Source organism: Hyalella azteca, unplaced genomic scaffold, assembly GCF_000764305.2.
Source record: "Hyalella azteca isolate HAZT.00-mixed unplaced genomic scaffold, Hazt_2.0.2 contig14641, whole genome shotgun sequence".
In the NCBI taxonomy this organism is placed as follows: Eukaryota; Metazoa; Arthropoda; class Malacostraca; order Amphipoda; family Hyalellidae; genus Hyalella; species Hyalella azteca.
The window spans coordinates 122,845-194,933 of NW_025944519.1; the positions used below are offsets into that span (position 1 = coordinate 122,845).

The 72,089-nt window shown below is 38.0% G+C and overlaps 2 protein-coding genes across 4 annotated transcripts; one reads left to right on the plus strand and one right to left on the minus strand.

The window, feature by feature from the left end:
* The first annotated feature begins 1,817 nt into the window (after positions 1-1,817).
* On the plus strand, positions 1,818-51,759 carry LOC108668293. The gene is made up of 7 exons (XM_047884114.1): positions 1,818-3,511; positions 20,427-20,584; positions 38,440-38,686; positions 42,682-42,867; positions 47,791-47,935; positions 48,140-48,279; positions 49,098-51,759. The coding sequence occupies exons 1-7, from the start codon at positions 1,836-1,838 to the stop codon at positions 49,171-49,173; spliced, it is 2,628 nt and encodes an 875-aa protein (XP_047740070.1). The 5' UTR covers positions 1,818-1,835; the 3' UTR covers positions 49,174-51,759.
* A 9,327-nt stretch (positions 51,760-61,086) lies between these two features.
* LOC108668306 (protein Star-like) lies at positions 61,087-63,391 on the minus strand. 3 transcript variants are annotated; one of them, XM_018155496.2, is made up of 5 exons: positions 63,248-63,391; positions 62,814-63,037; positions 62,212-62,420; positions 61,600-61,756; positions 61,087-61,430 (listed from the first exon to the last, which is right to left on the minus strand). In XM_018155496.2, exons 1-5 carry the CDS (start codon positions 63,366-63,368, stop codon positions 61,233-61,235), a joined length of 909 nt encoding a protein of 302 aa, XP_018010985.1. In that variant the 5' UTR covers positions 63,369-63,391; the 3' UTR covers positions 61,087-61,232. The 3 variants fall into 3 exon arrangements, with proteins under 3 accessions (XP_018010985.1, XP_018010984.1, XP_018010983.1); XM_018155495.2 differs by having other exon boundaries at positions 62,212-62,417; positions 62,814-63,052; XM_018155494.2 differs by having other exon boundaries at positions 62,814-63,052.
* Positions 63,392-72,089: the final 8,698 nt, after the last annotated feature.

The window sequence follows — 72,089 nt, forward strand, 5'->3', positions numbered from 1 at the left end:
ATGTTCATTTGTTGTGCGGCAATAAAAAACACTGAAGGAGTTGAATGCGTGACAAATCAAACACTTGAGCGAATGAGGCGCAGCGTCATGCAATTAAAAATATTGAAATAGCAGCGTAATTTAACCCAGATCTAAAGAAAGCGTGGTTGAAAATCCCCTTCTTATTTCAATTGATATTGCGTAGTTGCAGCTCACTTCGATTTCATGCAAAGATTAGAACAAAGCTCATACAATTGGTTATACAAATTTGTCAATATTCGAGCCAGTTTCGGATCTACGTGGATCTTCGGCGTTAGTTAGATAAATTAATCAGGCGAGGTGACAGCTGGATGGACGGGCTGCAGGCCTCCGAACTGACTGTTCGATGGACAGACTACAGGCCTCCGACCTGACTGTTCGATGGACAGACTACAGGCCACCGACCTGACTGCTCGATGGACAGACTACAGGCCACCGACCTGAGTGCTCGATGGACAGACTACAGGCCACCGACCTGACTACTCGATGGACAGACTACAGGCCACCGACCTGACTACTCGATGGACAGACTACAGGCCACCCACCTAACTGCTCTATAAATAGGCTGCAGGCTACCGATCAGTTGAGGTGGATGTCACGGATCAAGGAGAAGGACGAGGCATTCGAAAATGATTATTTCCAGCGTCTGATAAGTATAAAGTTATATTCTATGTGGAACTAAAAGCCTTCCGCAAATCTTTGCTAATTTTCTTCTCTCAGATAAGGAAACATCAATTGATAAGAATGAGGGAGTTGATATCTGCGAATATATTTATATTGTGTTTTTAATTAGTCCTGCGATACCGGATTTAAACAATCTTCTCGATCTAGCGTGTAAGCATGTAACATCATTGATGTCATGCATGCTTCAGGCATACTAGCATTTTTTATTGTGCTTCCTTGCCATGCAGCATGCAAGATAATTGATAATATGTTAGGAAATAAAATCTTAACTTTTCATTTCAGATTTGATCGTTTTTGAACACCGTCTGTTGAAGGAACTTTCTTCCGTTAAGAAAGTTGAAAATGGCTGTAACATAGGCTGCCTGTTTTTAAAATTTCATTGAATATTCAATTTTCTCCAGCTGTAAGCCCACTTCATTCAAATACGTAAAGCAAGTTCAATTTTTTGCTTTGAAATTAAATCAACTATTTCATTTGGCTTTAAAAAGTCCTGGTCGGATCTAAATTGCATATCATGTCTATCTATAACATTGAAATACACGAGTTGATTTTGCCGGTATTGCAGGAGGCTTTCATAGCATACAGTGTTGACCTAGTGTGAAAACCTTGCATTGACAGGCGAAGGTCAGAGGGCCGATTAAGATCCAAAGATAACCCTCCTCATATTCTTATGATTATTTGTATGCGTATTTTTTCTGAAATATTCACGGAATCTGTTTGTCAAGGTATGTATTGGAATACTTCAGGAGCCGTAATTTAAAATAATTTATTTGTTTCTCAGAGCTTGAAACATTACTGATGGACCACTTTTACAAATATGTCCCGTGATTATGAAGATATTTTTGTTATAGAAACTAACTTCAAAATTAGTGAGTTGGAACTCTTCCTTAAGAACAGAACAAAAGGTACACAAATTTTTGTAGTCGTGCTAAAAATGGGCCTTACTAAGTCATCCAAAGTATGCAATAATTTGCACTCGAGATCACCGCACGAATCCAACTGCAATGTGAATTAATTACAACATGAACATCGTAAAGCTGTGCGAGCAAATAGAGATGAAATATTTGATCATGAAGGATGAATAATTTTAAGTTTGCTTGTAGAATATAAAAAAATCAAGCCCGCTGGGCACGATGCTGCCGTTCGAGTTGGCGTCTGTTTGCTGCAAGGACGCAAGAATGGCCCTCCTGAAAGCGGAGAGAAGCGACCCACTCGAGCCATCAGTGCGCGTTGGCGATGAAACAGATCCACCAGAAAGGGACTCAGACAATTGGGACGCTTCCTCCGGTAAGAAAATGTCCCGCAACCCGGTGGTGGCCTGCCAAGCGGTACTTCTCAGCGATGGTAATGTTGAGAACAAGAAGATTACCTCGGGGGAGAGCTGTGAGCTTGAAATATCGCGCGGCATTCATTTTTCGAATGAAATTTGTAAGATAGGTAATGGATTTACAAATTTACTCCACAATGTCCAAACGTTGAGTCCAGACCATCAGTTAAATGCTGACGAAGTTGACGAAATCGAAACAAGAACAATTCATGCATTAAACTCTAGCGAGGCCGTGTCTGTGCACGTAAGTGACTATAGTAAAAAAATTATTCCACTCGCTGAGAACAGTATTCTTCCGCATTTGAATTCTATGAACTCTGTTGGCAGTGAGAACTGTGAGAAAAAGAAACAAGAGGAAGATAGCAGGCTTAGTCTGAACGATGAAGATCGTCGCGATAATTTGCATTGCCAGTTAATTACTGCACCCAGGGGTAGAAGAAACAGTGTTCTACAGAGACAGCAAAATATTGACACTGATGCGACAGAAATTTCCGAACAGCTTCCTGGTGAGGAATCTTATGTTTCGAATCTTAAAGAGAAAAACACATCAGCGCGAAATGTTTGCACCGTTTACAGAAACGGAAACTTAAAGAAAAAAGAAAAACGCGAACAAATAGGTCGTAAAATAATAAATAGTATTATTAGAAGCGCAAGTTTCAACGAGCGTTCGACTCCGAAACTTGAACGAAACGCTTTCAAGTCGTTAACATGCAGCCACGGACCATACGCCTCCGAGGAAGAAGAAGACCTAGGAGGATGTGGTCCTTCAGGTCGCAGAGACCGCGATGGCTTACGCTGCCGGGAGGTTGGAACCTCGGTCAACAGGAGCTACAGTAATGAAGACGACAAATGCCGTAACGGGAACAATCTCCTGACCGTCTACAATGACCGTAAAAATGTAAAAATACGGCAGAGCTTATCCGCTGACAAAGAGAACTGCACATGCCGGTCAAACAATACTGGGAAAGATAGACGGACCATCCGCAAGCTGGTCTTCAGTAATTCAGTGGACGTGTGTCCTGGACCAGCAACGCCAGGATCTGCTCCAAAATCTGCAGGAGTTGATAACGAATCTCCTTTGCAAACTCCGTCGTATGGCACCAAACGCTCTAAGTACAATACGTTTAACGCCATTTTTTCGAGCAACAACCTTTTAGAGCACCTTCAATCCAATTCTGGCGTTGGGGTCTTCTCTTCTCGAAAACCAACGCAACGAAGTTTGCATTCCACTTGCGACGGTTCGAGTTCATCTTCTCTTATTAGGGATTCTTCAAGTTCCATTTCTTCTTCCAACGTAGCGTCTGGTGCCAACATTAATGAGCAGGACGATACCCTTCCAAAACTGCCAAAATTTTCGAAAATTAAAGTGCCTTCCAGTCTGAGCCTGGTGCCCGGCAAGTCGGTGAAGTTATCACCCAAGAACTGCTACAGACTCGTCATCCTGGGATCTTCCAAAGTCGGCAAATCTTCTTTGGTTTCAAGGTGAGTGCTTCATTTATAACATCTTAGATCTCTATGGTATTCATATAAGTAAATCATACTTCTAAATTGGAAATATATCTTATATTTTTTACTATCACTGATATACTAAAATTATGGAATCGTGAAAAATGTTTTGATCTCTCAGTGACTTGTCGAACAAATGTTGTGTAGTCTATTCACTCAAAATTGCAATAAAATGACCTGTTTTTCTCTAATATATATATAGCAAGATCAAAGTTGAATGAAGTCCACGATTATTATTTTGCTCGCTCAATATTCGGTGATCACAGTTCTGATCTCTTAGTTACGTCTGTTGCGAAAACTTATTCGAAGGGATAATTATCTGTTTAATGTAAACGTCGATTAATTATAATTAAACGTGTTGCTTAAAAATTCATAAACGACAAACTCAAGTGTTTTTCATCCATTAATCAAACGCTATGAACATAATATCTATGCAGAACTCTCCAATTCCTTGTACAGAAGAAATGATCTCGACACTGGCCTAACCGTAACAAAGAAACGGAGTAGTTTCTTGGCCCTATTGAAACGTGCAAGTTCAAGCGCCTTGGTATTATATACTCTATGTAGTACAGAAGCTCAAGTTAACTATCATGCTGTTTAAAATGTTTTGTAATTTTTTATGGAAATTTACCTACTAATATCTGTTTACTATTTAAAATAGTTGTACTAATTACTCGCTCAGAGCTGAACCACTATGTCATCGATAATTATAACTTACGATAACGTACGATAATAACTTTGAATTAGTGTCCTAGGTGGGCACAGGATGTGCACCTGGGCCTATACTTTCAAAAAAAGTTAAGAGATCGTATGTTCATCAGCCGATCATTGACGGCTTTTCAGGCAAAATCCACCAATCATAGACAAGAAAATAGAGTGTAAGTACTTACGTTCACTTAGCGAGGTTTGAAAGCATGGCCCCTAGCTGCAGCTGGCCACTTGTTGCCAACCGATCTAGAAACTACATGGAGACAACACAGCCGAGTCAAAGATTTTAATGCTAAATATTTATGAGGTACTTAAAAACAGTACATGAAGAAATTATGCAATACCCGACTTCATACAGCGTCCCTGGGATAGTTCAGTAATTCTATCGTATCTCGTATGAGGCCAAAATCTGAGATAGATCAGTGCGTGTTGTGATTTGCTGACGCTTGATAAGTTCCAGTTCGGTTGCCGTGTCCTCAGATCCCTCGCTATAATCGCTACCTTCGTCTCAGTTTGCAGTGACAATCACAAGCTCCGGGTCCCCACACCCATAGTTACCTTCGTCCTACCCCTGCCATCAACGCAGTAACGAACCTCGGGCCACACGATCAACAGTAATCGCAATCTGGCATAATCAGACAGCCAATTAGCATTCACGATTTCATGTGAGTCTTTCATTCGTAATTGTTGAAGCCATTTTAACAATCCTCATTGAACACGCGATAGCAAGAAATATCCAAAAGATCCAATACTTCCCATCACGAAGCCTTGGACTAATAATACAGCAGGTACTGCGCATATTTTTTTCAAGTGAAGAGACCTCTGATGTGACGGGAGTCGGGGTGACGGGTTTCCGGTTGACAGGGTTCGGTGTGACACCTCTCGGAATATGGGTTAATAGAAATAATCCGGAGGAAGTTATTTGTGTATGATATGATAACTGTATTTGAACAAAGTTCTGACAGAGCGCGGGTAAACTTTGGATAATGCTCTTAACAAAACTAGGATTGAATTGTGATATATTTCACGTTTTAAATCAATAAATCATGAAGCGGTTGGTCTTTGCTCAACTAGGTCTAGGGCGTGGTCTTTGCTCAACTCGCTGTTATTTGGAAGGAAATTTGCTTGTGGCTTGATTTTGATGAGCCACTTCGTACACGTCCGTCATCAAACGAAGATGCTCATTACTCGCGCGATTATGTTCCTTAGAGAGGATTAACCTGTTCGAGCTCCTAAGGTTATCAACTCCTAAGACTAAGGTTCGAGCTCCTAAGTCTGGAAGGTTATGTACCAACGATACTGCACCGTAGGCCGGCTCCACAAACGAATTCTTAAGCGAAATGTTGAAATAAATATCGAAGATGATAATCGTCTCCCTCATTAAGAATATTTCATCATCAGAAGTTGGTTGAAATAATTTAAATGAGCAAACTTCATTCTGCCAAATTACACTTATGAGAGGGGTCGTCTGAGCGAAGATCATGCGATTATCGAAAATTCATAAATAATTAGCGAACACACACACATTTATTTAAATAGGTATGGAATTCAAAATTCCAAAACCACAAACGCTGAAATTGTGGGTGAATTTCTAAATTTGCCAACCTATCCTGGCAATAAACAGGAAGTGATTGCTTTCCGTTGACTCATTAGTTTCGTTTTCTAAATATTCACGAAATTAATGAACGCGAGGCTTGTGCACGAGGTCTCGAGCTAAGCAGTGCAATATTTTTTTCTGCTCGAGAAGAGGAAAGTTACAATTTCTCGAGCGTACGTAAATTATTATGGGATCGTGCCGACTCATGACTCGAAGTTTTAAAGATGATTAAAGAAAATCTCTTTAGGAAGCGACAGTCTGGTGTAAATTCCAGGATTATTTTGACACAATTTGTCACAATTGTTTCAAATTAAAGTTCGTTTTCGATGTTTGCCTCATGAAGTCGCCATATGATATTGTTACGTAGTCGAAAAAATGTCATGCGGTGTGTCAATTGTCTATTGATAGCGGGACTTCGTTTACGAACCGTCATGCGCAGGTCGGGTGTCTGTGTCCGTGCAATGTGTTCGGCCTTTAGTCTGAGTTCCCAAACTGAATAGTTGGAATAATCGCGGAAAAACTCTGAAGCTAATTTTTTTTAGAAGGGTTCGTTCAGCGATGAGCGAAGATAAAACAATATATGTTTATTGGTATCTTTTGACACAAATTTGAAAAGGATTTGCAAGTACAAGTCCAAGAAATTCTTAGGCCATTGTTGAACAATTATCAGTGAATCAGATCATACTGAAAGGTGCATTTCCTCATTTCAATACGGGATGACACTTAGCTGATGCGTTTATATTTTAGTCGCATCCTATATTAAGACTTATAAACTTTAGCCAGCTGTGTCTCACATATGCAAATGTTAATGGGACTCTCACAAATGACTCACGGAACATTACTGTTGTGAGGTAGAGATCGTGTTCACCTCAAGACTTCTCTCCAGCTTTAATACATTGAATCAGTTGGCTTAAATTTGCCTACAACGGCTTACAATTTATTCACACGATTCATCAAGCGTTGACGTACAGTGTTTTGTATTTTAATAAGATGATTAAATTTGATCATAAATAAATATGATACAGCTTAATAAATTTCCTTTTCAGGCTCATTTTCACCTCGATGAATTGGTCCAGGACAAACTATCTATTGATCAGGAGTTGTTTAATAAGTATGTACTCATCTAAATGCTGATCACGATCAAACGAACACAGTAGAAATTAATCGCGTACGCACGCCTCTCTTCTACATCTCTCATATACTCGTATCTTAATATTCAATGTATAAAAAACTTGCTATCCAGACCATCGTTCCGTTACAGACGAATCGTTCAAACTTCTTGGTTCGCTTCAGTGCATATTAATTGTGACGCAGAAAGAAGTAAAAGATTCCTTGTCTTGAAGTGATAATGCATAACAGTGCTCCCTCGCTGTTGCCCCTACATGCGACGCTATTGTTATGCTTTTGTTGTGCTATTGTTTTGCTATTGTTATGATTTTGTTGTGCTATTGTTATGTTATTGTTTTGCTATTGTTATGATTTTGTTGTGCTATTGTTATGTTATTGTTATGCTATTGTTATGCTATTGTTATGCTATTGTTATGCTATTGTTATGCTATTGTTATGCTATTGTTATGCTATTGTTATGCTATTGTTATATTATTGTTATGCTATTGTTGTGCTATTGTTATGCTATTGTTTTGCTATTGTTATGCTATTGTTGTGCTATTGTTATGCTATTGTTATGCTATTATTTTGCTTTTGTTATGTTATTGTTATATTATTGTTATGCTATTGTTGTGCTATTGTTATGCTATTGTTATGCTATTGTTGTACTATTGTGATGCTATTGTTATACTATATTTATGTTATTTTTCAATGCAATGCCCCTCGAGAAGCCGTTTGCAAAACGTGGTAGAGGGATTGACTGAAATTGTTAGTTTTGAGACAAAAAAGTTCGAGGAATCATCTTTGTTCATGAACATGCATCGTTGCAATCGTTTGTTCACACATCTTCAGTACGCACATACTGTATTAAGAACACACATCGTTAAGGGGAGCGTCTAGGGTAAAGTTTATCTCGGCTATTTACTGACGGATCACTCTAAAACTTGGTACACGTATGTAAAACAGAAATCTAAGACTTTTTTGTTCATGTTAATTTTTCGAAAAAAAGAAAGAAAACGGCAAAAAAGGGGCCACCGTAGAAATCTATCTCCTCCTACGATTTTCAAGGTACAACATCGAGACACATATCATTCGATGCGTAAAGACCATATGAAACGCTGTACGCGTTTTCGGAAATTCTCGTTTTTGTGGGTGCGGGGCATTTTTCGTAAATTTTTCGTAATTTTTTTTATTCTACCCCCCCACACCCCCCTTTTTGTAGAATAAAATCCAAACTATAACGAAATTAGAGAAACGCCTACAGCGATTTGTAGATCTTTTTCTTGCGCATCGAATGATGTATGTCTTATTGTTGTAGCTTCAAAATTCTAGGAGGAGATAGGTTTGCCGTGAGAGAGGTCTTCACGTTTTCAAACTTTTCAGTTGAGGCGAAAAACCGCGGCGCGCTATGTAGAGGCATGTAACGTAGCGTAGATACCGAAAGTAAGCGTTATCTCACTTCAAAGTCAGTCAGCGGTGCATAGGACGACTACTTCAACACCTTTTCGCATGATGGCTGAGTAGTAACTGAGAAGCAAATCCAGTGATCGCATATTTTATAGGGCTTGGCCGTAATTATCCCCATAGACTTTTGTGAAGGGACCCCACCACCTTCCCCCCTTTCGGGATCTGTCCTGAACGCATAAATCAACGTACAGAGATGGTTTTAGTACCGTTCGATGCGGCAGAAAATAAGCTTTAAGATGAGTTTAAAAATCGGAAAAGCCGAAAATTTCGATTTTTAGGGTAGACGCTCCCCTTAATACACACATCGTCAGAACACATATCGTCAGTAAACACATCGTCAGTACACACATCGTCAGTACACACATCGTCAGTAAACACAACGTCAGTACACACATCGTCAGTACACACATCGTCAGTACACACATCGTCAGTACACACATCGTCAGTAGCGCGAGGAAGGAAGAATGAAGCATTTCAAAACGAAATATTGCTCAATAATATCGTACGGATTGTTATTTAAACGTTAGCTTTGCATCTGTATTTGAACGCTTGTAATTAGCTTATATATCGTTATTTTAAACCTTTGTACAAGTTGGGAAATTCAACTGGTATATTCATAAGTTCATCACAGTGCAGCTTATCGATGTTTGCCACTGAACAGCAGCATTCTACTCTCGCAGAAAAAAAAACTTAGCAAATTAAAAATTAATGCGGGTCGGACACGGACGACTCTTCCTCCTCTGAGGAAAGGCGCTCATCTTTTGCATGGGACTCACGCGGTGACGTCCAGGAAAATGTTTACGAACCTCATCGCGTGGCCGTCCCAGCAGCCCCGTATACTGGGGCTATATGAGAGCCCCATATACTGGGGCTATATGAGGCTTCGTGTCCCGTACACTGGGGCTTTATGAGAGCCTCGTATACTGGGGCTCTATGAGACTTCGTGTCCCGTATACTGGGGCTTTATGAGGCTTCGCAGTCCTCTTCTTTTCGCTTGACCTCTTGCATTATTCAGTGGCTCGTCGCGCGATCTGGGGAGCATTCCCCAAGCGTTCTTTGGAGACTTCTCCTGCACAAGAGAAACGTCCCTGGCGCATAATATCTTGTTGTCTGTGATGCATGTGGCAGCTGCAGGTAGCGGAGTATATACAAGCTATCCTTGTCGGCAAACGTCTGTTTTTGGTCAAGCAAACGTAATTAGGTAGAATAAACAGCTTGCCGGAATGCTCTTCTTTGATGCTCTGAATAGCGCACAAAACATGCTGATAATGATTTACACTTGATACGTTATTATGAGACCGATCGAGTGTCGTATGAGTATGTTTTGATGAGCTCGAGTGTCCTCGGGATTAGTTGTTTTAAGCATTAGGACGAGTGCTCTCTGAACATGACATTAAACGAGCGAGAGTATTCTTTACACGTGTCATTATGAGCAAGATAGACCTCTGAGCATGTCATTATATGTGAACAAGAGAATTCTTTGCACGTGCCATTATGAGCAAGACAGACCTCTGAGCATGTCATTATATGTGAACAAGAGTATTCTTTACACGTGTCATTATGAGCAAGATAGACTTCTGAGCATGTCATTATATGTGAACAAGAGAATTCTTTGCACGTGCCATTATGAGCAAGATAGACCTCTGAGCATGTCATTATCTGAACAAGAGTAATTTTTGCGTATGCCATTATGTGAGTAGGATTGACCTCTGAGCATGCCATTATGTGAGTAGGATTGACCTCTGAGCATGCCATTATGTGAGTAGGATTGACCTCTGAGCATGTCATTATGTGAGTAGGATTGACCTCTGAGCATGTCATTATGTGAGTAGGATTGACCTCTGAGCATGTCATTATGTGAACGAGAGTTTCCTCTGAGCAATAAGCATGTCATTCTGTGAGCAAGAGTCACATACATCATGGCCTCAATGTCGGTTTTAGCGTGATGTGCTCCGTGTATTCCTGCATGGTGAGTAAAAGATCTCTTTGTATTTGATTGGAAGTGGCAAATGAATATCAAAATGTATTCTCATGAAAAAAACTCATCAAACGATCCCATTTCAACATACTTCTCAAAAAGTTGGTAAACTGAATGAACAACGACATGAAAACCGAGTAAGTTCAAAATAACTTGCGTACGATGCCCTCTCAATACGGACAATAACAGGTTAATCCGCAGAAACCTTTGATGCTGGTCGTTGCACCGCTCGCAACGGTGAACTCAACAAAAGAGCGAGATTGATGTCCTTCTAACTGCTTTACATGAAGTTTAATGGTGTCAAGTGAACTGCGCGGTGGCTCTGTGGGACTGCACTTTGCCATTGACCTCCACTCTTTGATGTAATTTTGTCGGCCGCTATTGGTGTTTTCATGCTACCTTCCATCTCTGATTACACTTCGGGAGAAAGAATAAACTGTGGCTAACGGTCAATCCTAAATAAAGGCTCCACAATCACGACATTCGCTCATGAGGCCGTCCTTTTGAATGCACCTCGACGCCAACTCAGATTTTCCATAATTTTTCCCCGTGTATTTCAATAGCTTCTTGATTTGATTCGACGACAGTAATTTGAATAGATGACCGTTGCCGACATTGGTGGCCTTCTAGACTTGAATCTGTCGCGTGGATACCTTGGCCGACTAGTAATCGATGGGTCTGTTCGACACAAAATTGCGCCAGAGAAATGTTATCTGCGAAGTTAGTTTTTCACTGCTATCCTTAAATCCTGTAATTTTCTGCTAGTAAATGGGACAATGGAAACCATTTTTATTTTGATATAGCTACATTGAAAATTAATGCTGTACATAATACCTGTGCAAATATAAAAAATGATTCTCAATATAACATGAGGGGAAACAACTGCTACTAGCTTCTTTTACAAAACATAGAAGGCAAACTTTATGACGGTTATCTTTTATTGATGGCTGTGGTTCCTAACAAGTATAAGAAGAGAACAGACCTGAAACTAAGCAATAATTATTATGCTTCACGATACTTGCCAGTATTACAAAAAATTTAAAAGTATTACTTACCGCTACTTGCGTGGATTTTGTAGACGATCTCAACTTAATGATCGTGGTATGACCTTGTGTTGGATCAAACCTTTATGTATATATAAGGCGTCTGAGACGCGAATGCTTATTCACACTGTGCGTGTCCGTGACGGGAGATCGATCACTGACCTGACATTGACTGGGGCTTTATTATAATTGTTGTGAACACTAGCACGATCGAGCAGTGGACTGGCTTGGCAACACATCCATGAAAAAAATGGTGAAAAATTTTTATAGAAAGAATCTACTCATAAAATCTTAAATTTATCATTAAATTTCACTTATGGATTGCCGTTTTTGAGTTGTTGATAAACATTGAGAATCGTCCATAAGTTTTGGCAGAGTAATAATTTTATTCATAGAATATTTTTTCTAGCTGAAGCAATCTCGCATACCCAAACTTGGTGATACGTTTGAAATATTTTAAACAGGCGCATTCACCTTACAATATTATTCCTAAATAATTGGAAAAGTATTATTCTGAAAAGCTATAAATGATTCAAGATATAAAGTTCAAATCCAAGATCAATCCGATCATTTGGGGAATCCAAACATCGAGAAAACGTTTCACCGTGTCACACAAATGCACTCAAATCAGAGAAACGCCGCCCAGCGTTGATGTACAACACGGCTCTTAATGCGAGGTTGTCACTGGGGACTGAAGGCAAAGTACCGTTGTTGTACCCGAGTTAATCCACCAAACGGGACAGCATGACCTGACTTACAATACTCTTTACGAAATTACATTTACAAGTGTGTAATCTCATTAAATGCATATTTGTAGGAGCACACTCGTTGAAATTATTATATTTATAATTCTTCGTGATTCTTCCGAAGAGCGTACGTAGAACAACTAAATTCCGATTCGTGTAGAACTCAGAGGCCTTTACCAACATTATCAAACCCTTTCAATTCCACGGAGTGCGTCGCCATCGATGAGGTAAATGAAGCTGATTTTTTTCCAATACATTACGTTAAGCATGCAATAAAAGTTAACGACTCTCATTAAATGCTAGGCTAAGCTACTTTTGCAGTGGCTGATTTTCACGTGAGCGTCGATCAATGAGTTATATTGATCGGTGAACACTGAACAGCTTCTGCAGGTTTCTGACTGCCCCCACGAGTGTACAACCTCCTGCATGTTAAGCTGGATGCCGTGCATCTCGTGTATATTCTTCTAAATAGTCTATGATGACGTTTATGATAATATCATATATATAATAATCAGTTGAGCAAACTATTTACAAGGCTTAATTACAGCTGGTATGGAATTAGACAAACTTGCAACGTGAAAGCTAAAAGTTGTTTAAAAAACAAATTCCGACTTTCATTAATGAATTTTGTGCAGTTCCCTCACTACAAACAGCTCCAAGTTTTCCTAGTGTATCAATTATTTATTCAAATTTTATTATCAATGAATAAAATTATATTGAATTACTCCGATTTATTTTACATTGGTGGGAAGATTATTGGATCTAAATACATTTAGAGAACAATTAAGGAGAAGTTAGTATCTCAGGTTAATCGAAAGTCCTATCCCCTAGATCGATATCAATTGTGTTGGTTTTGATCGGAGTCAATGAAACTGAAGCCGTGAAATTTTACCGCCTGCTCATATCAGTGACGTCGATATGGAACATAGCAGCCTTACAAATCCAGAGCCTACGGCATCTCCTCCACTGACAAGGATTGATTGCGCTCAGCACCGAGCCTCGCTATATATTAGCACGCGTCTTCAGGCTTCATATGCATTACTTTGAATGGTTCGTATCGTGGCAGTCACATTGGGGGAAATAGGTTAAGATCTGAAACAGCCTTAAGAAGTAAGTGCATGCAAGTGCTTTGAGTATCGTGCTTTTACTTTACGTGCCTGCGATTTGCCTTCAACAACTTGAATAAAAGAATTCGCTTTATTTGTTCTAGTTTATTTAGTTTATTTAGCTAGTTTTTTTATTTCTAGTTTATTTAGCTAGTTTTATTTGTTCCATTTCAACAGATGGGATTAACTTATTTATTTGTTTGCTTAGCCAGTATTATTATTTAGAAATTATTATCATTATTATCGTTCAGCCGCGGCGCATAAGAGTGATCAATCGCGTGCAGCGTCTCACGAAGTGTATCATATATTCAAAATTTCGAAGATTAGCCTTATGATTTTATAAATTTTTAATGAATAAATTTATGCAGATTATTCATTAAACATTCGCTCATTTAATGCATAATGAAATGGACAGCAATTGCAAGAAAACTACGTTCAGGGAGATAATTTACTATTCAGAGGATAAAGTGTCCATCTGTTCTAAAACCCATATCAGATTAGTCAATTTAATCATAATTGTGCCAACTCCTACAAATTAATGACTGACTAAATAAAGGGTGCCGAGTGTATGACATGGAGTTGATAGGTAGGGTAATGTTGGTAGGTAGGGTAATGTTGGTAGGTAGGGTAATGTTGGTAGGTAGGGTAATGTTGGTAGGTAGGGTAATGTTGGTAGGTAGGGTAATGTGGCGGTAGATAGAAAATGTTGGTAGGTAGGGTGATGGCAGGTTGCTGGTGAGCCAAGAGTCGCAGGTGATGCTTGCTGGTGTCGTCTAGCAGGAACGTCATGGAAGCAATAGACGTTGACTTCAGGAGTACACAATATAATCCTACTGCCCGATGTCCTGGCTTTTCTGATCCCGTTTAATTGGAGCATTAACAAGAATTATTCTAGATAGACGAACAATTATTTATTCTGGATTAACACATTTACCTTATAAAAATATATATGATGTTGGGGAGCGCTGAAAATGTGATTGATTTGCAAGCCGCGTGAATCTTGCAATAAAATAAACCCCTATAATACCATCTCGACAATTCCAGGATATCCGTGTAATGTTTAAAATCCTCTCACCGATTTGCGTTGAATTGAGTTATCAAACAGTATTATTCGTGCTATAAGATGAAATTAAACAAAGAAGTCTCTTCAATTCAATGTATAGTTCCGAAAGTTTTGGATTCATTTGATACTTGTCGAGCAAGCGGGTCTGTGAAGTCGCCTTCCACCAAGGCTTACTATCGGAGATTGCGCGCGCGACCAGTGATGAGCGGCGCTATAAAGCTTAAGAAATAACATTATTATGCTTCCCGTGAGAAAAATACAGAATTTATGTCACAATTATTGGTAATGTAATGACTTCTAGGGCAAATCTTTGGTGGCATATATATAGCGTAAATAATTTTCCACATTTAATATCTCAATTTTGATTGGATATTAGACATTGCCTGAATCATGTATGCTTTCAATTTTCGAATTTAAATACGAATTCCATGTAAACATTTTAATAATTGCTATGTAATTATATCACGGCCTGCGGAAGAGAACGATTTCTTAAAAGAAATTGCTAAAGCTAGTCCTTTGCTGTAGCATATCAGCAGGGCCAGGACCTGTTACCGAGACTTCGTTATATGCTTTGGTAACGGCTGAATTTTCTCTACAGAAAGACAGTGTTATTTTGACGTCCGGTAGAAGGCGTTTCTTTTCGGAGTTCAGACGCAGTTACTCTACACTAGCGGCTTTTATAGCTCGCAAGTTTGGAGCACACGCAGCTTGCGAAGAGCACGCTGAGGCTTCAACATCATGTACGTCACTGTCGTCGTAATCTAGCTTTATGTATCCTGTCGCGGAATTTTTCTTAGCAATGATTTCTCGATTATCAAAACCTGGTTCTTAACGATATTCTTACCGTGCGATGTGAATGGTGTGGTGTATTACACTTCGTAAATCATCGTAGAATTTCCGTTTGAGTTGATATATTTCATTTATTAGTAGTGATAGGTTCGGCGATTTCGAATGTCAGGGTGCCTTTAATTTTGAATTGGAAGTTCTTTTCGAAAAGCTGAATTCTTAGATTCCTTTCCACCCGTTTTTCCTAGTGATATTATATATAAATGTAATCGAAAAATCGTAGGCTTATGGCTTGAAAATTTTGAATTTGGGCACATGCATGTTATCGAGTACTTTTTATTCGAAAAAAATTCTTGCACTGCACGTTAGTTTTCAAGATGTAATGCTACCAAAATTCACCCTAAGCTCGAAATATCTTGGATTTCATTTTTCAACAAAAGATGGTCGTGTAATTTATTCTTAGTGCGCTGCAAACTAGCCACATTTATACTGCTGCCTCACTAGCAGAAAAAATGCCACTAAGCCTAACTTCTGTGACGCACGCATTCGATGACTTATTTTCAGCGATGCGACTGAAAAGGCATTTCAAGGTTTTTTCTTCTCCAATTCAACGCTTCCTAAAAAAATTCCCGTCACTCAGGAAAGACTTACATATATTTTAATTTCAGAAACTTGAACAGCTTGATACTGAGCTGGGAGATCGCTTCTTTTGGAAATTCTATAAGGTTCACGCAAAAATTTCTCAGGGAGAAAATATCCCTCAGGTTATTTCGACCTGAAGATCTTGGAAATAGAACACACTCGAGTGAGTGGGAAAAGTGGAAATTGTTTGACTCACATTCTAGCTTTTATTTATTTCCATATTTTGTTTTCAAAAGCTGATTTCTTTTGAACTCATTTACCAAAATTGAAATTTGCAAATCGTTTTCTTGGCACCACGAGTAAAGCGAACCAGTGCAATTAAACCAAAATTTTTCATAGCAATGTTATTTACTTCTTTCCACGTGTGTCGGAAATCGTTGTAAGCGATGAGTTTAAGCAATTTAACTTGGAATGTATATAAAACTCTGATATTATAGTTTCAAATCAATGTAAATGCCACATAAATACGTTGATTTTATACAGAAGCCAGTAATTCCTAGGCTATAAGGCCAAATTTAATTGACTTCTTTGCAGGTTTTCCTGGGTCACACCATCGCTTGCAATTTAATTTAATTCGACAGTCTCATCCGTCCAATAAATCCTAATTGTGGTTTCAAGGGCCTTAAATTCTACGGTATTGAAATTCTAGGCTTAGAAAGCAGATGTGCTTGTCAGGTTAGGCGTGATATTGTTCTCACATGACCTCGTGTCAAGGATGCTTCAATTTCATTTGCTACACCTGATAAAATTTATCTGTATAATTTCATGTTTTCGTAGTCTTTTTGTGGCGTAAAAGGCTGAATTGAAACAAACACCGAATGAGAGTGGGCCCAAGTGGCCATTTAGAGTGAATGAGACCGGCCAAATAAGTGATGATCATCAACCTAACACAAATATCGTAAAAAATATATAAAGCCAAACTTTTCATATGAAAAATTTTTAATCCCATCTCATCCATCCACGTCTTTCGATTTCGGGCGTGAGACCGTGTTTTCGTAAACCCATTGTGAATCTTCTTGAATGTAACCTGTGAAAGCTTGCTTGTTTGAACATTTTCTAGGGTTTATTCGTCTTCATTACGAAGCAATGGCGCGTGTATATTATGCCTTGCTGGACAGGCACTCTAATCAAGCAGAAGGTGGGGCCGTGGGTCGCTGCTCGGGGAGACGCCGCGGTGCAAATGCTTTGTTTTCTCTTCAGATTGTGATTGTTGTTTGTGATAACGTGGCTTCGTGATTGCATCGCTCGCCAACTGAGACGATTAACGACATGGTTAGGTGCTGTATTGTTTGTTTTGCAAGGCACGGGAGTTCATTGGAAAATTATATATGAATGACAAGGCGCTATATAGGTGTTATTATGTAACTAATATTTTTTTTTTATTCCTGTGTAACGAAGGAATGGACTTCGGTTTTGTTGACAAAATAACTGATCATGATTTACAAAAAATTCAACTTCTGATAAGCTCATCATTTACATAATCATTATATATTATCTACAATTATTATATTATATAGTCAGATATGATCATTATCAGATACTATGTCTACAACCACAAGCATCTAAGATTGGATGTAAGATGTAAACGAATAGCAAATGCAAATTTTCTAATAATCAATTTAATAATGTTTGATGATTACAATTTCAACGAAATCACACTGCAGGTTGTAATTAGAATCTACAATAATGAATTTAATTAAGAGAACGACGCCTCCGAATTACTAATTGAATGCGGCACATCGTATTGGCCATTAGATTTGCCTCGTAGATTTCTGCGTGATGAAGTGGTTTAGGGACGGTGTGTTTGGCGGAGCTTGACCTTGCTGCGATAAATTTCCTCTGGCTTCCTCGCAGGCTGCAAGTTCATCAAATAAAAGGTTCATTTGATGATGTCGGACATAGAGTGCTTGGCATCTGGACAAGACTACACGCAACCAATCATCGTCACCACGCTCCTGGCTTTTACTGTAAACATTGTTGGTCTCAAGTCTGCTTCCCGCCATGGGAAGTTGCTGTACAACTCTGCAGGGACTTGTTTTGGGACAATCAGGTCGCCATATGCCTCGATGGCCTTGAGCACTGAGATGGCATTGAACCCTCAACGCTGGTCGTCGGCTAGTCAGAAAATACTGGACGACCTCCTGGAGCAACTTCAGAACAATATATCAGCGATAGTGCAGTGTAATGCCTTTAAAGGAAAGGTTAAAAATATTTTATCGCAAATATCAATACAATGTTGAGTTTATTAAAAATAGTTAGAATATATACAGTATTTACACCGTTTGCTGTTTTTTTGAAGAGCGGCGTTATAAAGCTTAAGAAATAACATCAATATGCTTCTCAACAAAATTTCAGTAAGACGAGAACAATGCATTTTTTAGGAACTTAAAATGCGTCGTTGGCCAATAAATCTGGTAATAAAGAGAATAATAAAAAAAACTTTTATTTTCCCTTGGTTCATCTCCAGTAATCTCAGCAACTTCACATGAGAAGGTAGCATGGACTTGCTTCTTCCGTCTGATAAGTTTATCGTTTCCAAAAATAAAAAACCTCTATATCGGCTTTTATTTTCTGTTGAACCATGCGCAGCATTCTGAGCAGCTCACTCGGATTCTGTGGTAGCCAGCCGTCTCTCGTGGAAGGGAAGAAAAGAAGAATTGTCTTTAACTTCGGACTGGGGAGAGGCCGCCATTAGGATCAAGACATAACGCTGACCACCTGTACATTACCTTACGGTTATCAATGTTGAAAAGGATAACAGGGAGGAAAATTTATTCAAACACACAGGCAAATATGTTACACTATCATGTTGATGAGCACGTAGAGGCTGATGGCAATTATAGTGCACACGCAGATTTGTTCACGTCTGTGTGTTTGCAGGGCAGACTGTAACAAGTGTGTTGAAACAAGCCGGATCATTTTAATGTATGGAATGCAATCCATTAAGTATGCCGCCAACTATTGAACAAGAGGATGTTTACTAGGAATCGGCAGGAAAATTTTTGACCACACCTGTTTTGACCTGATAATTGTTATTTGCACGTATTATTTTCAATGCTTGGCCTTTCAGATATAATCAGTTGCGCATCAACCTAATTTGATGTTTAGGGTATTATGGGGCAAAGGGACCACTGTGGGTCATGGGCCCATACCCGGTTTCTCGCTAAGTATGGCGGATATTGGTCCGGGTTCTCTTCCGCCGGTCGACAGTTTCACTGGGATGAAGCGTACGGATTTACGTTTTGCTAAGAGTTTGCGTTAATAAGTTACTCGTGAATAACTGTTTTAGCCCAGATAAATGTTTTTTTGCTGCTAAATAAAACTGTTTTCGATTACTGTATATAAAACTTTTGAAATTACTGGGAATCACATTTTGAAAGTATTATTTATAGGGATAATTTTGAGTTCAAGTTAAGGCTATTAGCTTATAAAATAAAATGTTGACACGATATAAATTGAAATGATACCTAGTGGGGCAACGGGCCCATGCATGTCACGGGGCAAAGCGCTCATAGTGGGCTCAATACCCCTCGCTGAAGTCTTGTGTTATACATCATTAGATTAGTCTCAATGAGCTTTTCAAAACCATGACTAACTTTTTTGAACTACAAATTACACTTCATATTGTATGATTTTTTTTATTTGCCGCCTCAAGGCAGCAGGTTCTAGTTTATAGTTATGCGTATTTATGACCCCGTATCGAGTTATTGGTGCATGCCTTGCCAAAAGTTGATTTCAGCCAACACCAATGAGCCAAAAGTTGATGAGTTTTTATGTTGTTGGCTGAAATCACGATAAAGTACGAATTTCTTACATATCTGGATTATGGGCGAAACTGGAACGAAATTTTTCCTGATCATGTATATATACTATTTCTAGTCAAGGATACATTTTTCATGTCATGGATGAATTTTTTATGGTAAGGATATATTTTTCAAATAGAGGATATATATCTTTATGTCAAAGAAATATTTTTTAAGCTAAGGATATGATTTTTTAGGTTGTCAATAAAGGAATGAATGTTATTTTTATTACATTTTTCTTATTTTGAACTGTAATTTGTTGTCTTAACTTTTTTAACAAAAATATGCAATTGTGGTAAAGGGACCAGAGGATGGGCGCCTTGCCCCAAGCCCATGAGCCCATTGCCCCAGGGGTGGGGAAATGGGCCCATTTTGACACTTTTTACAAAATAGTGTTTCATTAAAAATTGAATATCTCTATAGGCGACTAATTCACATGATACAATCCTCATTAGTTGTAACATTAAGCAAACCAAAAACCACCTCGTATCAATTAAAACTTCATCAAAAATTGCATTTAAATAAACGGGGTGGGCCCGCTGCCCCATGTTACCGTATCGTTCTACTTTCTTGAGGTGAATTAAAAACTTTGACCCACTTAATTCATTATTTTCATTTATTAATTCATTATTTTGCAACAAATTCATTATTTGTTCCCCCCTTTTCACCATCTACTAGGGTTGAGTTATAATTTTCAACTGCATCAATGGTGGGCTTTAACACATAAATTTAAATTAATCTCACGGACTTTTCCAATAAATATCTATTCAATAGTTCCTGCCATTACATTTTTAGTACATTGATGCAATTTCGCATGCATGTAACATGTCCCATGTGTTGCTCAGGTTCCTGACGAACCAGTTCGAGGAATCCTACACACCCACACTGGAGGACTTCCACCGCAAGCTCTACCGCATACGAGGCGACGTGTACCAGCTCGACATCCTAGACCCGTCCGGCAACCATCCTTTCCCCGCCACCCGACGCCTCGCCTTCCTTACTGGTGGGATTAATTTCTAATTTAGATAAAGGCGTGTGAAGTAATAATTCCGGAGGATAAATTTCTCCTCGCCAAGGCCTACAAATAAAGCCAAGATAATTGTAGCGTGAAACCCGCTGTGGATCTTGGATTAAATGGATTTATGTTGGAGGTGCACGACGTGTTCAGGAATGCATTGCATGACGAAATAACGATATTAAATTTATTCAGCTGGGATTTAAGATACCGATTATAGGTCTCACAAACATAGAACATTTTTGTTAGGGCAATATTTTTGGCACAGAGTGTTTCTTAATGCTCATTTCCGATCAAAATTTCTCATCAATACTAAATACAGTAACATGGGTTAGAAAAATTTTCGGCATTTTGAGTGTCACAGGTTTATAAGTTGATAAAACTAGTATATGAGCGAGATTAGTGAAAATTTTCGAAGGATGACAACAAACGACTTATAGTAGCACGCTTTTGCAGTGATAGGTGAGGAGCCTCCTTTTAACAATGCTACCTCAATAATTAAGCTCCTGCAATCCTAACTTTTTCTTTATAAAACGAGGACTTGCAATCGGTTTTCTCGAGGACGCTTCGATTAGGCTTGGAGTGCTGCCAAGTGACCATTTTTATCCTTGTCTTGCTGCCACGCTTCCAGCCGTGATTCTGTTTCGACTTACGTCGGCCACTTCTGTGATTCTTTCACCAGCAGATCTGATGTTTTGAAATTCAAAGGTATATGCCAATATAAAGTGTGTATAACATAAAATAAGTTTGAGTCATAAAATAAGTGTAACTAAATTATGAATCAACAATGTTTTTTTTTTCACTGAAACTTAGTTCTGGAGAAAACTTTGTATTTGAATAGTGGTTTTAAGGAAAATTCAATGCTCGTCCTGTTTTTCTGTCTCGTCTGAAATTTTTGTTGAAAGATACTGCTGAGGAATGATATTAGATATTTTTGAGCACAAATCACGTATGAATTATAGATTTATACACGTGCGATTAGACCAGAGAATGTTCCTGATTGAGATTTTCAGCGAGCCGATCAGTTCTTTCCTCAGGTGGCGTTGGTATCGATTCAGATTTTCCCCAGTCAGGTTCCAGGGAGTAATTTTAATTTAATAAATTATAAACTGCAGAGAGAAAATAATTCGCATAAAATATATTTTACCTTAAGGTTAGCTACAGTCGACTGGGTCCACAGTCTGGACGCCTGCCAGCAGCGACTCACGCAGGGTTCGTGCCGACCGACCTTGTGCGATTTCGTCTCCAACTCCCGAGCAGAGTGATGACGAAGCCTGACGAATTCAGGGTCACTAAAAGTTTTTCGGAGAGGGCAAATTTTGTTAATTTGCTCGGCAAATTTAATCTAAATACAAATGGGTATTGATCCATTGATTTTAAGGATTCAGCAATATTTTCGAGTTTTAGGCCAAGGAACCCTATACTTCAAATTTTTTTTTACGAGTAGCTGTAATTGATATTCATGGTAATTAATTTGTTCGACTAGTAATAAATTTTCTCGGACAGAGCTTGGATAGTAACAATTTAAAAAAAATACAAAATCACCTGTAATAAATTTTTTGAGTGAAGCAGAACTAGTAATGTTATCGAATACTGTCGACTAAATTACAAATTACAATCGTAGATTGGATAAGTAATATAATGTGCACTACTGGCGAAAACTCTCTACGTACAAACCTCACGTGAAAAGACCTACTCTTAGTCATAAGATTCAAAGCGAATAAATCTATTCATAATTAATCGATGTACAATCAACAATAATCGAATAGTGTTCGCAAAAAAAAAAACACAAAATTGAATAACCCACTAACGGTTTTTTCAGAGCTCATCATGGCCATTATGATCATCTTTGTCTATAACGATTACCGTGAGCACTTACGATCGCATTTTAAATTAGGATTACCGTTACGATCGCATTATAAATTAGGATTACCGTTACGATCGCATTAAATATTAGGATTACAGGTACGATCGCGTTATAAATTAGGATTACCGTCACGATCGCGTTATAAATTAGGATTACCGTCACGATCGATTTATAAATTAGGATTACCGTTACGATCGCATTATAAATTAGAATTACCGTTACAATCACATTATAAATTAGGATTACAGTTACGATATCATTATAAATTAGGATTACCGTTACGATCGCATTAAAAATTATTATTACCGTTACGATCGCATTATAAATTACGATTACCGTTACGATCGCATTATAAATTAGGATTACCGTTACGATCGCAGTATAATTTACGATTACCGTTACGATCGCATTAAAAATTTACATTACTGTTACGGCCGCGTTATAAATTAGAATTACCGTTACGATCGCATTATAAATTTGGATTACCATCAGGACTTGCGGTGGCCGTGAAAACGTTTGCGAGCACAGACCTCGGGAACTGTGACCTCGGCCATAATCAATATCGGGTCCGAGGGAAGCGTTGTCCTCATGACGCCCCGGCAGCTCATTCCCCTCTCGTGGTGACGCTGCTTTTTCCTCATTGACACTCAGGCTTGAATTATCGGTGGCTGATCGTCGGCCATTCTAATGTATGCCTATGAGACACGTAAAGAACTCGTTTACGATCAGGCTCAGGATTTTTTTAAAGAAGATGTGCGTAATAAGAAAAAAAGTTATTATTACGATAGCTTGTAAATGAAGCGGCAATGGCAAGATTATGCTTCATTTAGAAATTTGCTTAAAGGAGGGATGCATTTTCAACTTTTTATATCTGCCATTTTAATTAAAATACATACACTTTTGTAATGCATTATAAATTCATGGTCTGAACATAAACATTCAATCAGTGCACTGACGAAAAATAAATAAAATTAATTTGCGCCGCTAAACCCAAAATAATCGCAGCTAATGGATTGCTGGGTTTTAGTATCAGTTCGAGATGTGATCTCATTGGATATTACTAATTAATCATATACGTGTATCTAGGTAATGCATGTGTTCCTTGCAGCCGTCATTGCATAGTCATGACGGCTCCTGAGAACGTCACGGTCCAGTACATCTCCGCTCCTATCGAGCGGCCGTGGCTGGCTGCAATATGCAAGCTCCCTATTCCCTTCAATGAATTTCTTAACTAGAATAATAGACTGGCTTCATCATATTGCTTTCTGATCGAAGCACAATACCGGCTGGCATCTTGTTTCCACTTCTGACATGCCTCGGACAGATGCATGTTACATGCGTCACTGATCAGAGATGCCGAAATAACGTCCAAGGGATATTGCAAATTCATCAGATGAAAAGGAAATTGCATTGTTGATTAATGGTAAACTATCGGCCAATTTCAAGAACCAGACATTGCCTTTCATTGTTCCGTGGCCTCACTCGGCGCAGTTCGGTAATATAAGTACGTATTCGCATAGATTTCATTTAAGAAACCATAGATAATATATGGATGCCATAATTACCAGTATAGATACTACAGATAATATTAAATATTTGCTACTGTTGCGATGCCAAATTTTTCTCTAGGAAAAGAGAGTCAGTTCTGATTTCCATGATACCAAACCTACATGATAACCTCTTTTAAAACCTACAGATAAACGCCCTCAAAAATACAAAATCCCTCCTATCAACAATGTTTCGAATGGACACAAAATCCCTCCTAGTATGAACAATGTTTCGAATTCATGAACTTCCTACTAGATTCAGAGTCTGTTTGGTCTAGGAGTCATTGAGAGCAGCGAGCATAGGCGTAGCTAGTGCCCATGTTAGCTGCTTCCTCGTGCATGAGGCCAGGCAAGATGCAGCATTAGGAAGCTAATGGCATCTTATGACGTCAAGACAAGAGTCTCCATCAGCTGACAGCCAAGGTCGTTCTTTTCTTTCTTTCTTCTTCGTTTCTTGCCGCATCTTCTGTTCAGATTTAGATCAATTCTGACCTTCACTGGAAGCTCTTAAGAGGACGTTGAGGGAATATCAGAAGCCAAAGTCAACCACTGAGGTCGATCAAAATGATTCGTTCACGTATGATTATATATTTAACCGTAGAGGCTGCTCACTTTATACAGTTGGCAGGTTTTATGACCAGCAGGTTAACACGTCGCTGCTTTGGAGGGAGTGCGGTTTATGGCCATTATGGAACTGGCCATCCATGCATCAGCAGCAGATGAGGCATAGTGTGATACTATCCATGATGAAAAACCATTACAGGGTGCCCAAGGGAGGCTTCAAAAGGGCTTGTAAATAAGCTGTTTAAAATAAGCTCTATTTATGTTGATAGTAAAATTTATCATCTGAGGTTGAATTCAAACTACTGAGAAATTAGGAAAAAACCTGTTTTCCTCTGGTTGTACTTGCAAGCTGAGTGACAAGTCTCAATTGGTAGGTGAAATCCACGGGTTATACATAAAGATGTGATGTATGCATATTTGTCATTCATTTTTATTCGCGATCGTCAGAGTTTAGATTCTTGCATATTTATTATCCTTTATGTTTGGATCGTCTTGTTGACAGCTTTGCTTACAATTTGCATCAAATTAAGTAAATCTTGCATGAGCATTGGGTATGACGCAATAACTCGGTGTCAGTTAACTTTTGCTTTATGGAGCGCATTACATTACTATATTCATTTGATTGTGGATTTTTTTTTCAAAATTAAGGATGCCGCACTGCCTAATGATTGATGTAGCGTTCTCTACCTAATCCAAAGATTAAGTTGATGCATTCATCACTAGCTAAACTAATGTAAAAATTTATGCAGTCCGCGTCACCGAATACATTAATTTAGGTGATGCAGTCTACATTGCCTAATTCGATGATTAAGTTGATGATATTTACGCTGCCTAATTCGATGATTAAATTGATGCAATATATGCAAGCAATCTATCTACTTCATCATCTATAGCTTGAGTATTTTTGATCGCTGTTAATTAACTCGTGTCAGTTGAATACAAGCAAAACCTCTTTTCCAGAAAATAGAGATTGAAAACAACTTTTATTGAGTGAAGAATTGCAAGAACGCCGGCCTTAATTCCGTTCTTACTTAAACATTGATTTTATTTTTTGTAATTGATGCGGAGGTAAATAAAGTAATATATACGAGAACAAACTAAAAAACTTTCCTTAATAATTTTTCAAGCAATACTTCCGCCTCGACGGCTGAATAGTTTATTTATTGCTGAATTGATGGAAATGCGTTAATATTCATGACGTGCCTCAGCAGAGGTGAACATTAGAGCAGTGCTTCGATGCAGCTAAAATTTGATGCGTTAGAACAATAATTGCTGATAATGATGACAAGTTTCTCTAATATTAGTGATAGGCACTTATAATAAAAAATTATTGATTCGGGTAGGCATAGCATCATGTAGTATAGGTGATTTCTGTTCTCAACATTTATAAACTGATTTGGCGCGATGAAACCTATAGACATACTTGTAAATGGACCTGAACACTTAGCGTCAATCCCAGCGTTAGGTTTCATTGTTAATTTGTTAAATTGCGTAATGCATTTCATTTCTACTAAACTTTTAAATAAGAAAACTTACAGAGTTTCCTGTAAATTTAGAATGTTTTCTCTTTGTTTCATAAGCAATTCTGTAAAATAATAATTATTGGCATTTATTTTTAGTTTTAAAATTATTTTACTTGAAGTAGTTACTGTCACGAACTGCACTTACGCATAAACCTGTTAACGTAAGAGAACTTCAGACTGGCAATGTTTGCTGAGGTGTCTGAGACGAGGGTTTCCGCCATCGTTTCCATTACGATTCTTTCTTTCTTTGTCGAATTGAAGAATATTTAAGCATAAATGTTTGCCTAACTCTGCTGGTGGATAATCGGGGAGCTGCAGGCTTGCTACTCTTACATGGATAAGTCTGGTGTTTCGTTTTCTATTTTGTAACTTGCATGATAAAATGCAGTCATAGATAAATCTATTGCTGTTCTTGCATGTAAGTGCGGATAAATGGGATGAGTCGAACACACTTCGGATAATAATATGCTCTCTGAAGTTTCGACTCAAAAATGTCGTCAGGATTATGAGCGAAAATTGAGAGGCTTTTTCTTTCCTAAAGTTTAAAAAAAGATGGCATGTGTTGTTCAAAATGCATGAATATTGAGGATTGGCTTGCTTACTTCCGATGGAGCATATGATTACTTTTTGTAGCTTCTTAATTACCAAACTCACGCTAAAATTTTGATGACATTCGACTTCGATCATCGAAAGCAACGGCGTATATTGAGCTTTGACGTTTTATATCTTCGATCACGTCGCATGATAGATTTATTTATATTTGAAGTATTCTCTTTCTTTGTCAACAAATAATAAGTGCATTTTTACCGGCATTAGGCGTCAATAATTACTACTTGGCACGAGATTTTCGTATTATGTTGGAGCATCCCATGTTTTAAATGAATTCAATATTAAAATGAATTTTATAGTCCTGAAACCTTTCGAGTAACTGAAATTAATAAAACGATGAATGAACAGGAAATAAAAATATTTCAAACATTTGATAATAAAGATAACCTGTAGTGGTTATTGCATCAAGAACGAATACTCAGAATGAATTTTATTATCTAAAAATGTGGATTAAAAATGAAATTATGCATGCTTATTTTATTATTTATTCATTTTTATTAAAATGCATCTTGGTATCTATTTCCAAACGCGAATCATAGGCACAAAATTTGACGTTATCAGAAGACATGCGTGCACCAAAGCGTCGGATAATTGCCGCTGTATTGACTCATCGCTAGAATCCGATACGATAAATGCTTTAATTAGAGACTGTGTTCCATTGACAATGAACTTGCAAGGTCAGCCCCACATTCTGTGTCGTGTCTTCTGGTAGGACGTCTTTCTGCGTGCTTCTGTGCAGTAAAGCTTTGGTGATCACGCGAGGGTTGCTGCTTATTGTTCCCTATAGCTTGCCTCTCTGTCTCTAAGGTAAGGTTTTTTAATTACTGGGCGTCTATTTCTCTCTCACTGATCCAGTTGACTCGCACTGATCTAAAATCCTGCAATAATCGAACCAAGCTCAGGAGACAGAGTTAGCGATCAACACTCTGCATTGTAGAGGATCACTAAATTTACATTTATTCCTTATATAAGCGGGAGTTGGAGCTGCTAAAAACGTAATATCATTCACTCGAAACTAGCGCAGTTTTTCAAACGGTGTTATCAAGAGTTCAGATTGTTTGTTGACCTCGTGATGAGGTTCAGCTTGCCCCTCTGCATCTCATTATTAATTGTCATGATCAGTAATAGTGAACAAGGTGCAGCACAAATTTATGACTTAGCGAAGCAGAGCAGTCATGCACTTCTTCACGTCTCCGAAGTAGAAATGGTTTAAAAGTTGCAAAGCTTCTTAGTTGAAATCCTCTTTGCATTACATTCATGAAGTGAATATTGAATCGGGAAGCAATACACAATTCAGGTTGCGAGGGCCTGAAGTTTAAATACCTTGCTTCTTTTATATTGCTACGCAGGCGGGACATTTTTGCGGTACAACGAGCGATGAATTATTCACTGAAACAACATTCCGAGCGTCCTCAAAATTCATATGGGAGATGAAAATGTCAATTTAGTATGAGAATAATTGTGTGCTGCAGACATTGCTAAAAAACGAATGGTCGAATAACTACAATCTAGTATAAAAGAAATTGAGTTTCAATATTTTCTACAATCCATATGTAAAATCAATCATGTGACCCGTGCAATTCATGTGAGAAAACTAAATCGGATTTATCCGCAACGTGGTGACAGAAACTCACACGCTTCTCCAGATGGCATTACTCTCAATATTTTGATAGGCTCATGAAGAAATATCACATTCTAATGCCAAAAGCTATCTTTAAACTTTAAAAGGTCATACTAAGAAAAGTTTTCCTGTCACGACCGAAAAAATAGATCAGGCCTTGTTTCTTCGTTCTCGTTATTGTTGCAGCTCTCTTTTAATTGGTGACACAATCGAAATTCTCATTCAGATACGTAAGTCCACCGGTCGCTAAAAGGGATGTTGAGGTGCAGGAGGTGACTGCGTGCGTGACTGGGCACGATCGCACTTAACATCGCATGGCAGTCGCGCATGTAGCCTGAGAGTGCCGCCCAATGAATATCGTGATTGTTGCTGTGCTAGAGCATCATTGAGGTGCTTCAGACCTCCCTGATGCTACGATCGTTGCTGTGCTAGAGCATCATTGAGGTGCTTCAGACCTCCCTGATGCTACGATCGTTGCTGTGCTAGAGCATCATTGAGGCGCTTCAGACCTCCCTGATACTATGATCGTTGCTGTGCTAGAGCATCATTGAAGCGCTTCAGACCTCCCTGATACTACGATCGTTGCTGTGCTAGAGCATCATTGAGGCGCTTCATACCTCTCTCACCACTGTTAGAAAGTAACGACCACATTTACAGATGAGCTCTTATTCCCAGCTCAGTAGGCATGCGGATTTGAGGACTTATCTCATTGAAATTAGATCATATATAATCATAACATGAAATTAGCAACGTTTCTAGGGTTATATGTATTTATTAGATAGATCCAAAAGATCCACTTGAAACCATTTTAAAACCACTTGATGAATCTTTCATAGATCAGCAGAAGTGTTAGACAATTGTTGACTTTTATGAAACTTCGAGGCTTCTTTTTTCTGTTTATTTTTTACTGCATGTTTTAATCTCATTTAAGGATGGGAATCTGCTGGAAGAGATCACCAACTCCATACGAGGAAATGCCGCTAAATTGACTTCATTCCTGCATTCCTCTTCTACTTGGTTCTGTTCCACGTGTTCTTGGCTGCGTGTGATGACAATAGACCGAAATACGTGTGTTCAGCCAGGCAAAAGGCGGCACGCTAGTCCTGCTCGATCGATGCTTAACTTGACCCTGGAAACAAACGACTAAAACATACACTAAACCTAGACACCGACCTCAGTCAAGGTCTCACAGCAGCCGCGGAATTCAGGTTGTTGCCGCCCTTGATCATTTAACTGTTATCGCACGATCTTCAAGACTCGAGCTGAGACTTGGAATCTTAGCCCTAAAATACGGCTTATATGTTAAGCCGTCTAGGCAATAGCCGTGAATGATCGCAGCTAAGCTCAAATGTACACCAGTGATCTTTAAGGCTGGTATTGAGAACACATCGATAAAATGAATCTTGGTCCCTCAGTGGTCTCGCAAGTAAAGGTCAGGTTGCTTTACTCCTTTATGCGTGATTGATTTTCTCAATAAGAGTCGAGACCAAGTTGTGCGAGTTACGCTTCATAAAAATACGTCCCTTTCTCTATAGGAGCCAACTTTCAGTAATTGTTCAACACCTTTCATTAACCCATAGTTGTGTTTTAAATCCAGGAGTATAGACAATTTTGACTCAAGTCACAAACCAAAAGCTTGATTTATCTATCCATGTCTATTTTAGCTTTAATTAGTTTTTTAATTTCTGCAGTTACCTCATGATTGTGTAAAAATCTTCAAGGCAAAAGTTGGATGAAATTATTAATCGCAATAATATTCCCTAAGTACGCGTTATTCGTACGTCCATTGTACGCGCTCACAAAATTCTAGCCCAGACAAAGCCATTTAAGGCTTGCAATTCGTCGCTTTCCAAATATTGCCTGCATTGCACCAGTTCAATAGGGTGACGATCAGTGGCCATTTATATCTTAGTAAACACGACTGCAATTAAGTTTCAGTTTGATGCAATAGTCATGAATAATGGAGAAGGCTTTGCGACCTCGTGCATGTAAATGACTTCACATGACTACATTATTTCTTACTTCTCATGGTGAAATGTCACGAGATGATCTCATCAGTGAAATTAAAATACAAAAATGATTCATAGATAGTCCTACTATAAGACTGCGAGTGACTATTCTTATCACTTAATTTGGTTACTGTTTTAATTGAAAAGTCTTTACCAAATTTTGCTTCGTAAAAGCAAGTTAATTTTCAGCATAAAAAACGATTGTTGAAAATAAATTATTTATTGGCGAGGAGTTTACTAACGGAAATACCCGAATGTGTGAGGATCCGAAACGACCCACGATCTCATTGAATGCGATGTTGACAATTTGCAGGGAATGCAGATTGTCTCGGACGAGGTTGGCCATGATGAGATACGTGAACCGTTCTTTTGAAGCTCAAAAAGATTTTTATAATATACCGTTAAAATTGTGATAAAAATTAGAGAATGTCTGGCATTGGGCATCAAAGCGGATTAAACATGAGAAAACTTGTAATTGTAAAATTGCAATTGAAGACAACAAGCATAACTATTCTAGATAGAAAATAGTCATAAACCCAGGGCATTTGTATACTGGGCTTGACTCACATCATTGGGAGTCTGGATTGCTTTAAAGGTCCAATTTTATTACGTGTTGTGGGATGGACTGTATGTTACAACCTGTTGTTGTTTGTTGGTCTGGAAAAATTTGATTGGAAGGGGAGATTCTGGCTATCGAATGCGGCTAAATTAAAAGGTTGAAGGATAGAATGAGTTTGCAAGCAAAAGCCTCAACGGAACCAATCTTCAAATTAACTTTTACAAACCAGCACAAAAGCGGACGTTTATAAATTGTAAGTCGAAGCAAGCTTTCGCGAATAAAAGCGAAGGAACGATTTCCATAATTACAAGTTCGAATTCAATCAAATTATAACCAGCGCATTTCATATCTATCTTAAGCGCTCGTAAATTTTAAACTACCACCAGCTCATTTTCTGCCTTCCTCCCTTGCGTTGAGCTTCTTGTCTCCGCCCAGTAGCCGATGGTTGCATCGTTGTCTCTCTCCGTTCCACAAATAATTTTTTGCGGAAATCGTTGTAACGCGTCCATTCACTTTTCATGATGGTTATTTGTCGAAGATGGTGAGTTGCATGCGAATCCGGTTTATTACAGGATTTCGAAACGTGTCTTCTCGAAAGTCAAACATAGCAAATCCCAAAAATGTTACCATTACTCTTGACTAATTGTTTCCATTCGGAGAAAATATATAATTAGAGTTCATGGTTGTGCTTCGTGCGGGATTTCTTATATTTCATGTTGTTGGATGATCGAAGTACCTGTGAGTTTAGTGAAGCAATTGGTTGATTTCATTTAACTTCACTTTCCCCTTGGATTTGACAACTATTGTTCTGAAAAACGTTGCGAAAAAATTGCGCTAGATTGTAGAATTTCGTGGATCACAAAGTTTTATAATTTTTAAGACCAATTTCATGATTAGTTTATTCATCGTTTCTCACGTATTTTTGTGTTGTGATCCAAGAAGGCCATTTTTTATAAAGAGAATTGCTTGTATGAAAAATGCGGATGGATCTGCAGGTGGTATTCTATGCGTTTTTATTTCTTATATTGTACTGGCAATTGTATTTTTTATGTTTTTGAATTATGATGGTTAGTCACCGCAACTTCTTCGATGAAAATATCGCAATTTACTTGTCATTTCTTTCTTTTTAAATTGATCGATGTGCTAAAACTGCTCTAGCATACTCTTGATAATATATATACGAAACATTAGAATCCAATTACAGACAGCACAGCTCTTTGAACTTTTGAAGTTAGGAGTGTGCAATGATAATACATACGAGCAATGTTCACTTATAACTTTGCAGTCACTTTTGCCAGTTGTTTATCATGTTGAATCTATCTTGTTTATTGGTTGTTCTTCAATTCATACTTAAAAAGGATTTCCATGCATGGAAATTCTTTCAATATCTGTAAAACGATACGTTTCGGTTTAGTTTATACAAGCAGCATCCGACCCGTGAAACCGCGCCCAACGGCCAGGAAATGGCGAGCAAAATCCATCGATCGATCTCCAGAGGTCCTGTGAGGAAATCCTTTCAGCAGCGCAGTGTTGATGTAGTAAATCCACGCCCTGACAACGGACGAGGCGTTCTTTCGTTACGTCCGTTCGTTACAGACGAGTAAATCCACGCCCAGATAACGGGCGAGGCATTCCTAGCAGTTGTGCAGTGTTGATAATTAAATCCGAACACAGCTAACGGGCAAGCCACCTTTTCATTATGTTTCACCAACACTAGCACTATGTTTCACCTCCACGCGCTGGTCTCCTCCACACGCTAGTTTCCCACTTCAGACTCTGTCACACGCTGGTCTCCCTCACACGCCGGTCTCCTCCACATCACAGATTATTTCCACATGGCAGATTGTTCTCCTGATACTAAGATTTCAATATTATTTGAAACAGTGAACTAGTTGTAATATAAATCATGTGCGGTGTTCATGATCCAGGTCTAGATCCCGAAATTACTGTAATTTCTACGAAGTTATTACTTACTACTTCTGTAGGTTCCCTGTTGCTTCAGTTTTTCAAAAGTTTAAACTCTAAAAGCAAGGGGGGCTAATTTCGAATATCTGGGTAACTTTAGAATTAAATAAGCATGTGTGAATTTATCTGTCATTTATAATTTATATGTTTGATAATTTGACACGGGGAAAAGTATATTTTAGTACTAGTTTTCTCAGTGTATCCAACTTCTTGCCGTCTCCTTTATCTTGCGCTTCCATGGCTTGTAATAGTTTATGGCCGCAGCCATACATGGCTTCCAGCCTGTGCACGCGCTGTATAGAAAGTCGCCGCCTCACAGCCATAAAGCACTCAGGCTAATTGTGTGCCTGGGTAGTTGTGTGCAGATATATGAGCAGCTATACAGCTGCTTCAATATACTTTCTGCTATATAGCTGCCCACTAGCATGTGATGGAGTTTGTCGGGCCCAATGAACCTTACGACTCAAGAATTACTCTACCCTTCTTCCTCGAGAGCAGGAAATGCGACTGTGTCTTCCCCATACGATAAAAGAATGTTCATATGATCAATTCTTACGTTAGAACCGTAACAAAAATTTGTACAGTGATGAATATAATACATCGATTAACTGTAAGATTTATGTCGTCTTTAAATAGAGTTGAATACTGAGGCACATAGTATAATATAATTCCGGAGAGAAAGAAATAGAGACGCGCCAGATGATTTTATAATGACTTCGGAATGAGGTGAAGTGGTCCGCCGCTCATTGCTTTATCTATTCAAAGCGTATGCTTGTATTAAATGCAACTGCTTTTCAATGCCGTGTTTATAAATTCGATTTGGTTTCGAGTCAATTCTAAAAAATTTTTTAGATATCGTCTATATTTGTGCGGAACTTGGTAGTGGCTGAGTCAAATGAGGAGAAGTAAGCAGTGATATCTTGATGGAAATTGTGAAAAAAGAGTTGAATTCTCAAAAAATAATTGTCATTTTCAACAGTGACATTCATTTTTGATTCATTGACAAGGTGCATTGGAAGCAAACATTTTTATGCACATAAATCGTTGTAATTTTACAGCGAGTACATTTTTCGATTTTTTACCTTTAAATGATGGGCGAAAAAAAAATCAACTAAGTTAGGCAACGAACATTGCCCACACAACTACTAATGACTTTTCGTTTCATCATCTTTTAGTACTTATTTTCGTACACGTACAGTGGACCATATTTTTGCCATCGAAGGCAGTGTCGTATATCCGTGAAGGCTAATGCACTCTTTCCTCGTAAGCCGTGCAATGAATCGATGAGCCTCGTAGCAGGCTTAATATGGCTTGTCCATCCAGAGCTGCCGCTTCTGAACCCATCACAACTTCGTTTCTCAACACCCTGCCGTACTTCACTGTAAGCACGGCACTATTCTTCTGCTGGTTTTATGTCCTATGCTCCAGATTCTTTGACTTTATTATTCTGAACATTACCTGAGAGCAGCATTTTTTAAACATACTAAATCATTTACGGGGGACACTTTTCGCGAACACATTTGTACAAAACTAAACTGCCAGCATATGATACGCAAATATTCTAACATTTATTCCTATCTTCAATATGACGTGCAATTTTACAGCATTTGCTCTTCCCAATTATGGCGACCAAGAATCAATAGGAAATTTTTCCAATGTGCACCTCGTCCCAAAGGTATTTTATCGCCTTGCAATAAACTCAGTGCGGGGCTTCAGACGTTCCCTTGCTGGAATTGACGCTCAATCTTCGCGAGTTTGGCGGTTTACAAATTGCCTAGCATTCAAAAATGCGACCATTTTCCTCGAGTCCTGCCCTCGGTTCTCGTGCACCTAACGCCCTCGTATGTCTTCGAGGACTCGCACCAAGTTCATGCCCAGAATGTGACGCCGCCGTCTCAAGGCCAAAGTTAAATTATGTGCATATATTAAAGGAAAGAAAATGGGAATGATAACTTGCCTGGGAACAGAATTCTATTAAAGCGACGCAAAAGGACTCAATATGTTATCAAGCGATCCGTTTTTAAGAACCAATTGTCGAAACCATCAACTTGCACGACATCCAGTTCGTACGAGTTAACGTTAAAGCTTTGCTTCCAACGAATTTATTTTTACATTTGGAAGGAACGTACAGTAATTTTTCAGAACATTTCAAAGTAATTTGAGCAGTTGATTAAAATAAATTACTTATCCCTTCATTAACGAATGATATCGTGAATTACTGCACAGCTAGAATCTTTTAATGGATTATAAGTCCAGTATACGCAACGTTATTGCGTCACTTGCTAACATAAATAGATCATAGTAGGGCAACATAACGCCATTTATTTTATCTCAAAGCACGTACTCGTTTTACTCGTTCAAATGCCATCAATGTTTAATACGATAATATTATGCCTTTATAACAATTATTAACCGTACAAATGACATTGATATTTATTACGATAATATTTTTTATTACTCGTAAAACTCGTAAAAGTATTACTGGGTACTCCGAAACCAGTGAAATTAATTTGTAAACGACTTTTAGAAGCGAATAATTTAATTTTTCTAGTGTGCTAGTATCTGCATTGACCGACTACAACCTCTTGGTTTAATGTTCAAAGAATTTAAATGAACGAATTTTGTGTCATCGTTAATCCGTCAGGCCACCACTTTTAACAGAGTTAAGTAAACCTGCTGAATAAGATTTTGCTCCTAAATTAGCAGCCATCCTGCGATGTTTCGAGGATGCTGTAATCAGGTCATTGCTTCCTCCTCCTCTGGGTGGACTCGCCGTATTTCGTCTCTTGTGGTATTTTTCATCTTATTATTTCTAGACGGCAGACGTGATCATTAGTGCAGCTGCCTGGAGGTGTGGACAGCCAGGCAATTTATGAAGAGCTCTGGGCGTTGCAATTGATCCCTATGGGAGGCTCGCCTCCTTAGCGTTCCTGAGGGACGGAAGAAGCGTTTATGTGTTCATGACCTGTGCATTGTGCAATTGTATTTAAACAATAATGGTCGAAATAGTGAAAAATTAATGAAAATAGAATTAATAATATTAGGTTTTCGGTGTAGGTCAAAATCTACTTCAGGTTTTTTACATAAATGATTTCTCTATGTTATGTTCTTTAATAATTGGAACAAAATCGTTCATGTTACATCGTATTATTTGCTAGAAATTATTTCACCTCATGCCTGCTCCACTGGATTGATTCTTCTCTCTAAATTTTCGTAGTCGTTGTTATATTTCGCTTGATTGAAGAGCCATTTATATTACAGCTAATTTTGGACTTTCACACCACTGAATTGTAATAACTTTCAATAATTCAAAATTACTTGTGAATAATATTTTGAAAAATATATCTAATTTCTCAAATTGTTGTATTCTATCTGTCAGGGGCATGATGTTTATACTTGACCTCAGAATTTGACGTGTGCCTCGCTAGCTACATATATATATTAATAAAGTGATATTAGTCAATAATGGATTTGCAAATAGAACAATTGACAAGGAAATTTCAAAGCTTCGATCGAACCAAAACAGACGCAACCATGAACCAGAGACTGACGCAAACGTCACAACCATCTACTATGAGAACCAAATGACCAGCGGTTATAAAGCAGATGAACGGATCCTTCATTCTATCGTTCACAACAACATCGTGAACGTAACTAATAATAAAATTAAACTGCTGATTTATTACAAAAACAAGAAAATACAGAATCTTGTAATGAACAATAACCCCTGCAACTGTCTCTTATACACATCTAGATGTGTATAAGATGCAGGTTCAAGGGAGTAATATCACTTTATTAACGACGTTTCGAATGTAACAACATTCATTTTCAAGTTACAGGAAGCATTGAATACAGAAATTTTGATGGAAATAAGTACATGATACACGTAAATAGGATACAACACGAAAATTTGGAACCATGAAAATAATTCCAAAACAATCTCAAAACCTAAAAAATCAGGTAGTTATGAGATGATAGATGAGTCCAATCCGCAAAAAAGGGCTTCAGCTATCGTCGGTTGGATTATGTCGGGCCACCGCAAGATGACGATGTTGGTGGGCTCCTCCAGCACAGTGCAGGTGACAGTCTCGTTGAGATTGACGTTGTCGAGAGTGCCACGGGGCCCATTGATTTCACTGCGGATCTTGAGATGAAGTTGCTTGATTGCGATGCTTTGAGACCTGGTCTGGTTGCGAGCTTGTCTCAGGTGGCAGGATAAACGGCTGCTCAAAGTCGAAGTGGTTACCCCAATTACTCCAATGCAGCCAAAATAATGAAGAAGTCTACAACCTTCTTTGAAGCAAAATTTATTGATTACACCAGATTCTTGAAGAACTCCCGCTCGTTTGAAGTGACCGTTGCTGCGTATTGTTCGGGGTTTGACGTTGTTGTCAAGGTTGTCACGGAGCCAGTTTAATTCATTGCGGATCGTGAGATGAAGTTGCTCGATTGTGATACTTAGAGACCTGGTTTGATTGAGAGCTTGTCTCAGGTGGCAGGATAAACGGCTGCTCAATGTCGCAGTGGTTACGCCAAGAAATCCAATGCAGTCAAAATAATGAAGAAGTCTACAACCTTCTTTGAAGCAAAATTTCCTGACTACACCAGACTCCTGAAGAATTCCTGCTCTTTTGAAGTGTCCGCTGCTGCGTATAGTCCGGGGTTTGACGTTGTTGCCCTTGGATTACCATATATATATATATATCGATGCATAGCGCCGTCGGTTGAGCGCACAAAGATCGTGACGGATGTCGAGCTCGAGCGATGACCTTTTCAATCCTGAGGGATTTGGTGACACTCACAACCCTAAGTTTTTTCTTAGTCTCGTCGCAGATTCGGTGCTGCGTAGCTGTCCTGACATCGCCAAACTCAACCAGGATTCGAAATAGAATAGATTATTTCTGCACTCGCTTAGCATAAATTAGAATTATTTCTATGGGAGGCTTTTACGCAAGTCGCTTTCTAACAACTTTTATACTCCAAATATATTTCATCTAAAAATTATTTTTGATACAGTTCAGTTTCCAGCAACAAAATTTTCTCTAGCGTAAGCGACTCCTGCAAAAGCAAACGATCTGCCATCTTGCAGATATTAACAGCAAAATCCCCAATTAGTTTCACAGTGACACAATAATTGACCAATAATTGAGTTGTTCTCGTGGTGCACGTATTTGAACCAAATTAATTCATATGATTCATCACTGGTTTATTCGCCTAATCGATAGAAGCAAGTACATCAATTGAATATTATATTAAAGGTGATAAAGTTTGGCTTCTTTCACTTGGGCGCGTCTACCCCGAGTATCACTAACGCAATATCAGGCTACAATAATCCTCGTCAGGCGGCTTCACTAGTGTCTGCTGGCCGCGCCTATGAATACATAGACGCTTTTACTCTCATCCTTAATAAATTGCCTTCCATAGAGATGATCTGAAATCGTTCATCGATGTATTTTGCCATCCTATCTACGCTGGTATCTTTTCGTTATGAGCGTCGAGCAGATAAAATTCCTTGTAAGTTGCTATCTTTATTTCCTCGCACGTTGATTATTTTATCAACGATCATTTTCCATGTACAGGAGATCTGTTCGTGCTGGTGTTCAGCGTGGACAGCGCGGAGTCGTGGGACGAAGTTCTGCGCCTTCGTCAGGAGATCCTGGAGACGAAGCGCAACGTGCTGACGCAGCATCAGCAGCAGCTGGGGGACTCCATGGGCGTGCTGGCGGGTGTGGCAGGAGTCGCGGCCGCCGCGGGTGGCAGGAAAAAGGATCTGCTCCCTAGAGTTCCTATTGTCATCGCCGGCAACAAGTGCGACATTGGTAGTAGGTGAGCTTATCCGTTCTGCCTGTCTCATGCAGAGCTTGCCGTCTCTTTGGCAACTTTATTCATGAGTAACTTATTTATTATTACACGAAATATAAAATTGCTTGAATATTTTTGAACAATTATTCGCAAAATCTATTTATTTAAGCACGATTATTAGCTAGACTAGTTAATTTCAGTACGATTATTAGTTAGATCTATTCGTTTACACGCAAAAACTGACAAAACCTAATTATTTACGCACTTTTATGGGCTAATTCGATTCATATATGCTTGAATCGTGCCTCGGATGTGTTTCTCCAGCTAACTTGTTCACAGAAATACACTCCTCGTCTGTTATACGTGACACAAGCTTTAGTTAATCAATACTTCAGTCTGATTAACTGTCAGCATGCCTCTTTTCTGCCAGAAAATAATAATAACTCAACTCATATTCAAATGAGTTGCGGACGAGCAGGCGAACGACTTAAGACATAAATCGAGACCATAAAGAAGTCAAGCCGACAGCTAATAAACGTTAGCTTATATGTTTAAAATTGGTGTGGGTAATTGCGACACATTTCAGAAGCTGGAAAAATGTCCAATCTTTTTGCTACGAAATTATTATATGGCACTGAAGCGCTGACATTTTTTATTACGAAATATTATTATTAAAATGGCTCCCTTCGAGTTTGACCAATTCCCTGTTACAGAGCCAGTCATTAAAATATGACCATCGTAAAAACTGAAAAATTTTACGACCTACCAGATATATCGCTGATATTTTAAGTAAATTTTTTCTGCGTTTGTTGAACGTCAAATCTGAAAAAAATGAATGATGAGTATTTCATTGCATTGAAGTACTGAACTTTTTGAACAATATATTTAAATGGCTCCACAAGTTATCATGATGAAAATTATTTTTCTTTAATTCGGATAAATTTCAGACACGCATGAAACTAATTGACCAAGTACCACTGTGTTTGTCGCGAAAAGTTGTACGTAGTATTCACATAGGAGAAAATTAAGAGAAAGAGTTGTCTCATTTCTAGTCAATTTATTATTTCCTTTTTTAATTGGCGTCTTGATAACAGCATATGATTAGGTATATTCACTCTAACCTATTTCCATACGAAATATTTTGAGCGGTATAGTGATTTTTAACTCAGCCAGGATGATGCGGGAGCTGCTTGAGTCAACATTTCCTGGAGTCGTTTTAGAATTATCATGTTGTTTGCAGTGCGAGACTAGATGATATCGCTAGATATTGTTTACAGTGAGAGACTAGATGATATCGCTTCATATGATTCTCCTGGTCTGGGAAAAGTTTCTGTGTCGACGAGCGTATATTGGTTGTACACTACGTCATGGCGAGCGCATGGTATCGGCTTCTTCTGTCACAGAAGTATGATGTTCAACAATCAGGTGACAATCGACAATCAGGTACATCAGGTGTAAGTGTGCTCTTTTTTACATTGAAATGGTTTAGTTTGCATTACGATTATTTTCGTTCTGGTGTTCGTTGTTAACGTTATCATCTCTCATAAATTCTCATCATAATTGGCAGTTTAGCTTTAAACAGTTTCTTGTTTCATTTAATTCTTAAATGATAGAAATATTCTGTACGCTGCCAGCTAGTAAACTGTACGAGGCGAGGGCAGTGTTGTGATACTGACATGAGAACATGCGTACCTTCAATCGAAATTGTGTCGTTAGTAATTTTCACGAGTCACTGGCTTGCCAAATATACATCGTATTCTGTCAGAATCGCTTATATAAATTTAACGGCCGCAAGCTCGAGACTCGCTCCATCTTGAAATACTCGTATTTCTAATCGTAACTTATCTTTGTAAACTTATTGTCAGAATTATTTTGTTCCAACTGTAAATGATACACTTTAGTTAAATATTCGATTTAAAACTGAATAATTTCTGAAGTCTAATGCAAAACTTTAGCAACACAACAGCAGCCATTGTTACCACAATAATTCTAAATTTCTGGTTCTGCAGCTGATAGTCATTTGGCTTCTGCTATCACCGAGAAGCATTTATAGTGCGGCGCTCCCTTTCGCTAATCTTAATTTTGCACAACGAATTTTTTCGCGTTGAACTGCAATCAGTGATGGAACAGATGGTCGATGCGGACACTTCCAGCCAATGCCTTATAATTTCTACCATCATTTCCGCTCATCCCATTTTTTTTCTCTTTTTATGCGCCAATCTTGACGCGATTTATTGCCGGACCACAAGATGTGATTAGCGCCATGGCAATAAGTTAGCAATAGATTTTTATTTGTCAAGCGTGCACGGGTGTTTTATATTGCGTTGCTCTGCATTGCTGAAACTGATTCAGGGACAGCATCGTAATGGGGTAACTGCTACTTAAAAGCTAGTCTGATTATATGGTTTCGTCTGGTGTTTTTTTATAATAAATTGCGAATAAAATTCGAAGCCTCACATTTCTTTATGATTTTGAATGTGAAAATGTCGTCTCGATTATTGTAATAATAAAACTAGCTCTGGTGTAAGGGTCACAGTAATAGAAATTTGAAAGTTTCACCGCCAGTATGCTTTATAATTACTACTAGTATTCATCTCTTTAATTCATTCCCCAACCCGCAAGCATTTCGCCCTACTTTGTCATCACTATTTACCGTAATTTATAAAGAATTCTTCAAGCGGTATTCACTATTTTTAATCCTATTATCTACCTAATCTAACAACTTGGAGATTTCCGCGCCTAAGTTTTAGATTCAATGTTATGGAAATAAATAAATTGTGATGAAGGACAGTAAATTATCCGTGACCTGTGATACCAGGGATAGAACATGCAGGGTTTTCAAACTATGCAGTGCGCAGGTTCCTCTCTAAGTAAAGCCTGCATCAGAAGCTGCGGGCGCGGAGCCGCAATACCGCATGCCGTCATTCATTATCTTATTTGCAGGCTTAACTAATGAATTAGCCTTTTAATTTGCATATGATAGGCCGCGTGCGTTCAGGAATTATGATGGGTGGAATGTAGTTTATATTGCGAATCAAAATGGAAATTAAATATCTATAACGGGTTGAAATCTAGCAATACTGTATCATACGAAGCACAATTGTATATGAACATTTTTACGGTCTTAAAATTGCAAATGAAAAACATTTGAGAAGAAATATGTGGTGTTGTGGTGTTGTATTGTGATCAAGGTTAAAAGTTAAATGCAGATAATATGAACACTTCGTAATCATTATATATATGAATCATAGTATTTCTCTAAAAAATATCTGTTTTTTTATAAACAATGAGAAAAGCAGCTGTGACAAAACCATATAATTATGCCATTGCTTCTCTCATAAGATCACAGTTGGATATGACTGCTGATGAAATATACAGACGCTGATCTTATCCATTCGGCTGAAATTTACATAAATTATTTGTTATTGCATGAGAGGTGGTAATGAGGATTCTGTCAAAGGTTGCGGCGCATTATTACCAATGTACATTAATGATGCTGGCAAAACTATGAAGGAGAGCCCTGGTAATGTCCAAGAGGGTCACTAAGATCGGGACATCCGAAATGAATTTTTCTAAGACATGCATGGCATGAAGAAATGAGAAACCAAAATTAAAAAGATGATTATTATAACTACTATTGTAAATTGTCGTATAATTCAAAGATGATATAAAAAATTTATTTTCCTTAGATTTGAATTTTAAATAACCAATAATCAATCGTCATTTCTTTGAATATGACCATTTACCATTACTCCCTTTACTTACTTACTTTTTTATGCTTATCGCTCTGTTGATGCTTCCAAATTGTGTAACATTATTTGTTGGTGACTTTTTCAGCTTGTAACGAACGATTGAGTATAACTGTACAATAATGATAATACCGTGATTACAAGGTTGCAGTAATGCTACTGTCAGTTTTAAATAATGAAAATCCTATATTTTTAGATCAACTATACTGTTGGTAAAGTGTTGGTGTTCGCTTCACCAAATAATCTAAAGAGCTGTCGTCTGGTGAGCAGTCGCTGCGTGCCGAGCTCGGCGGTACTGACGCTGGTGTCGTCACTGCCGTGCTGTGCGTACGTGGAAACATCAGCGAAGAAAAACTCTAACGTTGAGAGGCTCTTCTCGGAACTCTTCTCACTTGCCAACCTACCTCAGGAAATGTCTCCTGCTCTGCACAAGAGAGTTCACCCTGACCAAATAGGGTGAGTAATAATTATAATAAAAATAATAAAAATAATTATAATAATGGCACTAGTAGAAATGAACAAGAGCATTGATGCCGGCGTACATGCGTGTGGTAGACACAAGACATGGATATCTCGCCTTATCGTGTCTCGCCAATAACTGAATTTTGGCACAGAAGCAATGAAAGACAAACAAACTAATTTTGAAGCTGTTTATTGGTATTAAAATTACGAAAACTTAGCCTTAGGCTTAGCAAATACATATAAGGAATGTAATAATAGTACAATAACGGAACAGAGAAATATCAAGAAACTAAGAAGCATGGGCAGACGAATTTCCTCCAACAAAATAAAAAAATTATATAAATAAATATTAAGGAAGATTATTGAATTTTCTGTATTACAATGAATGAACGTTAACACAAAGGAATAAAATTAGCATTGGAATGAATTGAGAGCAGAACATTAATACTTGAAACAACAACAATTTATAAACTCCGGCCTACTTACCCTGCGCAATAAACAATAAGTCAAATAACACAAATAAATTATTGCGGTCGATGATGCCGTTCATGCAACGACAAAAAACTCACTGAATGCCCAGGCAGTAATTTTCCTTACCCTGAAATCAGTGTGAATCGCTATCGTTACCCTAAAATGCCAAAAATGTTGATAAGACATACCTAGAAATAAATTGGAATTGTGAGGAATTATTTTGCGAGAGGAATACTAAAATAACCCAGTTACATCATACTCTAGCAGCTTCCAGACTATGTATTCCCTCCGCTGTACAGGTCGGGATCTCACTTAAGCCAGCTTCGAATAACCATTGATCTGATCCATTGTTTCCTCATAAATACTTTATGCCTCATTGGTCTCTCGGGTTTTTAAATTTTTTTTTCTGCAAAGAATATCAAATGATTCCCCCAAACCATCATATACGTATAACGTACTTTTCTAAATTGTCTTATCATTTAAGCCCTCGCACAAAATTAGCGAGTAGAGAAAAGTAAGCATCGTATAATGGAACTTGTTATTCTAAAGGATGGTCATTTATGCAATTGACGATGACGAAAACGTATTACGTAAGAGAGTTCTTGCGTAAACCTCCGTCAAGAAGCTGAATTGAGCCTTCATTACAGTTAGGTGGAGCAGGAGCACCACGAAATACCTCAAAAGTCCACGGAACTCACTCCTGAGATTTAAGTTACATTCCATGGGACCCTCATCTCCTAAACTAAATGCCCGACCTTTCTGAAACTTCGTGTATATATATGTAAACGAAAACCCCCTTGCACCTTCAAATTTTATGAAATAATTAAAATAAAACTTGAAATGCATAGAAGCGGCTGTCAATGCCGAGGCATTGTAAACGCCACTTTGGCTTGGGGTAAAAAACGTTCAGCGTTTGTAGCTGGTGGAATTTACTTAAATCCGTGGACCTGCCCAGAGAGCAGGAGAACAAAATACAATGACGAAAACAATGGACTGGCTCAATGAAAATTTTGACAAATGACTTATCAAGAATATTAAACGAATCGAAACGTACATGAACATACTGAACAGTAGGTACATTATTCAAAAGGTTTAGCAACTAAACGTAACTTACGTTGGTTTTCAAGGGCTGCTCAACGGAACAAAATTGCGAGACTACTGACACGATGATAGTTCATCTGTCTAAGACGGCTGCAAGGTGAATGAATTCTTAAAATGCGATAGGCCTAGACGCCGCTAATCCGCCGAGTCAATGGTTCTCGGCACAACGGCAATAAAAGAAGTCCGTTATCTTCCTTCAATCTACGTGATACAACATGGTGTGACATCTCATTCGATTCGTAAATAAAATATGTATCGATTCTTGAAGTCATGCTTCCGATTTTTATTTTATTTTTTCTATAAATTTTACCATTTTCCCGCTCACCCTTACCACTCCCCTTGTTTTTTTTAATATACAATCCAATCCATGGACATTTCAGAAAAAATGGGCTTCTGCAGACGCTAGATATGAATTAAATATTATTTACATGCGTGCCACGAACGATGATCGAAGGGCCCCACGATTTAATATTATTTACGTGCGTGCCACGCCTTTACGAATCGAATAAAATGCCTCTCAATGCTGCAACTTATTGAAAACCATAGGAGGAGGTAGATTTTTAAGATTTTTTTTAATTTTAGTTGTTCAGGGGAGCCAAATATGTAAAATTTATTTTAGAAATACAGAAATTTGAAAATAAAATTTGAAAAATGTTAAAAAATTGTTTGATACTGTCGCCCAGGTTTTCTACTTCAAATTAATCGTATTGAAGGTACCATTACGCGTCTTTAGACTTTTTCTTGTCAAGTTTAAGTCAAATAATAAGCAACAAATGGGATTTTTTGATAGATTTATTTATATAAAATGATAATTTTATAAAAGTTCACAACGGTTTTGCAAAAATTATTGCATATACATCCACGATATTTGATTAAATTAACTCGTCTTGTTGACCGCAATAAAACGAGTGCAAATACATTGCAATTAACGCGAATAATGAACGCAATTTGATAACTAAAAATTCGTTTTATTGTTTTTTATATTGCTTTTAAAAGGTAATTTTACAAAAGTTCAAAACGGCCAAATGCAAAAACCAAAGCCACTACATAGATTAAATTGGTTGCGTCGGACGCGTCTTCTTTCCCCTAGCTACAAAGTAAGGTCAAAAACAGTTCAATTGATGTGAATAATGATCTATTAATACAAATTTCATTAAATAAACCTTTAAAAATAATGTTTATAAAATGTTAATTTCATATAAAAGTTTAAAACGACCTCACAGAAAAACGATTTCAGATATTTTATTTCAGTTTCCTGCAGCTAATTTCATTTTTGTACTTATAAAATGAGATGAGAAACGCAGAAAACGTAATTTCTTAAATTTTTAAGGTAAAGAAAACCATATAATGCGATGAGCTCTAGGAAAATTAGCGGAAAATATAAAAAGTCAAACATAAAGACTAGCTCCTGGATGAACTCAGGAATGCAGTGCCATGTTTGCTGCAAACAAGATGGCATGCAAACATTTGCTTCTTGCTGGCCATTAGTCTAGTTTCCCCTCATTGCTCCTGCTCTTCGGATATTTGTTTATTCGCATAGACATTTGTATTCTATTGAAAACGATCGAAAATTTTCGCTCCCACACGACATAATTCATTGAACAATCAAAGCTCGTCTTGCATGAAAAATAACTCTCTAGTAATATAAAAATTCCTTCTTTTTCAGCATTTTAGCGCCGAAAAGCTATCTGCATATTTAGCGCTGAAATTTACGCCGAAAAGACACTCTGCACATTAATGCATATAGAACCGTTATTATAACGATTCATAAGCTAATTTATAAATGCTCGGAATCGAGTGTTCGCCTAGCCCTACTTGAGTAGGAAAATGTCCGCTGAACGAGGAAAGGATTGCGTTGGCTTAGCCACAATGGTTCTTAGCCATCGATATGAGATCGTTCTGAAGCCTTAAGCCATCTGACTAGTGACAACAGCTCGGCCTTGAGTTTAATATCATCTAGCTCGTAGTCCGCTCTGAATTAAATCCACTGTTAACGATTACTGTCGACAGCTTAATTAATATCACGTCATGGACGAGATCAACATCATGGCATAATCCTCTAGGAATGGTCTCCTCATTGACAAGGGAAGATTCTAATGAAAGATGATTCTGTGTGGAAGTAAGTGCCAAGAAACCGTTGCCGCAATCTATTATTGAATTGATTACTCAAAAATTATCGAGTAAATCAAATAATATTAATTATTATATTTCTGTTTTATTATATTATCATAATATTATATGTTATTCGAATATTTGTATTTTTAATTATAATTTTTTAGCTACTTATACGCTATATAGATATGAAATATTTTTCCTCGTAACTCTACTTGCACCGATGAGCCAAGTGATAAATTTTTTCCACTGAGTTTTCGTCCCATGAAATCTTGTACTTCATGAAATGATGATTGCGCAACCATTATGGGAATACTGACAGTAATTAACCATGAACACGTTGCTGCGATGAGCCTTCTTTTCTCTAAGCCAATCCTGCAAATAGCCGTTTTACTAAATACTAGCGAGCCTTTAAATGTTACACTCACTGTAGCGGCGTCACACTGTAGCGACAGATAGTTTCAATAAATATAATTTAACAAGAAAGCTAGAACCTTTCTTTATAATGCAATTGCCCTAATACTCCCATGTTTAAATCTGGTATATGATGAAATATTGTAGTTCTTTATTACAACACTTCTCTTTAACTTCACTTCTTGTTGTTTGTTTGTCTTCGATAAATCTTGTAATAGAAATTTAAAATACTTCTACTTATCCTATCGATCTGAAATTTTGCACACTCGTGTAAAGTTGGAGACAATGCACGAATCAAATGTCAAAATAAATGATTTTGGAAATTAAAAATAATTTTTTTCAATATTAAAAAAATTGAAAAAATAATTTTGTCAGCTATAAATCTTATAACTGATATTTGACGCACTTTTACCTGTCTAATTGATCTGAAATTGTGCACACTTGAGTGAAGTCAGAATTAATGCATGAATCAATTAACAGAATAAATAATTTTGAAAAAATATATATATTAAAAAAAGTTATATATTAAAAAAATTGAAAAATGATTTTTTTTAATATTCGAAAATTAAATGAGAAATTCATTGTACATCTGTAACATTGGAGACACTGGATTCTTTGGAAGTGTCTTTAAAAAGTAATTTTTAAACGTATATTATTATGCTCTGTCCAATTATATCTTAAAATCTATAATAAATATTATGAGAATAAGTTCCAAGAAAATTTAACGTAAGAGCAATAATTATTTATTATTTCGCGCTGAGGATTTCTCCATAATTGAAATTTGATTTTGATAAATGCTTTCTTGATGCTTGTGTCCAGGTTACAGAATTTGAGCGAAGACGGACGTCTGGCAGCGCTGGGCTCAATGTCGTACGGCTCTGTGCTCTCTGCCATGCACGATTCAGACTCAACCGAACACTCAAATTCATGCACGCAGCGGGACGATGCTACTAGTAATTCAGAGGTACGTAAGTTATATTTCCCATCAGATTTAACTCTAGCGTTACAAGAGATAGATTTTGCCCATTAAAACAATCAAAGTTATAATTTTTATTCGAAATATTCTGTGACGGGTTATGGATAGAGTCGGATGGATAGAGTCGATAAACATAATAATATGAGTTATGTACGATTATGTGGTGATGCTCACTGAACCTCCTTTTTTCAGGACCTGACGTCACCGGAGAGCGAGGCGCGGCGCTGCCAGAGGCGCGGCCTGTCCATCAGACGGCGGCTGAGCGAAGCTTACGGCGTGGTGACGCCCAACGCGCGGCGCCCCTCCATCAGAACGGACATGTTGCTGCTCAGGTACGGCTGTAGCACACGAAGGAACACATTGTAGGGAGGGAGAGAGCTGGGGAATGTGTTTAGAAAGGCGTGGGGAAGAGATGAACTCAAAAAGATTTCGGGGCTTCATGAAACTAACGGGACTGAAGGTTGTTGTCCTGCTGCTAGAGTGTGGGGTTCGGTGTTCGATGTGTGAGGTGTTGCAGGTGATGCGTGTGTCATGGCGGGAGATGTGAAGATCAAGTCATGGCAGATCATGGGGTTTTGTATTACTTTGTCATGTGTTACTTACCCTGTACTTACCTGTTACTTACCTTGTATTACCATGTGTTACTTATTAAGAATTGAGGGAGGGTTCTTGCTTGTGACAATATTTCTGCAGCGGCTTTAAATTTTATGAGAAACAGGTAGGCCTGTTTTATGATAATTCCAAGGATTTTTTGAGGTGATTTCAGAGTCACTCATTTTTAAGTCCCTGTCCAATCTTGCTCGGTAAAGTTGTTTATGCCATAAGTTGTTTCGTATTTTAGTTGCAATTAAATGCTCCAGAGCCTTGCTAAATCAAAGAAATTTCTAATGTTTTAATTTATATTTAGTCACCACATTGCTTATGGAATTTTACATGCATTACGTGTTGATCGAAAAATTCATTCGCTCATACTCTATTCATAAATTTGAGTCAGAACCTTATTAAATTATGTAGCTCATTCAAGAAAAAATTACTATAAAGGTGCATGAAATTTTTAGGCTGTGTATGTACATCACCCTTTATGAAATGTACACTTCATTCATGCAAACTATTTTCGAATAATAAACTTAGTGATAAGTTTCTTCTCCAGATCGAAAACCGCGCTGCAGTTGGCGCAGAGAGGGGAGAGGAGGCCACGCAGAGACGTGTCGTGCAGCCTGCAGTAGACCGAGGGGAGAGGAGGCCACGCAGAGACGTGTCGTGCAGCCTGCTGTAGACCGAGGGGAGAGGAGGCCACGCAGAGACGTGTCGTGCAGCCTGCAGTAGACCAAGGGGAGAGGAGGCCACGCAGAGACGTGTCGTGCAGCCTGCAGTAGACCGAGGGGAGAGGAGGCCTCGCAGAGACGTGTCGTGCAGCCTGCAGTAGACCGAGGGGAGAGGAGGCCTCGCAGAGACGTGTCGTGCAGCCTTCAGTAGACCGAGGGGAGAGGAGGCCTCGCAGAGACGTGTCGTGCAGCCTGCAGTAGACCGAGGGGAGAGGAGGCCCCGCAGAGACGTGTCGTGCAGCCTGCAGTAGACCGAGGGGAGAGGAGGCCACCCCGGGAAGTGTTGTGCTGGCTATAAGAGATCTTACATCATTTTGCATAACAAGTTACGACGGTGACGCATGTTTGAACGATAAAAAATGCTTAGGAAACTCCAATGAAAGATTTGATCATGAAGTATTCGTATTTAGTCTTTCTCGGAAATGTTTGCCAGAAAGTAATAAAAATGTTGATATTTTCATTTCGTGAAAATAAGAAACGAAGATTCTCTTTATTCATGATAATTTGGACTGATACAAATCATGAGAACCTACCTTATAACCAGAACTTCAATGCATGTAGAGGTGTTTTGTCATCTTCAATTCTTCTTCATGCCCTTATTTTTTTGTTTCATTGTGGTGAAGCAGGTTCCTACAATGCGGGCGAATGCATTATTAGACGAAAACTGAGTGGATGTTATAAATTGGCTAAAAATCATTTAAAGATAATACGTTACGATATATTTTGGTCTTCTAACATGGCTTATTTTGTGGACGTGAATCGTAAAATTTGTTAGATATTTCGGGTCGAATTCCTCATACCAGTGGTTCCTAACCTATTGAAATAGACTACCACTTTTAGGCACCGCTCAGTCGTTCCACAATTACTACACATTAACCACACATGTAATATTAATTGCATATTATCTTACTTGATGCGTTGATGACACGCGCATCAGGTTGCGGTACTGCATAAGTTCAACGAGGGACCGCTGGGTCCAGGGCTGCCCTTCGCTGCTAGATTTCCTTGTGTTAGGCAGTAAACATTATTGTTACTTCAAAAATATCAAACCAAGTATCTCTGATGACTCCTAAAGTGTTTTTGTACCGCCTGAAATACCCGACCGTTTCAACAGCACCACTCGTACCACAGGTTGGGCTCCATAGCCTTTCATGATGCGCATGGAAGCTTGCACCGTAAATTTAAATTTCACTCTGAACTTGAAACGCTGATAAATATATCAAGTGTAAGCTAATGCTCTAAATATTTAGTTGTCATTAGTATGCCGATTTTAGTTCTTTTGCAACGATTTTTTAATTAGAACCTTCACAAAACTGAATGTGCGATTCTTGATAACGGTTACTCGCTTTTAGGAGTGAAGTATGAAGTAAATGTTAATTCAGTAAATGGTGCCTACCGGAAAAAAAGTGTGTCTGACTCTCTCTGTACTTAATTTAACGGGTATGTGTTATGGTGTACTATTTTCTAATAGAACTAACGTATAAATATTCGGGTTTATACGTGGGTTCACTGTTCACATAATTGAGCCTCGCGGACTTTAAGCCGTGGCGTTTTCCTCAAGAAGATGGCAAATTTGCAGATTGTAGATGGCAGCAAATATTTCGTGAGAATGCAGCCAACGAGGTCTGATAGGCAATTTAACAAAGTGCTATCGGTACCTTAATTCTGATGTCTCTGAACTGGGTAACTGTGAACTCTCTGACATTTATGTAGAGCCGAGATAAAAAGCAACAATTTATTTATTCGTGTATAAATTGTATATGTATGAAACTAGTCGAATATTTCTTTATTTTATTATAGATCTATATTATTGCAGGTTCCATAAGTTTTAATATAGGGTCACGTATTCTCTTAAGCGTGTTCTGCAACCAGTAGTATGGTTAATAATGCCTAATGGCCTTAAAGTTCTACGTTGATATTTTTAACTCCTGACCATCTGGGGATTTGCTTGCCATGTTTTTATTGTACTATGTTTAGCTCTATTCGATATCAAAACATTGGACGATATCGTAGAATAAACGGCCATCTACGAGGCCGATGCGCTTTTATATATCCCTGTTTCATATATTGAAATGTAAGTATCACTATTACACATAGAAAAACACTTCTACAATGCGCCATAAATCTAAAGCTGCTATGTCAACGATGCTAAAAAATTCTTTTGCTTGGAAAATGACTAAGAATAAAAAACGAAATTTTTGCGGGATCGAATAACTAAGATTGTGACGTATAATGGAGTTACAATTGCGTGAATTCACTCATAAATTTTTATCTTTGATTATTTTTATGTGAATCGAAAAAAAATCGTCAATGATGCTGTCTCTGTTGAAACGTATTTTCTATCGGCATTATCTACACAGTCAAGTACGAAGTCAAGTAGCATTATAACAAATGGATTTGCGAAAACTGCCAGGGAATGTATTGAAATAAGCAGTTGCATGTCACAATTGTGTATATAGTCTTTCACATTGACTTGTTTGTGTGTGCCTCGAGACTCATGCTTCGAATTGAAACAAAATAATTTTGTAAACAAACTCTTTTATTACTCCTCTTTGATTTAGTGCACACAATTTACTAATTGAAGCCGAAATTAAACTTTAAGGAGGCCATAGGCCAATTTTTCGGACATTTGTTTTAATGAGAACCAACAAATTTGATGAGCAGTTTTTACCTCTAACACAAATCAGATCAAAGCCAAGCCTTACAATGTAAGCAAGAAATAATTACTAGCATGAGAGAAAACTTTCACTCGTGTAAACATAAAAATGTCAACGAGAAAAATATTTCCCAGTGTGAATTCGCCAAGCCCAACACCAAATTGACTGGAAACAGCAGAACGAAGCACAGTAAATTCGCCGCCGAAATTCAATGCAAGAAACTGCACCTGCAACCAACTTAAGAAGCGCATTATTCCAGTATTTTTTGTGTAAAATTAAAATAGAAAATGCTATTTCATCCGACAAACATAGGTAATTAGCTAGAACAATGTTATTCTAATCAATGTAATTATTTAGAAGACATTTTCTGTTGAATGGTATATTTTTAATTGTCTGCTGCAACCCTATTACATCGGCCATAAATTGTCAACAAATTTCACCAAATTAGGTATTAACTGCTTTAGGATAAACAATTTACTGGTGCTTTCAAACGATCATGAATGTGTTCTAGTGTGAATCACAAACTCAAAGACAGGTTCCCTGTAGCTCGTGTCGGGAGCGAGGCACGCCCGCATGATGTGCGCTCTTCTGTTCTTGCTCTTGAGGACGTGGTAGCTGACGGGCGTGGGCTCCATCAGAACGCCCGTCCAGCCGAGGTTCCGTTCAAGGTACGTCACCCGTCCCCTCACATCCTTCATGCATGATCGAAGGTTAAGGGTGGAAAAGATACTCATTAAAATCCTTTCCCTCTTTTCATAGAAGCTTGATTTTTACTTACGAAGTTTGTTTTACTCGAACAAAAACAGTCGTAGAAGTTTGGTAGGAACACTAAACACTATAGAATCTTTCGGATAACTTTGGCCTTGAGACATTCAGGCAACTGATTACTACTGTTATTAATTTACAATTTGAAGATGAAAATTTGTGGCCGAGCCATTTAATAATTACAAACCCCAGAAAAAATATAATAAGCAAAATAGAAGAGACTAATTAACCAGAAAGAATTCGTTTAATTTGCTCGGCAATTAAGCCACAAGAACAAATTGTAGTAAAAACTTATTCTAAATAATGTCGGTTGGACGACGGAGGCTATTTTTGGGGTTTGAGTAATTCAATTCATAATTTAACCAATTAAAAATGCCAACATTTCCTGTAATTTCGAGTGAGCAACTTTCCTTGTGTCTCTTGATCTGAATTTGCTCATTAAGTCTGACTTCAGGTTCGAGAAAGTTCCGCGACGACCCACTAATGAGTGTCAAAACGACTGCCAACGACGCCACATATTCAGTTTCGATTGATCTCTTACTCTCTGTGGAGTGAGACTTCCTACGTGGGGTGGCAGCCTTGAGGTGTGGGTCCGTGGGATGGTCTGGGACGACGGCAACAGCTCGTCTTCTCACGGATCACGGGTCTCGGCGAGACTTCAGGAGCGGTCCGGGTGCTGATGGTTGGATGTCCCTACCAGGAAAATTTTACATTCATTGCAGATAATGAACTAAACCTATAAAATGTAATTGAATTGTACGGTACACTAAAGCTCAGCGTGTTGTGGGAATTTTTACCTCCGGCCTGTATATTATGGACAACTGTATATGTATCACTACTACTCTCACCCTAAACAATAAAAACCCTTTTCTTCCAACTGCATGCACATTTATTAAAGTTTTCCATTGTATTATAGCCTCTTATTTGTAGATGGCCATACATTTTTTAGAACACAACTGCAAAGTCGAAATATTTACCAAATTAATACTTTCTTGAAATATGAGCAACGTGTTCGAAATCGTCCTTAAGTTCGAATCGTTTTTATATATTGCTTCTTGGTTTCAAGTACTTCATAGTTCCTGGTGTTACTTGTTTAGTTAGCCCTAGCGAGTGTGACTTTTTTGCTTCCATTGATCCCAAACAAAAATTTTTAATAAAAATTTTAAAAATAATAATGCCGGTTTTTCTACATTAAAAATTTACATCATGCATCTAAAAACAAAAATAAATTTATTATTTTAGTAAATTAATTTTAGATTTAGCTCTAGTTTTTTCACATCGAAATTATGATATAATGCTTCAGATTGAATGCTACAAGTACAAAAGCTGTTAAAAGTTACATACTGTAAATTGTCACGGTCGGGATGCGTTGCCGGTGTTTCGTCGACGCCTAAAGACGGAACTATTTTGTAGAGCATATGAATCACGTGCTTAGGCATTTTTATCCGTTCTCATCCTTTATAGTGTCTCTTTATTTTTCGCTTGCTATTAAACTTACGTATCACGTGTCTTTGAAGTTCGCTTGAACCAGACGCCACGATAACTGCTTGGTAGAATAGTAATAATAAATTGACGTTGCTCTCAGATCGTGATTTCAAGTTGACTGTTATACATTTTGCGCATAGCTAATTCTCTGCTCAGAGGAAGGAAAATATTAAATCTATTTAGAAATTTTTCATTCAGCAATTTTAGAAATAATCAATTTAAGTGGAATTATGTTTAGGAGAATATAAAAAATCGCTCACACAAAAAATGAATTGGCCTGAGCTGTTTCCGGTGGAAGTCCTCTGAATTGGGGAAGAATGAGATCACTGGCCAGGGCACGCCAGCCAGGTAGCATAGAGAGAGCTAAGCTTTGTGGCTTTTGTGCCACCCATTTTGTCAAAAATGCCAACTGGTTGAATTTATTGTTCACAAGAAACGTTATTTTAGAAATTCGAAAAAGCCGCATACTAGGGAGTTGAGTTTTTTTTTGTAATTGCGTAGTCGGCAGTTTAATGAGTCGAACAGGTTAATTTAAATCAGATTACGTGTAATATACAAATTGAGGACCTTTTTCGAATTTAATTTGAAATGATGATGAAACGAATCAGTAATTATCAAATTTCATGAAAAGATTATTTCTTGAAAGACAGGATTAAACGTAGGGGGATTTACAGAAGAGAAATACTCTCTTTCACATTTTCTTCGTTAAGCTTAGAAGAATGAGTGTAGGGGCAACTGTTTTATATCAGGCTGTTATGTATTGATACTTGATTGATGCACAACAAGTGGAAAAACTGGACAACTCGTAAAACTATATTTTTATAATATAAATTAAAAACATGAAGAGATTAATAGTACAAAACTGTTTTTTTTCTTGAATATTATTAGCTAGACAGCGTTTGTAATTCATTTCAAAATTATTTAAGTCAAATTAACTTCTTATTTTCCAAATTCTAGTTTTTTTATTATTTATTTACGATTATTTTACGACTAAGCTTAATTTTGAATTATTTTATCAAAATCTATAAAGACCGTGTGGCGCTCGGAGTATGAATGCGTTCAAGAACAGACAAGATAAAGCTATGGAAAAAAATATGTTCAGACATGAAATGCCTAGCACGGAGCACCATATCGAACCCGTTGGAAGTCTAGTAGCTATTTTAAACTGTAGTCAGTCATGAAAAGATCCGGTCCAATGACACGATGTCAGATCTTCAGTAAACAAGTCATGAAAAGTTCAAGAAATAGGCGACAGGGCAAATCAGGCCTACACTTCAGCGCCGAGATCACTATGTTAGGTTATGTTATGTGTCTAAATTGTTCTTTATCAGTGCATTGCAGTAAACCTTTTGGTAACCACAAAAACTTGTCTTAATTGTATCCCAGTGATTAAAGATAAGCAGTGCAAGTTACTTTGCACTCGTAACGAATAAGGCACTCAAGAAAATAAAATAAGTGAGACCGGATAATTTTAATACTGTATGTAAAAACAAGTCGATTATCATAGTATTATCTTGAATATTTACCAACATAACATCGTATGTTCCATATTTTGTTTCTTTCCATGCGCTAGGTAATATCGGACGCCGTAGGTATTTTGGATATGCTCCTATGAAGCGCAGCCAACGAGGCGACAGACGACTGCGTGGCCCAATCAATTTTTACCGAATAAAAAAAAATCGTTTTTCCTGCGATCATAATAATTTGTAAACTTCAATCTACTCGATCAAACCCTCAGTAAACAATGAAATCCTCATTCAATACTTGCTCTGATATTGAAAATCTGCACTAATTCCTTTACTGAAGTACATTTTTTTGCCAGTATAAGCGAATAAAATTTAATATGTACAAATTTTGCCAGTATAAGCGAATAAAATTTAATTAACTATTCTTCATTCTAATATAAGAACAATCGATTAAATTTTACCTTCTGATTGAATGATCACAGCATTTTGATAACACGTTCCATTCAAAGTGTGATCCAGTTTTGATTGATCTTTTGCTTTTAAGCAGCTTTAGAAACGTATGTATTTAGCAAGCTTGCCTCTGGTGAGTGGTCAAGAAACACTGTTGAATGTCTTACACTAGTTCTGCTGGTGTGAGATTTATTATTGTTCGTCTCGCAAAACATAATTAATCATAAAATAATTAATCACGGCAAATGCCTTTCTGCCAGACAACACTAGCAAGCGATGCAGCTAATGTAATTTCAACATGTATATTCATAATCCTCAAGTTTCTACGAGTTAACGATGTCGAACAAAACGTATAAGTCTTTCATGCTGTGAAACGCATTAAAGTCAGTTTACCACGCATGCTCTTTACTTCTTTGAAGCACATCTAATTTTTTGTCGAAATTGGTGAAAATTAATTACCCTCGCCTCCAGCCAAGCCTGGTACATCAGACGACGATCCAGATCGCTAGCTCCGTCGTCGACTTCTTTACGCCGTCGAAAAAAATTCATATAAACACGCTGCTCTGAAGGTGTACTACTGAGTACGTGAGGCAGGTCTACTTTTCACATGTGGCTTAATGCTCTCAGTGCTATAGCCGTCAAACTCAACTCCTTCTTCTTCCATCACTTGCAACATTCCAAATGTCCAGTTTTTTGTACACACTGAAAATCTACAGCTATCAACGCAAGTGACTGCGTCATGGTATCCAGCTTTCCGCAAAATGGATCCCATTCAATTATTTCCGTTAGTTACAGAATATTTTTTAAGGTTTCTTTTGATTAGCGAAGTTTCTATAGCGACAGCACCCATGCATTCTTGAGTCCAAGAAGCATTGTTGTCACTGCTTTAGAATTCGTGCGAAGCGTCTAGTCTCTATACTTGATGCCTATTATCACGACTTACATTGTTTCAGAAGACTTTTGTTACAATTGTATCCTCCAATCGCTTTGGTTTTAAAAGCGAATTCTTTATGATCATACATTATTCGGTGTGAACATTGCTTTCATTAAAAATTTATACATGTAAACTAGTCGTTTAATCTTCAGTGAAAAAATATTACTGGTGTCTTTGAATTCTGCAGGTAAACATAAACAATAAACGCTTTATCGGAATAGCATATTAACCAAAATGCAAAGCGACTGTAAGATGGCTCATTGATAGATTCGACAAATTATTAATTTTTACTTGACTATAAAAACAAATTTCAAATCATTCATAGAATATGCATAAGTATTTATATCGACCACACAGCACTACTTGTTTAGTTCAGAATTACTCACATCAAATCGCCCACTAGTTCTGACAATTTTACTTCACACCTAGCAACGCGGTTTGTCTCTTTAACGCTTAATTTTTCTTATTGCCCGTAATGCTCCCATGAAAATATTTATAATCCATGCATGGCAGTAAATTAGAAAATAAAATAAAGCAGTTCAGTGCGTGTAAAAATCTTAACACGGAATAGAGTTTAAGACATCAATAAGGAAATAATTTTTCGAATTTTTCGTTATCGCGTGCCAATAGGAGGCATTGCACAGTTACCGCACATCACTAATACAAGGAGCCACCATACGAGCATCAACGACATTTTGTTAATTAGTACCCCAAATTAATCTTTTGTTCAAATTTAACAGTCTAAAACTTACTTAAAAAAATAAATGAAATTAGTTCAGGATCTTCGAAATTGTTCGCGTCCACTTGAAAAGCCGTCGCACACCATTAGTCTTAAGCTTGTTTCAGTTAGGAACCAATGGATAAAAGCAAGCTATTCATTCAAAAACGACATCACTGGACTCGCTAAAATCCGTTATCACTGACAATTGGATGTGTTGAACGTTGGCTCAACGCTGCAGCGAAAACACAGCAGCCTACAGTGTCGCTTCTTTGAAGCTGTAACAGGAGCGCGCAGCAGTAATTATCGGTCACGGTGATGTTAACGACCGTGACTGCGATATTATCGGTCACGGTGATGTTAACGACCGTGACTGCGATATTACTTGGCTTTTTCAGCTTCGTGACTTGATATTACGAGGCACGGTTGCGTGAACGCAGAGTTTTTATAGCACCGGCCCGCTAGTTCGGATTACTGTCAGGAACTGAAACACATGTTCACTAGCGTGTTTTCGGCGGGGAAAGCCAAGAGAGATACGTCATTTATAGGCTCAACTTAAATTCGTGGATCCTTTTTAGAGAGTTTTAGTTTTCCATCTAAGTTGTTCATCTGATTTTAATGTTTTCTTCTGAGATTAACGTGTATTCTTTGCAAAAAAATTAATTTGAGCATAATACTACGCAAATTAATACAGCCCACACCAGCATGACATTTATCAACCATAGTAGAGCTTTAAAAAAATTAATTCATTGGTAAATCAGAAGATTTTTCATCCGAAGTAACTTTATCAATTCTAAAAAATGGGATACGAACGACTAAAAAACGTCTCGTCGAACTATATTATTGTTAAAGGCTTACACGTAATATAACTTGTAGTACAATTCTTTACACGCGCGTAAGATGACCCTCAGAAGCGCATTTAAATTGATGAAGCCCTATATTATTCCTACCTCGAGATATTATAATTGGCGCTGCGGTTCAGCCAGCGGTAAACTCGGCGACAGCGTTCGCCGCGCCGACGTGACGTGATCCCCGCGCCGCTGCGGTGCAGAACAAGATTGCCTGGACCTCGCAATATCTCTCGCAGAAATTATTGAGCCGCAATTCACTGAACTCGTTTCTTATTCCCGAAAAAATCCCGTTATCAATAAAAATAAAAAAGTGAAAAGCATTTTATATAAAATAAATAAATAAATTGAATGTGTTATCTGAGTTCTTTCAAGCTTGTGAAAACATTTTACAGTTCAAAACATATTATCAATTTTAAAGTAGTGAACCAGTTTTAACATCTAAAAGTTGCATTTATTTATTCAATTTATACAGATAAAGCAAATCGGTATTGTAAGTAAACTTTGTTTTTAATTTCTAGAGTTACAGAATGAAATTGTTCTCGTTGCATTGGAACTGTCTAAGCAGCGGACTAGTGCAAGCTTTAGTATTAATTGATTGGCGTCCCAAGTTATCAATCCCTCATGAACGCCAATTTTTAATTTTAATACTTGCTGCAAAACTCACTGATAATCGCACACGTTCAAAGCACAAAGCTGCAAATTGTACGCGAAGAGCCGAAGACCTATGGTGGCCTACATAAATGGTTATTTTTTTATTTGACGCCAGAATAGTATTAACCTTGAAATTAAAGGCTTCAATTGAAATCATACTTGACTCAACTTATAAGCCACTGGTTATTTGACCTGATTTTCATCATATACACATTGGCTCAATTCTGCTGTGTAAGCTGATGTGAATGTGGGGCATTAATGTTGATGATGATAAAATCATAACCAAAAAAGACGTATCTCTAATCTTACCGAAACAGAGCTCGGCGAGATTAGATCTATTCCGGCATTAATGGAACTGATACAAAATACGAACCTGATACTACGCATTAGTCTTATGAACTAATAATGGGGGAGCGGAAATGAAGTGGTCAGCGAACTCGTTCTGGTTGAGAGCAAACGTTGAGAAGAAGGTAGCAAGTGGACGGAAGATAAGAAGTGAGCTACAGAGCCCAGCTGCTCAAAGTTTGCATGTGGACTGATTGTATAGAGGTGATTACGACGGTAGATATAAATACGCCTCAATGCATCCAAACGATACTCTGAGCACACCCATGTTATCGGACTAAGTAAATATAGAGTTCATATAATGAAGAGCAACAGTGCACGATCAATTCAATTGTAGATTAAAACCTATCAATAATTCTCCTACTTAACCTATATAGTTGATGAAATTAATTTAGATATCATCGAGTGCATATATACATATTCGCAAGTTTGATTGGAGACAAGAGCATGCTTTCTATTAATAATCTTCTTATGCGTTTTTTCAATGAGTCGAACAAAATTTTTAGATGGCTATGAGATTAACTGACCACTTTATTTCCACAAATCCAGAAAAAACATGCTCTGGACTTCAATCAAACTTGCATAAAAGAAAATCTTCCACCGAACTATACCATTATACATATATGTATATATTCAGTGAAAAATATATAAATTCAGTCTAACGTGAACTATTCGCATTAGACTAAAAATTACCTCCTTGAGTTCACCGCCTTACATATACCAACGTCAGCAGACTCGTGCAGTTATTTCATGGATCATCAATTTTCATTTAGTTAGCAATTAAAAAGCATCAAATTTCGCAGCTGGGAACCTTCGTTTTTAGATTCATTAGGTCTTACTTTGCCACAACCCTGACATAGTTAAAACAAAACTGGAATTACGAAGTTAATATCAGGTCAGTTTTGAGCAGTTAACACAAACATTATTGGATTGCAATTATCTATCTAATTTGCTAAAATTCGTCGTACGATTAACCGCGTGCATTTTTGCAGGAACTTAAACAGATTATTTCAAATAACTTGAAGGTCATTGTTGAGCAGAAAGTAAAAGTGTTCAGTGTAACAGAAAGTTCTTAAATTTTGTATCATTTCACCTCTTTCAAAACTTTCAATGACTTTCGAACAACTATCGAAAAAAACTATCCACCAGCAAGTAAAGGATTGCGCTAGTAGGTCTTTTGAAAAAAAAAAATTACTCTCTAAATCCCACAAAACTTCGGACTAGGTTGTGAATTTGAATCGTGAAACTTTATGTTGAGTTACTTTTTGTTCGCACTTACGAGAGACAACGGAATTTGAAATATATTATATTAGAGACTGAAACTGTGGCGAATTGCCTTAGAAAGCACAGAGCTGGAAATAAATGCTCATTGATATCCATATGCTAATAATAATGATATAGCAGTTACAGTGTTTATTAGGCCGTAGGCTTGTCGCCGATTCTTACCAATGCAAAACATCACAAGCTTGTTGCGGGCTTGAACTCGCGATCACTGCTTCAAATTTTCTTTGCTTAACGCCCGGCCTCCTTGCCGATTCTGACATTAAAGTGGCGCTCATAGCTGGGATCAAACCAGGACCTCTCTGCCTCAATCTTGGTACTCTGAACTTTAGCCACTGGGCCACCCTGCTCTTGCTCTTACTTCATAACTTTAATATTCAAACCTCTGCTGAGTTGTTTATTGATGAACAAATAGTCTTGGTCGAGTTGTTTTATAAACTTGAAGCCTTTTTCTTCCATGAACACCCTGAGCGCTTCTGGGCCTTCAGGAAGTAAGAAAATCTCGATGGTGATCACCCTGATCTTCACGTCATCCCACGGGATGCTCTTCAGCACCTGCCGAACACAAATTCTGAAAATGTCTTTACAATCACTATCATGGGGTAATTGCTATTTGTTAAATCGTAAAGATTGAATCCTAATCATGTGATTGTAAACCTTATCTTCCCTACCTTATTCTGATCATTGATTTCATAAGATCCTTAGATTAGCGACATGTTTGTACCTTCAATTCGACGCCCTCGACGTCGAGTGACATGTAGTCCACCACAGGGTTGCCCAGGGCCGCCAGGATGCTGTAGAATGGATAGCACGGAACTCTCACCGACTTACTTGTCTTCTCGGCGTCCACAAGAGTGTTGCCCCACGCTTCTCTCCCTATACTGAAGAAACAAATTATCTCTTGATTATACTCCACGATTATATATGCATTTAGTGATAAAGTTGGTGTGGATGTTGTAATTGAAACGCTGTGATCAATACTCTTTAAAATTCGAATTTCAACTCAAACGAATTATTAGACGTTGTTTTTTAGAAACAGACATTCACTTGCAAGAAAAATTCTTTACAATCTTCGCGATTACATGAGGTATTATTTTCAACGAGGTATTATTACCCAAAGAAACCAAGAATACAAATTTGTAAACTCGACTCAGACAGGATTATGTACCAGCTAAATGACAGAGCTAGAAATAGTTTACGCCATCGTTGTCTGCCAGCTCGAAGGCCTGAGACTTGGGCAGATTTCAAGTGTTAATGTACAAATATTCAGTTGCAAATTGTATTCAATAACCAGAACCACGTGTAACGACGGCTTGTCCTAGTGTGAATCACGAACTCAAAAACAGGTTCCCTGTAGCTGGTGTCTGGGACGAGGCACGCCCGCATGATGTGCGCTCTTCTGTTCTTGCTCTTGAGGACGTGGTAGCTGACCGGCGTGGGCTCCATCAGAACGCCCGTCCAGCCGAGCTCCCGTTCAAGGTACAGTGTGTTAGATAAGCTCTCTCCCGTCAACGCACCTACTTCGAAGAAGAAGCCTCCTTTCTGCTATGGTATGGAATGGTTATTTCTTCCTTAATTTACGCGGTTTATAACCGGGAAAGGTACGCATAATGAACCAATATTTTAATAACAACGCAATTCATTCTCAATACATTTTATTTGCATTTTTCAGCAGTTAGGGCATAGAATTAAAACAAATATACACACGACCGACAAAATATTAATATACAACCAATATGAGTGCAGAATACGTGAATGTGGGAAAATTTAAGACCCTGAGGGTAATTTAAAACTCGATCCTGGTATAAATACGTCTGTACCATGAATTCTGGTATATATACGTCTATAAATTTGTATTTACGTATATTGGCGAGCAGAGAGATTTTTTTTAACTCGAAGAGGCATCACTGCAATGGCTATGACACCGAAAACCCTCACCATGTCCCTGAAAATCTCCTTGACGTGTTTGTCTTGGCCGTGCTGGGAGTAGAACTTCTGGCGCGGGTTGTCAAGGTAGTAAGGACCCTCTCGGGCGGGCGCGATGAGGGCCTCTCGAGCTGCCTGGATGACGGCCTCGTCTCGCATGTTTTTGCCCAGGAGGTCAGGGTGGAAAAACAAGTCCTCCGTCTCGGGAGAAGAACGCATCGCTTCGTGCTCGGTAACTGGTTTCAGGGTGTCTGCGGTCACATGTTGTGCTTAAAGTCATTCGTTAATTTAAATCAATGAGAGACTATTATACGTATACATTTTCAAGGCACTTATGTCATTATTCAAAGCAACTCCCTTGTGCGTTTCAATGAAGATAAATTTTTGTTTTGTTTCGTTTATGATTTCTGTCAATCAATGAATTTTTTAAGAACTATTTAACTTACCTTCAATAACTTCTACTATCACACTTTTGGTAAGAATAGGAATCCCTAATAATAGAAGAAATATCACCACAAAGAGCGGCAAAAGTGTTCTCAGAGAATATTTCATTACGAGGTACTTCATTTAAAACTCGATTATGTTATTCTGAAAAAATAAAATTGAATCAACTGTTAAACTTTGCTGGCATCTTCAGTTGGCCATTTGCCGGCTGGCTTTCTGGACTGCAGAGAGTACGAAGAATCTACATTTGTGCGCACTTCTCTATTGGTAACGCAAGTCACTGTAGACAAATATGTAAAGTTGAAGATATGGAGGTAGATCAAGCATGAATTGTTTCCCCGAGGCAAATTTAGAGAAGACGTATATTGTATATCTCCTCTATACCGTATTAATTAACATGTTTAAATAATAATAGTGAATCAATAATGTTGATATTCAACGAACTAAGGTCAAACGATTTAATTTTGAGACTAATTTCAACAGAAATTTCCAGTTGTACGCCGAAAGTATTTTTTCACTTTCAAAAGTTCTTCCGTAATGAATTCTACTGATTTTTTGTCCATAGTTCACCGCTTAAATAGCAAATTCTTGATCTAAACCAGTTTTCGATGCTTCGGCACTAATTATGCGATAGCTATTCGAAAATGGCTCGTTTTTCATTTCGGATTCTAAGTATCGCACAAGATGGAAACTCAAGTCCGACGTTACTGTAAACTTCGGTCGTAGAGCAGCACATGCCAATCATAGAAAGCCTTACACCGACTGCAGTCGCGGCAAGAGTCACACTGCTGGAGACGAGCTGAAGGAACCTCGCCGGACTGAACCAGTAAATTTCTGGTGTTGTTTTAGCCACGCGTTGCTTGAGTGGTTTGAAAACACTTAACTGAACGCTAATAAATCGATATGATGGTATAGAATATATGACTGAAGAATCATAATAGGGATTTGAATAAATAATGCATGACTGAAGAATCGAACATGGTCTGAGAAAGCAGCAAAAACTTTCAACAAACCATACAAGTTATTGAAATATCTATATAGTAGAATTAAAAATCAATGTAAATGATAAAATACAAAAACTACCATTCAAAATACAGCTGGATTGTCATCATGTTTTTGGTTAGCTAGATATCAATAATACAAAGCTATCGGGATGTTCAAATGACCGAATACATTTCATCGCACAAGAATTTTCGACTAAAAACTACGTTACGGGCATAGAACCCGTTGCCCGGAACGGGGCTTTAATTGTTACGAGCTCCACAGGATGTGGAACGTCGCTCGGCTAGACCAGTTCGCTATCTGAAGAAGCTCCTATAAACGCACTTGAGCAGGACAAACCTTGCACTGCAACTAATTGCTGTTGAAACCAATAACAACTCAAGCAAAGCATGACAGCAAATTTACTTACATCATTTACATATTCATGGCTCAATATTTGTCTTATTATACAAGACTTGATTCCTGCCCAAGTCTTAATTTCAGTGCATAGATAAATGTTTAAAATCGTTTATATCAATTCAATGAAATTTATTATTAGTAAAGAAAAACGTCAAAACAATCATACGAAAAAGATTATCCTGAATTATGAAAGTGGAATTAAAGGCCTGACATAATTGCATACGTTGAGAGTCAGTAGTCTCCCGTGTACGACAATTTCAAGTACGAATTTTTTTTACCCTTTAGATACATAAGGGGCCAAAAATTACCTGGCAAGATGGTTTTGCTGAAATATCATCACAACGAACAAATTTCAAAACTTCACGTTCCAGAAATTCCTCGATATCCAAGTTTTTGACATATTCTCGGTCATATTTTGCACCTAAATTTTCTTTAATTTAAGGAAATTAAAGTTTTTCTATCACGATCGCATGTTTCCACTGCTTTCTGCTCTGCATGGTGCCTGCTCATGGTCAATTGTAGACAGAGACTCATCCCGAGCGATGAGGGCCTCTCGAGCTGAGTGGATGACGGCCTCGTCTCGCATGTCTTTGTCCACGAGGTCAGAGTGGAAAAACAAGTCCTCCGTCTCGGGAGAAGTTTGTGTCATTTCGCTTCCGTTCGCTGGTTTCAAAGAGGCAGCGATAAGAATTCAAGCTATAACAAATAAAATTGAAAGAATGAAATTGTATTTTTAATCTAAGAATAAAGTAAAAATAGACTAAACTATTAAAAATCTTTCATTTCTTTGAATATAAAAGGAGATTATATGAAGTTTTATTTCAATTATTTAAGTCATTCGAAAAAATTTCAAATTGGAGGACAGGAGTAAACACATGGACTCGTTAACTCACTTTCTGTATTTTATCTAATCGCATTATTGTTGAAGAGCTGAATTTCCGATGCTATTACGATGAGAACCAGACAAATCGACATAATTTTCATCAGTGAACATGCCCTTGCAAGATTATTAATTATTTTAAAGAGAATTTATTAGGCGTTTTATTGTTTAAAGATTTTCTAGTCGGGTATTTCTGTAACTAAAACATACAAGCATTATAAATATATAACATGAACCACGTTCCAGGTATAATAACGACAACAGCTATGCAAGAAACTTCAGTTAAAAGATAAGCGATGAATATCCACGAATATAATAAAGAGAGGCATTCTAAAGCGTACGTTATATCAAATAATTTCAGTTTAAACAAGAATAATTTGGAAAAATTTCAAGTTTATGATTCAATACTATATAAAGAGCAAGAATTAATGAAATATTACCAAAATTTGGTGCAAAAATCTATGTTGCTAATAAATAAATTATGCGTTTAATTCAAAATTACTTTTTAAAGACAACACTTCTAACGAATCTAGTGTCTCCGATGTTGCCCATGTACAATGAATTTCTAATTTTATTTTCAAATATTTAAAAAAATTAATCGTCTAGTTTTTTAATATATGAAAAATGGTAAAGTTCACAATTATATATTCTGTCAATTGATTCATGCATTGCCTCCGACTTCAGGCAAGCGTGCAAGATTTCAGAATTCAGATCGATTTTTTAAATATAAATTATGAGATTTGTATCAGTCAAAATAATTTTTTCAATTTTTAATATTAATTTTTTTTACATTTCTAAAATTATTTATTCTGACAATTGATTCAAGCATTGTCTCAAGCTTTACGCAAGTGTGCAAAATTTCAGATCGATTGTAGAGGTAGAAGTGTGTTAAATATCGATTGTAATATTTGTAGCAGGCAAACAAGCAACCAAACAAACAACAAGAAGTGAAATTAAAGAGAAGTGTTGTAAAATCATGATCTAAGTGAGTTTATTGAACATTATTATAAACAGACGAAACATTATTATAAACACGATAAAAACAGTTCAATGTCATTCTCGTGCAGGAGAAGTAGTACGCAGTTTTATTGCACTAAGCATTCCAGCCGATCTGGTTCTGGTTTGCCAGCGAACGTTTATCTTTAGATTCGTATATTAATGAAGTCTTGAAGCCTAATAAGTTGAGTGAAATTTTGCGTTTGTGCACTCATTTATGCTGAACCGATGATAGGGATGAACCTAATCATCACAGTTTAATTATTTTCCTGGTGCCTATTTGTTCAAGATAACACTAAGTTTTTTAAACAATCTAGCTTAAAATCAATAACACCATCGAGGGATATTTACGTGTTTGTCAATTAACAATGGGCGTACAATCGGCAAGGAGCCGGAAAAATATAGTACATATGCTGCTCTGTAGCTTACATCAAACTTGAAGCGTCCATATCTCGTCAAGCGATGAATAAATTTGTCCGAATTTTCTGTACTTTTTTCTACAAATTCCCAGCTGAAACCTCTACAACGCCGTGAACTACGACCCGAACAGCAATGAAAGTTGATGCATATTCATTGGAATAAACTTTTGTGCGAATTGGATCACGGAATGCCAAAGCATGGTGAGAATGAAATGCGTGTTACTAGATAAGTAGTGCAAATTTCAAACTTAGTTCATATTTCGATCCGTTTTCGATCACGCTAGAGGGTTTATATAGTGGTCTATGTAGAATTGAAGATTAGTGCTTAATGAAAAGTGTTGACGTTCAATTAACATGGAACAGAATTGAATTAATAATTGGAACACGACAACAAAATTGTTAGCTACCCAACTAATAAATAATTTAATAATTAATCTATGCTTCTTCATAACACACATAGGTTTAAAGATTTATTTTTTTGCAGCAGGATATGTCAAAAATATTTTAAATAGAATTTGAACTTTTCAGAAATTTCTTGTCACATTTTTTTAAAACAATTATAGCATTAGGGCTAAGTCCGTTCCAACAAACTTTTACCCTCGGGTATCGCCGCTGAGGTACGCAGGAAGTAACTACGGGCTCAATGACGACTACTACAACCTGTACGAGGGGACGCGGTTGCGGGGCAGGAGTTCAGAGGCAACACAGACGTCGCTGACTTAGGGGACTCGATATGGCGAACGGACTTAGGGGACTTCAGCGGCCTCGGAACGGACTAGTGGTTGACGTTGCTACAACAACAACAAAACTCGATATGGCCGTCTCATTGCTTATCGTGACCGGACTGTCGGTGTGGACGTTCTACGCGTGAGCATAAAACCGTACAAGGTTGAACTGTTTCGGAGATAATGTCAATAATTTACTTACGAACTCCTCCCAACAGTTAAAATTGTGCCTTTCGAAAACTTATACCGCTTAATAATATAAAATACTACGAACATTGTTTTCTGCCTGAACATACTGTAGCATTTCATGTTCTCGTGTCCAAGTTATAAAATTAAACTGTCCAATGACGATTGTATTCAGAGGGTGCCAGTAATGTTAATACATTTTAACAGATCGGATATTAAGAATGAATCTTGTAACGTGAAGATTTAGAATGAAATTCGGTTATTTTTTCATCTGTACATACTAAATACAAACATTTGAATAATGGATACAATTCCGTTGGAACATATTTTCATAATTGATGCCTGGAAGAAGACTTCGTCCTATCTTCCTTTCCCGGTCCTTTTTACCGGCCTTCCCGTTAACAAAATTATGAACCAACAGCGACGTCAACTTCACGGGGTCCAATGTGTGCGTGTACGCGGATAAGCACAACACTAACGGGAACATCGATCTTGACAATGACAGATGTCTTACTCTGTAAGACAATGTCATCAATGTTTACAGTGCAAGATGTCATGTTCAATGCTGCCCGGTGTAAAATACCATGTTCAAAGTTTTACGGTGCAAGGCACCATGAACGATATTTTTTATTCATTTTGAATACCTTGCCATCTACCTTTTATTTTATCCTGGAAATTCCGTATTGACTTATTTTGAAAAATCTGCATTCTTCGTCTTGTAATCATATTGTAATATATTCGTAACTTTATCGATGACGTTCACTATACCCATTTGTTTTAATTATGTTGATATGAAATTGTGCAGGCGTCTACTCACAAATGGTAATGTTTGAGGGAAAGTAAAATGGAACAGCCCGTAAAATATCCTGCCGTCCCTAAATTTCTCAAACTGAATGACCATCTCCAGAAAACTCGTTTAGCCAGATATAGTTTTTATAATAAACTTGCTTGAATTTCACTGAACTTTAGGGCATACCGATCATACAATACACCGTGCAGATGGACGAGCTCGGTCTGCCCGACAACTCCATCAGGTCTGTGGCAGGGGGTGGAGTGCTGGGCCATCCCTGCGGTGAACGCCGCGGTCATGACGCCACCAACTGAACAGATGCGGCTGATGTTCATAGCGCGCTGAGAGGCTTCATTTATACTATGAATAAATAATGAAAACAGACAAATAATAAGCTACGTGTTTTATACACGAATTTTCGTTTGTGTTCGCACACACTTTAATGTGAATCAGTGTTTGAATATTGTAAATCACAAATGCTGCGGATGCTGGCTGGTGTGATATGCGCTCAGTCCAGGCCATCTTTCCCTGTTCGGTGAATTGCGTTCTCTTGCATTTGTTCGCCTAAATATTTTTGGTATTTCTTTAGTTAACGTTTCATTTCACTGTTTTCAATGCTCATAGCGGGATGTGGAAATTATAATAATCAGGAACGCTATGATTCTTCGTGTATTTTGCTCGCTCTTAACAACGAAGTTGAGTACCTATTAATTTGATAGCGTACTTAATATATGTAGAAATTGGGCAGCAGGCATAGTCCTCCGACTGTCAACATAGAGCACGAAGCGGCTTTGTTGTGGTAAACCAAATAATTGGATTAATTATGCTTTTGCCTTGCCTTCGACGACGGGCGCTGTTAATAATCTCTTAATGTTTCGTGTACATATTATCATGATTATTACAGCCTACTGTTTAGTTTATTCTGTTCCACTTTTATTATTGCCCACGAGTGTTTTTAGCGACTGAGCCTGACAAGCGAAGAAAGCTGGCTACAAATTTGGTCTATTTAGCCCTATAATTCCACTGTTGTAAATATTGCCTCCTCGACAAGCGGATGACCAAGTTCACTTTCTCAACGTTTAATTTTAAACCAGGCAGTCAAGCGTTTTAATGCGGAATAATATCATAATATCAAGGTATAATATATTCCATTATTTGAATGGTTCATAGAAGAACTTCTATAAGCACTCACGGATCACGTTAGATAAATAGATTCGTCACGAAGCAATGACTTTACTGGGGAAAAGAACCTAAATAATAGAGCGTAAGTGACGCTCATTTTATCTGGGTTAAGACATAATAATAGGGCACGAGATCGTCACTTGCAGTATGCTGGAGGAACCCACCAGCTTCGTCTTCATGGAGTGGCCCGACATCCGCACTCATCTCTGCGGATTGGACTCCAGCTATTCAATCTCACAACTACCGCATTTCCTGTTCTTTGAGATAGTTTCGGAATTGTTTTCATGGTTCAAAATTTTTGTGTTGTATCATATATACGTGTATCACGAACTTTATTTCCACCAAAATTTCAGCCGTATTTTCGACAAAAAAAAATCAAAAACCTTATTTTTGGAAGACGTCGTCGCTGAGGTACGCGGGAAGTCCGTGCAGCCTCAACGACAATTACTACAACCTGTACAAAGGTAATTACTATCGAGGGAAGGAGTTCAGGGGCAACACAAACGCGTCCGACGTGGGTGACCTGGACATGGCCGTCTCATCGCTCGTCGTGACTGGACAATCGCCTTGGATGTTCTATATGCGAGGCCGTTCAACTACGCGAATAGCTCACTACTCTAAATGACGTTTCAAAAGAAACACGTTCATGTACATCCAACCGTTAGTTCGAATTCATTAAACATCTGCCTTCAATTTGTTCATAATTTGACCCAAAATTATTTTTTGAGCTTCTTGATTCGGTTTCCGAGTTTATAGCTCGACCCTTGCCACCAACAGCGGCCTCCACTACACCGGGGCCAACGTGTGCATGTACCCAGACTATCACAGCACCAACGATGACATCCATCTTGACTTAGCACATTACGACCACGTAAGATACCATACTTGATCCATACAGCGACTAAAACCACTTTATGTGCTTAAGTGCGTGATGGGTTAAAAGCAAGCATATTATGTTAGACAACAGGCTTGATATTTAATACGTACAATAAATGCCATTCTCAATGTCTATCTTAATGATTCAGTGCTTGATATTTTTAGGCGTAAAATACCTTACTCGATGACGTTCTATCAAACGGTTGAAAAGGCTAACATCTGAACTCTAAGTCACAGTACGTGGACCGACAATAAATAATAACATAGTGAAGTTATTATTTATGCCCTGATTCATTTGATCAGGCCATGGTGGCATGATGCCGGTTCTCAAAAGCCCGTCCACCTATTTTCGCTACTGGTTTCGGGTTTCGAACTCCTAAATCGCTGCTTCAATTTTGTTGATCTTTATCTATCGGTCACCCGCCAATCTAATGCAGCAATGAATAGTGAACGAGGGAGTTCTATCCTAACCGTTGAGGCAAGAGGTTCCTTGTGCTGAGCTCCCGTGACAGTAGCCGGCTTCGGCCGGCTGCTACGTCATCTTTCTAGAACTATCTTTCTCGAACTTTGAAAATGCCGTACCCCAGGTGAGTGGTTAGCGCCCCCAGGTGAGTGGTTAGTGCCCCCTGCAGGAACCTCCTCCTGGAGTGGGACTCTCTGCCCTGGAGTGGGACTCTCTGCCCTGGTGTGGGACTCTCTGCCCTGGAGTGGGGCTCTCTGCCCTGGAGTGGGACCCTCTGCCCTGGCGTGGGGCTCTCCACCCCGGTGTGGTCTCCACTTTGGCGGCCCCACTCTGTAGTCATTCAGCTTTCGAGAAACATCGGAAAACTCTTCAGAACACCTAAATTCCTAGCTGAAAATAAAGTTCCTTAATTTTTTTAAACTGTCCTGTCATGGGGCCGCATTGAACTAGTCTTCAGAGGCTCCCATAAACTTTGATTTAAGAAGAAGAAGAATAGTGAACGAGTTTTTAATGAGGAATGACACTTTGTACAAGTGGTTTAGACACACATTTACCCTGAAACAGTTTTTATTTATTTCTTAAAAATTTTGAGAGTAAGAGAATAATACAAGTGCATGCAAGTGCAAAAATGTAAGTTTAGAACGTTTGCCCTTACACCTGCAGCGTTTTTTTTTCTAGACATGGTCAACCTCGGTTTGGCCGACAACTCCATCAGGCGCAGGGCTGCTTCAGCGACCGCGTACTATAGGCCATCCCGGCGGTGAACTCCGCGGGCAAGACGCAACTAACTGAATTAATTAACTGGCGCGCGTGGTGTTCAGTGCGCGTACATGTAATTTATGCTTGTGCGAAGAACAGATGTACGTGCGTGAAGAACAGACGTGCGTGATGTTTCCTGCACATAAGTAGGCTGGCTCTATGTGCGT

Coding starts and splice junctions, on each gene's coding strand:
- LOC108668306 (XM_018155494.2), bottom strand. CDS start 63,368: ATGAAGTACCTCGTAATGAAATATTCTCTGAGAACACTTTTGCCGCTC. Junction 63,053..63,247: donor GATAGTAGAAGTTATTGAAG/GTAAGTTAAATA, acceptor ATGTGACCGCAG/ACACCCTGAAACCAGTTACC. Junction 61,431..61,599: donor TCGAGGGCGTCGAATTGAAG/GTACAAACATGT, acceptor TGTGTTCGGCAG/GTGCTGAAGAGCATCCCGTG.
- LOC108668293 (XM_047884114.1), top strand. CDS start 1,836: ATGCTGCCGTTCGAGTTGGCGTCTGTTTGCTGCAAGGACGCAAGAATG. Junction 20,585..38,439: donor ACGCCTCGCCTTCCTTACTG/GTGGGATTAATT, acceptor TTCCATGTACAG/GAGATCTGTTCGTGCTGGTG. Junction 42,868..47,790: donor GTTCACCCTGACCAAATAGG/GTGAGTAATAAT, acceptor GCTTGTGTCCAG/GTTACAGAATTTGAGCGAAG.